Below are 72,089 nucleotides of genomic sequence, written 5' to 3' on the forward strand. Positions count from 1 at the left end.
ATATCATCATCTTAAAGTATTCCTGTGCTACACAATGGTGGATTTTTCCCATAGATTTTGGGCATTATGATTTTTAAATTTTTTTTTATACATAAGTCTTGATGCACTCTATGTTTTCATTCTCCTAGGTATGCAATTGCTAAGTCCTATGGTAAATTCATGTGCAACTTTATAGTTGAGTAAATTACCAAACTATTTGCCAATAGGTTTATACCATTTTACATTTTGACCAGTAGTATATAGTAATTCTAGTTGCAGCACATCTTCACTAAAACTTGATATGGTCAGACTACTTTTTTTTTCGTTAATTTTAGTCATTCCAAAAAGTACTGATGTTTTATTGTGACTCTGTTTTGCATCTCTGTGCATAACTGTAATCATTATCATTATTGTTAGTCACCGTGCAGTTATTCACCATTTGTATAACTGTTCTTTTAAATATTTGTTCAAATACTTATTTTTTAATTTTTTTCCTATTAATTAGTTATGTATTCTATAGATAGAAGTAATTTGTCATATGTATGTTTTTCAAATATTTTCTTTTAGCCTGTAACTTGTTTTTTACGTTCTTAAAAAAGTCTTTCAATGGGACAAATTTTATTATATGTTTGATGAATTTCGATTTATTTTATTTTTTAAATGTTTAATGCAGTTTATGTCAAAGGTAAATATTTGTCTGTCCTAATATCAGCTTTTCATCTGTACTATCTCCTAAAAGTTTTATAGATTGAGTTGTAGGTCTATGACTTATTTTAAATTAATTATATTATTTTTGATTTGAGTAAATATAAGGTTAATTTTTATCCATATGATATCAAATTGTTTCAATATGATATTCATTTGTTTCATTTTGCTCTATGTTGTTTTGTTTTATTTCAGATTAATTCTGATTTTCTAATCACAGAAATGTGGACCTTACGGCTGGGATTGTGGCTCAGTGGTAGAGTGTTTGCCTCACATGTGTGAAGCACTGGGTTTAATTCTCAGCACTGCATATAAATAAATGAACAAAATAAAGGTCTGTCAACACTAAAATTTTTTTTTAAAATGCTGACGTTATAAATAGAGAATTTCACTTTTATGAGTTTGGGTTTGCTATCCCAATTTCCTTAACAGTTTGATAGATATAACCATTGAAGAAATTTATACCTAATTTAAAAAAAAAAATTGTAGGATTGTGTAAAATACAAAGTCAATTTAATTAATATATATAAGACTACACAGATTTTTTTATTTTTTTTATGTTATGATGATGATGATGATGATAATGCTGGGGATAAACCCTGGGGCTTTGTGAATGCTAGACAAACACTCTACCATTGAACTACACTCCAATCCTACATTTATTCTTAATACAATGTTGTTAGTATGTGACTTTCAAGGAATTTGTCTATTTTTATCTATGTTGTCAAATTTATTGGCACAAATGTGTTTATAATATCCTTTCATTATTATTTTAGTACTTGTGCAATCAATATTGTTTATAATTTTTTCATTCCTGATATTTTAATTTGTGTATCCTTTTTTTTTCTTGGTCAATATAGCAAGACGTTTCTGTTTCAATGAACATTTTAAAGTACTTGTTTTCACTATTATTTGTTTTCTATGTCATTGTACTCCTCTCTTATTTATGCCTCCTTTTTTTAAGTCTGTTATTCTTTTTCTTTATTCTTCAGGTTAAAATTAATCTTAGATTTGTTTATTTTCTGAATTACATATTTTAATTTATATATTTTTTGCAAGTAGTATGTTAGATACATCCTCCAAATGTTGAAGTGCTGTGTTTTTAATGTTATTCAAATAGAAAAGCTTTTGAATTTTATTTTGTCTCACAAATCATGGAGAAGTGTGCTTGCTGATTTGCGAGGCATAGTAGAATACGCCTATAATCTCAATGGCTCTGGAGGTTGAGGTAGGAGGATTGCAAGTTCAAAGCCAGTTTCAATAATTTAGTGAGGCCCTAAGCAACTTAGTGAGACCCTAAGCAACTTAGTGAAACCTTGCCTCTAAAGAAAATACAAACAAAAAGGTCTGGGGATGTGGCTCAATGGTTAAGAGTCCTGGGTTCAATCCCTGGTACAAAAAAAAAAAAAAGTGTGTTGACTCATTTATTCATTTTCATATACTTCAGGATAGCTCAGATTTTTTATATTAATTTCATTCAACAATTGTTCTTGACTGTCTTCTAGTCTGCTACTATCAGACAACATGGTAGAGATGTAGAATACAGCATCAAAAGGGAAACAAAACATAATACCGAAAGCTCATATGGCTTACATTCTGGTGGTCAAGTATAGAAAACAATGATGTTAATGAGTAATGTATATAGTGATTATAGATACTGGTAAACTCTAAAAGAAAATAAAGTAGAAAATAGCCCAGAAAATTTCTGAAGAAAACTACAATTAAGACAATATAGCTAGAGGATATGCTGCGAAATGGTGTCTTTTGAAAACCAACTGAAGGAGAGGAGAGATTCTGAGGGAGCTGGAGAAACAGTATAAAGGGATGAGATCAACAAGAGTTATGGTGATTGATTGATTTATCCAAAACTGTATAATACATTCTTTTTTAAATAAACAAGACTTTGTTCCAAACAGAATGCTTTTTAAAATGTTTTTCTCCTGATTATCTTATTTATGCATCAAAATCTTCTACTAAAACTTCCCAATATTTTATGGGCAGTTTCCTTCTCTCTAATAGAAGATGAGGTGATGTATCTTGCTATTAGCAGGGTTGGAATAGAAATATTTGACAAGTGTGATCTGTTCTCTTAGTGATTTGTTCCCTTGTGAAAATGATATATACTTCTGTGATTAGATAACATAATATACATGAGGTTCTTATTAGAAAATGACCTTTTTACAGTCTACAGTACAATAGTTTGGTAAATCAGTGTATTATATTGGAAATTTCTTGTATTATATATGACAAATGTGTACTAGTAAAATTCATATTTCTTTTTCACAAGATTACATCTACTATTGTAATTGTAACTAAATTGTTGCTTGCATGATAGTGTGACTCATTATATTAATTATCCCCTCATATTTCCCAGTGAGTCTGTGTAAATAATTAAAGAGGATCCTTCTGTCAAATCACATTAGTGAAGTCATATATCAAACATTTCTCATAGCAAATCTATAAAACTCATAAATTAACTGTTTATTTCTCCAGTATAAGAACTTTGATAGCATGTCTGTTGGATAAAACATTTATTAGCTTACTATGTGGCAAACATCTTAAAAAGCAACTTATATGTATTTCATATTGCCATATACTTAATTCACTTAATTCCCCCAATAATTCCATAATATATTTACATTTCAAAATAATACATTATACTTTATTTTCATATTTAATATTGCATTATATATGGTTATATTAAATCATTAATATTTATTAAATTATTTTCTATTTCTGAAAATAAAATTCTGAGTAGGTTTTTACCTATCACCCAGTTGGTAATTAATGCTGTTAAGAATGGAGCATAGTTTTTGCTAGAAGTTGTAGGCATAGTCTTTCCTAAGCCAATATTCTATATGAATATAGATTTGCAAAATGGATTAACATCTTTTATTACTTTTAATACAAATTTATTTAAAATGTTAATTTCTTGTAGCTGTTCTCATATTTAAATGCCGAAATTCTTGGAAATCATTTTGTTCTAATTTACAAATCTTTCTAATATTTATGCAATTGAATGAATGAGAATTTAAATTTGTATATTATTGTATGATCTTTCTTAGAATTTTTAGTGATAAAATATCTTTCAAATATTAATTTCTTCATAGTCCAAAAGGATCATTTTTTTCCATTATCTAATAAAATATTTTCTCATGGTTCCTTATACTAAACACTACTATATACTTAAATTAAAAATTATAAAAAAATGTTTTTGCCAAAACGTGTAATAACAATTTTAACCCAAAGATAATGACTATTAGTACTCTCAATATCTGTATCTATATAACAACTACAAGCATAAATAGCATGTGGCAATTATTTCTCCCTCAAATATAGCACTGCCATCTTGGTTTCTAATATCATTCCCCAATTTATATTGTTCCCTAGAAATGTTCCTTAGAAAAATGACTGATTATAGGATGGAGGCAAGAAATATATAATATAAGGGGGAGAATCTTGTAGTGCCAGAGAGTAAGGAAGTACACAACAAAAACAACAGGTTCTTGTGGTATATCAATGGCATAGGAATCAAAAGTCTCTCGATGGACAAAGATGAAATTATTTGAGTAACAAAATAAATGAAGTTGCACTGAATTATAACCCAAAGTATAAAATAAATACACTTGGATCCATCTATATACATATGTGTGTGTGTGTGTGTGTTTGTGTGTGTGGTGGGGAAGAGACAAATCTTCAAGGCAGAAGAACTGTACTCAGCTATGCAGATACACTTTTCAAGGAATCAGATCATAGATCTACTTACAAGTGATTACAAGAACTTGCTTAGAAGAACAAATTATGCAAAGGAGAGGAAGAGAGTAATTTTACAGTAAAAAAGCCTCACAAACAATATTTCAGTCAAGTGCTCAAGTTCATCACCAGGGCTAATAAGTCATGTTGATAGTAAATACTTTTGACTTCATATGAATGAGGACCTGTTTTAAATTGGGGCAGGGTGTTCTATTGCCTCCATACTTTACTCCAACTGCTATATGCAAAAGAGAGTGAAGGAGTGGGTAGACGAAATACCTTTAAAGATTATGTTGCATTGGTGTTGGAGAGAAATATTGGTGGTTTTCAGCTTAGATGGGGCATTAGTAGATTACCAAATACTGAAGCTGTGGTATCTGAATGAATTACAAGCTGAAATTATCTTTTTAAGGTTTGGATGTGAGCATGAAAGAAAAGTAAATCAAGAATTATTCTGTAATTTTTGCATAAAGATTTTAGTGGCATGCACAATTTTATATACTTTAATACATTTGATTAATTTGTTCATAATTTCAGATATAAAAACTCCTACCAATGATATTATCTTACCTGTCTCCCTAGAATTAGTTAATGTGTTTGAATTACTTGAATTACGTAGCTGCATAAAAAGAAAAGCCTAAAGCAAAAGTGTAATTAACATGATAAATGTTTATTTTTTATATAAAAAAGCACATATGTAGGGTGTCCAAGACTTCTATGGCTTTTCCATAATTTCAGAAACACAAATGCTCACTATTTAACTGTTTTTAAATGCCAGGATTTACTAACTATAATTCTCAAGAAAAATAAAATTAACTTGTACCATTATCCGTGTTTCATTTTGCAGGAAGGAATACAGAAAGGAAAGGCAAAGAGAGAATAATTTCTTGAGAAATCTTCTACTGTCTTTAATAATTTCACATAAAATCTCATGTAACAATGGCCTTCATACATCATTGGCTGAATAATATCATGTGACCAAATCTAGGAAGGGCAGAACATTCAAAATAGGGTGCATTACCATCTATACAAATTTATAAAAAATATATCTTTTTTTTTTACCTAAGAAAAGTGTATCTTAAGTAGACATCAGTAGTTTCAGTCTCATTAATAATGAAAATATTATATTGGTTTACATTTATTTATGTCATATTTTTTACCATTTTATGTCATATCATTAGTATAAAAAGTTAATGTTTTGTCATGTGTTTAATAGCCATTCTTACTTTTTCATTTTTGTCATTATATATTTATGAAAAGACCTTAATTTATGAGACAGTCTAGAGAGACAAACCAAAGGCAATGAAAAACAAAACTGCCACAACGAATGATGGTTAAAGGTACTTTACTTTGCAGTTAGAAATGAACCGATTATTGGATCAGAGCAACTGCTTGGTGTGGGACATATTTTTTGAAAAACAGAAATATTACATGATCAACATAATGGGTAGGAATGTAAATTAATTATTAATTGTCATTCTTGTAAAGTAAGCCACTATATCTCGAGAAGGACCTTCCTTGCTCAAAGTAATTATATTATCAGGGAAAGAAAATTATTTAGCACACTTTTATGAATATCTGCTGTGAAAAATGATGGGGCTCTTAGGGCTTATACTAAGATAATTTATGACAAAAGAAAGGAGACTAAAATATGGAAAACTGCTTTATGATAATTCATGTTGTGGTTCTACCTTGTTATATCAAGCCATATCTCATTAGAAATTTTTGTAGTTTTAAGTAGTGTCCCCATGATACAGAGAATCTAAAGATTAATATTCAAACTTTATTAAGATTATCCTCTAATTGCATGCATCATAAAATCCTACTCCTTTAATTTTGATATGTTGACTTAAAAACACTTAAAACATATTAATGTGTTGTCAAAGTAAAGCACTCCAAAAATATTGAAAATGAATATTTTTTTCTGAAATCAAGATGCACTCAGTTTTTTATAGGGATGAAGGAATATATAGAAATGGCCCTGAATATGTCCTCTTACTCTCTACCATCAAAACATAATTTTGCTTAAGTGCACAGATTATCTGTAAATGTCAAGACATTAAAAAGTATTTTGGCAGGTTTAGCTTTATTAATAAAACTAATGTCCTTGAAATCTACTTTTTCTCTTTTTTCATAGTGATGAGCCCAATCATTTTCTGTGACTATAAAGCTTACTCCCTTCTGTCAGTAATATTAGGTAAAATAGAAAAATTGAAGAATATAGGTCAGACATCTGTGAAAAATTTTCCCTAACTAATGTATTATTAAAGGAAAAAACAATTGAGCATTATTTTATCTATCTTCATAAAGGTAGAATAATCTGCCAGGATGAATCCAAATAGGTGTAGACCAAGACACTAAAACCATAATGGCAATGAAATGGTATTACAATCTCATATCTAGTTGAGGAAATAGTGTATTTTGCCTGCCAAACTAAGGCAAACAAAAATTCATTTAAAATGAACTTACCCAGAAAAAAAAGGATTTATTTTTTTGGAAACAAAGATTGGTAATGAGTACGGGGGAACAAAAGTGTAATCCAAATATAAATAGATCTACAATCTAAGGGCTTTACTAGGGAAGAAGAGTTTTTAAAATGTTAAAGTTACAAAATGACCATCGCTTTCAATTATATCCAGTTTTGTAATTAAATAATGGAAATAGATGTTCATAGAAATGAAATGTATTGGGATATCTACTTTGAGGTTAACTTTATGTTCTAATAAGTCAAATTATCTACAGCCTGTCTCTCAAAATTTGGTGGGGCTCAGAAATATTCTCAAACTCTACGTACACAAGATTTTACAGACTTACTTTTAATCAAAGGATAAAAATAAAGGTATAATAGCACCAGCAGCAACAAAAAGAAACCTGAAATAATAACTTATGCCTTCTCTAAACATCTTGTTTAGTAATTTGTGCATCAAAGTTCCTCATTATCGCTGAATTTATTTTCATTGTTTTATATGGGCTGTGAGAAAATTCATATATGGAGGGAATATTAAGAGTGATGTTTCTTTTCAACAGAGGGGAGTCAAAAATAATGAATTTTCTAAATATGTCTATATAATGCCTTGATTTCTCATCATGTTCATAATTTTTGGAGTCAGCCAATAAATTATTTCTTTTGGGAGGCAACCACATTTACTGACCAAATGGCCTTGCTTGTATGGTCCTTAAAGAAAGGGGATGGTAAAACAAAATGTTCCTGAATTCCCCCTTTTGTCCCAAAACCATCCATAGTAAGGGAACAATGAGAGCAAGCCTGGGATGGAAAGGAGACATATATTATCTTGAAGGACAATTGTTTTCTCTTATGCACATTGGGAAACTGGGCTGGTTAGTGTTATTTGTGAAGTTACTTTCTAGACTGTACACCAGGTCAGTTGCTCCTTGGGATGTTGGTACTACAAGCAAATTAAGCATCTGAGGCTGATGGTGTCTTTGCTTCTGCAGCCTAACATATAAAACCCCTCTCTGAGTGAGGATGGGTATGAAACTGAGGACACTTTAGAAAGGACATGTATCATTTGTCCAGCTAGGTTTCATTTCTCTAGCTGCCACTGGACAGAATGTGAATGTGAGGAGGCACTCTTTGGTGAAGGGAGCTATCTGTTCATCCTATCACCACTGAACTCCTCTCAGAGCAGTCACTGATCTCTTATAAGCTTGGTCCCATATACCATATGTTTACCATTCTGCCTTTAGACACTTTATTTGACTTTCTCAAGCATACACCATTGCCCTGGCACAACTGGACTCTGGACATGACAGAGGCAAAAGTGCTAGAATAAGAAATCTTTTCAAGCCACTTTTGGAGAAAGCTATTCCAGTATACCAAACTAAAAAATGCTTGTGAAAGGTCAATTCAATACCATGCCAATCAATCTATTGTTGAAATAAATTGTGAGTGAAGAACAACATTGTCAATCAATTGGTCAAACTAGTATAGAAATACATAACCTGTGTGTAAAGTGGTGAGACATGATCAATGGCCCCACTCCTATATCAAAAGCATAATGCAGTCTATCTACAGATGTGGAGCAGATGTGGACAACAACATGCCACAGGACTTCCTTCGCAGGAAGTCACCACATCCTGTAAGCTTCTAGTGGGAGTCACTAGTCTGAAATAGGATGGTCACTCAATTAATGATTGCAGATGTGTTGTTAAGACTTGTATGATGGTCAATCTAAGCCTTCATGGTATCAATTGGAAGATCACAGGCTTGCTCAGCAGCTTGACTCTAGATAGTCTCAGAAAATTGTTGTTTACTGTCAACGTTCACATGAGTAGTGAAGAAATTTTAATAAGTAATAATGATTTTCCCAATATCACATGGCTTCATAGATGGGTATCTTTAATTTGCCAGTGTCCCCTGCAAAGTCAACAGCCTAATAATAAGAACAAAGAATAAGGTGGATCGATGGCATAGTCATTGTCTATGTCTATGACAATGACCTTTGGTTCTGCCCATTGAGGGAAACCAACACATCTGTCTTTGGTTCTGCAAAGCTACTCTGAATCAGAATAGCCTCAGCACCTGGAGGACATCATTGGTCCTCAGTTTAACCAAACCAACAGTATAAGGGTCAGGCATTTGGGGAAAATTTTGTGTATCTAGGGGCCAAATGACCTCATAAGCTTTTTTCATTCTTCTTTTTTTTAAAAAAAATATAGTTTTGTAATTGTAGATAGACACAATACCTTTATTTTATTTATTTATTTTTATGTGGTGCTGAGGATCAAACCCAGTGCATCACACATGGTAGGTGAGGGCCCCACCACTGAGCCACAACCCCATCATAAGTTTTCTTTAGGAGAACAACTGCATGATGAAATTTATTCTAAGAGAATCACTGTCAATTATTTGTTTAAAGCCAAAATGTTATTGGTGCCTGGTAACCTGCATTTTTGGAGACATTATTTGTATTTTACAAGAGAGTTTTCTTGAGCTTTTCCATGTCAATGAGTGTGATTTTATGCACCTAACAAAGAAACCTTTTCAAACTGGTGTTAATCAGTTGTGTCAGGGAAATGATGAGGCTTTGCATTTATTTTTCCATTTAGAGTGTCTGATAGCTCAACTCAACCAAACACAACAAGAAACACCATTTAGAGGTTCCCTCTCTTTGACAGTTACCCCAATCACAATAATCATTAACTATAGATATTTATAGATCAAAGAGCTCATTAGAAATGTAGGACTACAACAGAAGTAGCACCTCTATGTTTATTTGTTCTTATTTTGAGTATATTTTGTCAGTTAAAAGCTTTCTGGTACAAGCATGATAAACTCCAATACCAAATACACATGCTGTTGTGAAATTCACAGAAACAGTATATTTAATTGGTCCAGTGAACTCTACTTTTAGATTCCTTTAGCTTTAGTTTCCTTTAGATTCTCGCCCACCCACTATAATTATTTTCCAAACCCTATCAGTTATATCTAAAGTCTTTGTAGCCACAGGATTGCATAGATAATCACTTAGGTGCTTATAACAAAATGTCATAGGTTGTTTTTTTTTTTTTTTGTTCCTCTCTTCTGGAAGTTTCAAAAAAATAAAATTCTCACCTAGCTGCATATGCCTTCAAGTCCCCTTAGAAACATGAAGAAATTGACTCTACCTCTAATGATTTTTCTTCTTAAAGTATCTGAGTTTAGGACTTGGAAGTGTAGAAGGATACAGGGACATGGAGGAATAGAGCAGCTCTGGGCTATTAAACAGGATTTTTTTTCTTTCTAATTGTTTTTGTTGTTTCAATGAAATTTCTCATCTTAAGCAATGATTTCTGTTTTGTTTGTGACTTAGAGTAGCTACTTGTACATCTTAAAGTACTTATATTTAGGGTAATCACAAAACTCTATATTTTCATTCCTGACACCATTTATTTAAGTTTTTGGATTCATTGACAGAGCATCTACCATCATATTGATTTCAGTGAGTTATGGTGATTGGTGCTCCACTGTCTTAATATTATTATCTCTTCTTTCTGTCCAGAGAGCACTGAGAAGAGCCAAAGAATAAGTCACATGGCTTTTTCTGTCATACTTACTACTGCTCCACCACAAAAATGTTATTAGCTAGTCTCAAAGTTGAGCATCGTCTGCACTAGCTTTACCACTTAGGCAGGAACATTTGCTGCAAAACACCCCAAATTTTCTTCCTGTCTCCAAAAGTAGTCCACAAGACACTTATACTTTCTTTTTTTTTTAAGAGAGAGAGAGAGAGAGAGAGAGAGAGAATTTTTTTAGTATTTATTTTTTAGTATTCGGTGGACACAACATCTTTGTTTGTATGTGGCGCTGAGGATCCAACCCGGGCCGCACGCATGTCAGGCGAACGCGCCACGGCTTGAGCCACATCTCCAGCCCAGACACTTATACTTTCTATTCAAAATGCTGTACTTTTTTCCCTGTCACACCTCATCAACAAAGCACTCAAGAACTGTAATAGATCTGAGATTTTAAACTCCTTGCAAAGTAGTAAGGTAACTTGTCACAGTTTCATGCATGTTGACAAAACACATAAGATTCTGAGGCAAAATAAAGTTGGTTTGCCATTCACAGAAATAGCATTATAAAGAAGATCATCATCATTTTGATTCCTGTTCCCTTAGCCTAATTCCAATAGGATGAAGCAGAGGAGAGGGTTGGGTTATGCCTGTACACATGATGTGTTTCATTGCAGAAGAGGAATTTTTTGCTTAGGAAACTTCAGTCTTTATAATGAACAATTTATCTAATCTTTACTCTGGAGATGAGATGAGGGACATGATATTTTTGTTATACTACACCAGTAACAAATGTGTCCAGCGGAAAGTATAAAAAAAAAAAAAAAAAAAACATGTCTTGGGGGTGGATTAATGCTACATAAACATCTTTGGAAAAAGTCTGGAACAAAAGCATCCATAGCTCCTGCTTGCAAGTCATGTAGAAATGTGAAGCATCTAGAGAGTTTTCTCTCCCAACACAAATATAGATTTAGTCAATTAAATGCTCACAGAATTGGGGCTGGGGATGTGGCTCAAGCAGTAACGCACTCACCTGGCATGTACGGGGTGCTGGGTTTGATCCTCAGCACCACACAAAAATAAAAAAAATAAAGATGGCGTGTCCACTGAAAACTGAAAAATAAATATTAAAAAATTCTCTCTCTCTTCTCTCTCTCTTAAAAAAAAGTTCACAGAATTTATTGCTGCATGAATATAACCATTCCTGTCACACCTGTCCAAGTACCATAGCACTCTACGAAATGCTGTGATGTTCCACTGCATCTGAATCTCCATTCTCTTGCTTTACAGCAGTTATCCATAGAATTACATATTTTTTATTTTTATATTTTAATAGTATGCAAGAAAAAATAAAAGAAGTTGTTAATTTTTCAAAGAAAATTTTCAAACCACATGTCAAATGTAAGATATTAGGAATACTAGTTTCTGAAACTATCTTGAAGAATTTGTATTTTGGGTTTTATTTTTACTTTTGATCTTTTATTCATGTTTACATTTAAATAATATGTGTTGGTTACTTTCTATAGTTGATCACATTTAAATGCATATTAGATCTTCTTTTCTAGTGTAAGTTTTCATGTCAATTCACCAAGATTATTAAATCAAATTTTTCTTTTCCTTTTGTGTTGAAATTCTGTGTCTACTTTAGGTAATTAGATGTTTGCAGAAAAAATTGTAACCCATGGTAATTATAAGAAATATACTATTAGATAATTATCAAGCAATATTTGATTTCAAAATTAACTGAAAATATTAAAGGTTACTATTTGCTCTGCAGTGATTTGTGTAGTTGCATAATAGATCCTTATTCAAATAGCATAATTTGATACAGAAACAATTATTTAATATTTTAACTTGTTAATTTAAATAAATAAAAGGGGTGAAAATGAAAAGTTTTATATTTTCAAGAAAGATTAAAATGAAAATAAATGTGGATTATCATTTCCAGAACTTGGAAGCAGATAACATATTCTTCAACATGTGAGTAAATAAACAAATTGTGGAACATCCATACAATGCCTAATTATTCAGCAAAAAAATAAAAAATAAATGAGCTGTTAAGTAAAAAAAAAAGATGGAAATTTAAATGCCTATGGATAAGTGATAGAAGTCAATCTGAAAAAGCTACATGTTGTATGATCCTAACTATAAGCCATTCTGAAAAATATGAAACTATAGAGATGGTAAAAAGATAATGATTGCTAGAGATTTTGGAAAAGATAATGCAAACCATCACCAGCCAGCACCTTGGTTTTGGACTTCTCAGCTTCCAGACCGCTGAGAAATAAGAGTTTGTTGTTTAACACACCAAGCTATAGTAATATAGAATTAATTTGAAATCATGTGATCTTTACTTATTCATCGCTTTTCCTATTGCATTCAATGAAAATAAAAAGTGTAGAGATAAGTATCTAAATGAATTAAATAATCTTCTGAAATTAACATTTATGAATGGCTTTTGGTTTCATTAATGTGGGATGTATTTCTAAATCTAAATTTAAAATATAACAACTAAAATAGAATGAGAAAATTATTTAGAAGATAAATTCATTAATTATATTTACTTCAAAATGGAACTATTCTCTAATAGTCTTCTAACAATTTTTTATATAAGTTAAAATACACAGATAAGAAATATTAAACATTGCTTGTGTATTTACTTAATTTCACGTTTCACTTTACAGTCTTCTCTGATTTGCATACCCCAATGCAATAAAGATGAACAAAACTCTGTATGGTCAATTACTCTTCTCTATTAGGAAATTATAATACAAAATTAAGTGTACAAACAAATGTCATCTGAGACATCCAAGGTGGTAGACCTGTACCTCCTTTGTCCATCTCATTTATTTCACAGTGTCAGTGCTCTCAGATCTAGGGTATTTTGCTCTTCAGATAAATCTTTTATTGATTAAGAAATCCCCAGAATAAATATAAGATTGTAACATATGCTCTAATTTGGTTGCACAAAATTTGCAAACTCTTCTCTGTGGACCTGCTGAGAGAGTGGTTTTAGGCATTGTAAGGACAGATCTAGGGAAAAAAAAATCTTTTCTCTATAGAGCATGCCACTTAACTACTGAGGTATAGCTTTTCTGATGTCATCTGAAATCAATGTAAGATTTCTGCACTTACACCACAGACCTCCAAAGCTTTCCATTGGTGATACAAATCTAGGCTGTCTGTTCCCCTTTTAAACCCAGAAGCAGACAATGCCAGGAAAGCCTCATTTTGTGTTGGAACAAACACTTGTAGGGAATTGTCAGGCTTACTTTTGGGTTCCCTTCTGCACCGCAGCGGGGCACCCCACAAGACCCTGCATGGCAGCTCCTGGTACTCTTCAGTAATCCTGAAGTCCTCCAGTATCAGACTCCCTCCAGCAGAGTCACTGTGTTCCGCTCACTCTCCCCTCTGTGGCCCAGAAATTAGAGACTTTGAGAGAGTCTGAGCGATCACAGGACTCACTCTGAAGACATTCTTCTCAGCATAATTTTCAGTTTTAGGTAGTCATCTCATAGATTTTTTTTCTCTGATTTTATATTATTCTATGGTAAGGAAAGTTTGTTCTTTGCCAGTTGGTTTTTGTCCACTGGCCTAAGTATATTTTAATTTTTTAAACTGTGACAAAATATTTTCTCTAGATTACGATGACAAGTAAGATAAAAATGCAGTATTACACTGGAAATAAGTGTTATGTCTCTGCCAGCCATATTTTGGAATTCTAAGTGGAGTGGAAGGACTTTTTCAACACCATTATTTTTCTACAAATTAATGTACATGAACCTTAATGTTCCTCAGTTTTCTCATATAAAAAGGCACTATTCAAATTTTTAAAATAAATTTGAAAATGAATATTTTTCAGAAGGTCTTAATGTTTTAAATTTATTTTTGATAAATAATCTGATATATATGGTAAGATAGAATCAGAATTAGATTCATATTTTAAAAACTAAAAATTTATTTAGATTCATATTTAAAAACTAAATTTAAAGTATTTAGTTTAAGGGTTAGGGCTATGGCTCCATCAGAGAGCACATGCCTTGCACAGGAGAGGCAATGGGTTCGATCCTCAGCACCACATAAATTAATAAATAAAGATATTGTGTCCATCTACAACTAAAAAAAAATGTATATTTTAAAAAGTATTTAGTTTAAAAGTCAACATAAAAAACATTTTACATTGGAAGTTTTCTCTTGAATTACAGACTTTCTACTATTATCAAAGCATTTAAATATGTTAAAGAATAAGAAATGGCATTTACCTCCCTGGAGAAAGTGCTTTGTACTTGATAATATTTTCTGATATTCTATCTAAGAAGTTACCTTTGTGATTCTAAAAGTAGTATGACTGTATAATTCCAAGTTAAATAATTTGATTTTATTTCATATGTAAGTTCAATCTTTTATGTTTAGAAGTTAAAACAAAATATTAAGTCACTGTAACAACGTCCTACCTTTAAATTCCAATTATTTTCTAATTTAAAGGGAAATGTGTCAAGGGAAGTCAAGGAGTAGCCAAGCATAGTGATAATTTTAGATTCATGCATAATTAATAGAAAATAATACTCATAAAATTTATGATCTAAGTACTTTCATTTTTTACTCTTTGGTTACTAATAAATACATGTTTCTGAGAGAGACATTAAGACTTTCATTCACTGGAAAGTAGCATCACTTTCTTTAATTCAGAACAGAACTATTGCATGTGTTGTTTCATTGGTCCAGAGCCTGAGTCTGTTACTTTTGACTTAAGAAAAATTTCCTGCCTGTTCCAGAATGTGTATGTGTGTGTGTGTGTGTGTGTGTGTGTGTGTGTGTAGAAGAAATGATAGATTAAATAGTCCATTCATTAAGCACAGATTCAACTATACAATTAAATACATAAAATGAATCTAGAATCCATAGAATATTGCCTTGCTATAATTGTGTGGATCAAACCTTAATCTGAAGTCTGTTTCACCCCTGATATTACATATTATTTGGTCTGTGAATGATCCCAAAACTGCAAATTCTTTGATACTGCCCTTTTGAGTGCTATGTTTATTACAGAAGACCATTTCAACTGATAACAGTGATATCAGTATTGTTCAAATGAAATATATAAATTCTTTTATAGCCAGATTCAAAACTCAGATTCTAAACTCATATTCACTAGGAGTGACTTGATCTATGACTTGATTCTAAACAATAAAAGATCACAAAATAATGAATGTTACTTTTTTGATTATAGTAAATGTATTGGTCATGTCTGCCTTTCTGGGAGACCATTTTCTTTTTTGGCGTTGACAAAGCAAATGATCAAGTTGGGAAGGTCACATAAGAAATAGAGAGTAGTCTCCAGTCAACTAGGAACAACAGATGTGTTCTGGCCAGGTGTTATTAGAACACAGAATCCCCCAATCTGATGACCAGCAAGAAATTGAATGCTGCCAACAACCACATCATCTAGTGAGTGGTCCCCTCACAGATCAAGCTTTTCCATGAGATTCCAGCCTTGCCTGACATAGTATTAGCTTTGCAGAGAAGCCAGCTATTCAGATTCCACATCTACCAACTGTAAGGCAATAAATGCATGTTGTTTAAAGTTGCTAAGTTTGCAGTAATGTTGTTATGAAATGATAGATGATACACCAAACATTCAAAAAATTCCCCATGATTTGGCACCAGTTTATCATGCTAAGTACATTTTCTACTATCGTCCTTTATATAAACAAAATGAATAGTCTATCCTGCTACAACATTTCAGTGTGATTGATTTATTAGTGAACAATGAAATGTGTGATGTAGAAATACTCTAAAATGCATACTCGTTCATCTCATGATGACAAGAAGCCATGTAAGTCAATATCTGATATAAAATTGCCTATCTGATCCCAGATAATCCTCTTGTTTCACATCACCATAATTAACTGGTTATATATACTCTTCAACAACCACCTGTCCATACAGCCTTGTCCTTTTTCTCAGATTATTTGATATTTTCCTCATTTTTCTCTGTCATGTTTAATTTGAATTGTCAGCTTGATTAGATCAAGAGATGACAAAGATTAAGAGGCTTCTGGGTGTGTCAAGGAGGGTGCATCTAGGAATTATTGTCATGTGAGAGAGCTAACTGAAGTAGAGACCCTCCCTAAGCTTGGGCAGCACTATCCAATAGGATGGTGGGAAGGTTGCAAATCTAATTTCAGAGAAAAGAGAGAACTTGAAAGTAAATGTTTAACAATTTAGTTAAAAAGTAATATAGAAGAGTATCAAATTAAATTTAAGAAATGTGAAAATACCATTTGATATGAACAATTATTTTTTAACAAAAATAACCGCAGAGACAACAGCAAGTGTTGGTGAAATTATTGGGTCAAAAATATCTTCTTTGTTGAGGGAAATTAAGTAGGTAAGTGAGTTTCATGTAAAAAAGGAAGATTGATCCTCACATTATGCCAAACATTCTTACTAGTTGTACAAGGAGATGCAACCTCCATTCTTCTTGAATGGGTTTCCTGATTGCTGCTGTGACCACCTGAGGATATCGGACTTTTACTTCTTCATCCTTCCAAAGCAGACTCTGACAGTGATTCTCCAGGGAGTTTCCAGAAGCCACTGGTCTTGGACTAAGGTAGCACCATTGATCCGTCTTGTTCTAAGGCTTCAGTCTCATGGAATGTGCAGCTACTGGTTCTTCTGACTCTCAAACCTGTAGACAGCCATGAGGGACTATCCAGCTTCTGGTCACATAAGTCAAACTAATAAATCCCCTTTTTATAAACATATTTCCTGTTGATTCTGTTCCTCTAGAGAACCCTAACTAATATAGTCTCTGATCCTTTTTTTTTTTTTTTTACTTCTCCTTTCTTTCACTGCTTTTCTTTGTGCTTATTTAGTTTTGTTTTCTCTTTTTCTTACATAAAGTGCCCAGTGGTCAGACCAGCAGAAGCAGGAATACTCACTTCCTCAAGAAAACTTCATTTGTTTTTCAGGGTGAAGTACCATATGTGCTATTGATAATTCCCACCATTCAACATGTCTAAAACTAAGCTAATATTTGTATGTGTTAATGTTGGAAGTTTTATAATTGAAGTCCCCAAAGTAATATCCTATAGTGCTCTGGTTTTTATGTGTGATTCAGAATAGCAGACACCACGTTACTGCAGAACTGGCTCTACAGACTCCAGCAGAATTCAAATCAGTTCACGCATTTTCTATATTTTCATGCTTCTGTGTCTCTGTTTTCATGCTATTTACTCAACCCTGAGAGACATGGAATTCTTACAAACTGAATCTAATCCCTAGATTTACCACTTCTTACAACAAGACTGTTCTTATTGTCTCAAATGCAAATGCCTTCTCTCTCCACCTTCAAATCCACTGAACATTTTTTCTTCCTTATTTTTTTTTCTATCACTACTTATTCTGCCTTGTGTCTTCATTGAAATATCAAAAAGCTTGTGAGCAGGATCTGCTTCTTTCATTAACGATATTACTGTGTTTACTGTCTTTTAAGTTTGAAAGAAATTTTTGAGTAAAAGTTAACAAAAGGAATCAAATTCAGTGCACAGAAACACATGCTCCCTCCTTAGAATGATTTCAACAGAATAGGAAGAACACTTTGATTTCATTTTATCAAAATTAATCATTGCCAGAGGAAAAATTAAACATTTTGTTTACTCTTAAATGATAATTTTAATATTGGTCATATTTCATGAAAACACTCTCCTATAAAATCTTCTAGAATAATGAAAATATTCCTTTCTGTGCTATTCAATTCTGTTATCCACTAGATATGTGAGTGAAATGTGACAATTATGACTGAAAAACTCAACTTTATTGAATTTTAATTTGTCCATACATTTAAAAAGCTACTTTCTTATTGCTGTTACCTGCCTACTTCCCTGTAAATTTCCATCATTTATTTATCTAAACCATTTATAGTTATCTCACTTTCTCTATGTTCTAGGTCTGACTAGTCATCCATCACCCACTGTCTAGCATTTCAGTTTTTTGATTCAGATATCCCTATGCTTCTCTGCCTCCACTCCATTTTTGTATGAATCCTATGATTCAGAGTTTACATATAAAAATATTCAATTTTCCCCTGTTCAGCTCATGGAATCAATGTGATTCTTGGTAGATTCACTGAAAAATATTAAAGACTTCAAATGGAGAAAATATATACATCCCAAAACATTTAGGAAAATTCCATGACCACGAGGGGAATGTCACCAGAAGCCATATCTCATAAATAAATCTGAGTGTACCATTCAGAACAAAGTTTCTCATGGAGAATCAGTTGAGCCTATCTTTCTAAATAATGTTGCATCTCCTTGTACAACTAGTAAGAATGTTTGGCATAATGTGAGGATCAATCTTACATTTTTCACATGAAACTCACTTACCTACTTAATTCCCCTCAACAAAGAAGATATTTTTGACCCAATAATTTCACCAACACTTGCCGTTGTCTCTGCAGTTATTTTTGTTAAAAAATAATTGTTCATATCAAATGGTATTTTCACATCTCTTAAATTTAATCTGATACTCTTCTATTATTACTTTCTATCTAAATTGCTAAACATTTACTTTCAAGTTTTCTCTTTTCTCTGAAATTAGATTTGCAAATTATTCTTCCATATGTGGAAATTTTGAAATAATGATTTCATAAATAGAGTCATTGATGATGAAAAGGTCAAGTCTGTTGACTAACTGGAAAAGCCATCAAAGACTGATTTGGGAGTTAATAGAAGGTCAGAAGAGGAGGCCAGAGGAAGTGATTAAGGGCAGTGATGCCTAGAGGCATACTTTAATATGGTCTTGGTTTTGATTTTTAAATATTTTTGGAAGAAGAAATAGAATTAAGTATTTTATTTTAAGATTAAGTATTTAGTCACCACATTGGCCCCAGGGTGGAGTTTCTTTTGATAACAAAATTCTTCCAATTTGCATCTTGTTTCATTGTGCAAAAATTTCCCTAAGGCACCTCTTGGGGAAGAGAGTTTAATCAAATAAAAGACATACGCATTCTTGGAAAAGTTCCATTTCAATATTTCATAACGAGCTGACTCCATTTTTTATTTTTTAACTGCTCAGCACTTTCAAACCCTGCACCTCCTCACCCTCTGCCCCACATCAGGGCAAGCAAGTAAAGGAGTCAGTACTTCCTCCTTTGGTGCTGGGCTACATATGCATGAGCCATGGCTCCTTTACCTGCTATCTTAAGCCATTTTGAGACCTACTTGGGAGCCAGTCCCTTCTCCTCATGGTGTCATTATGTTAATAATAGACCTTTATTTGCCACCATGGTGTATATGTGGTATAATCAGCCTCTAGATATACTCTAAAATTTGTGTAGTATGACACTCACTTCTCTGAAATGACCACAGCTTAGACGTAATATTATCTTAATCACTCCTTGTAAAAATTTGTGATTTGTGAAGGTGTTATGGGTCTGCTGTGAATTCTAACTAATATCTTTTTTTAATAATAGCAATCCAGGAAATATTGCTTTATCAATTTGATGGTCTTCTCCCTTACAATTTGTCTTTCCTTGTGAGCAATTAATCATATAAAATAATTGAAATTATTTCTTTCTACAAAAGGAAGAAATAATTTTAATCAAAATATCGATAGTGTGCTGAATAAAACCCCCTAAAATTGTTCATATCTTAATCTCCAGAACTTGTGAATTTATTATCTCACAAGGTTAAATGTATTTAGCAAACTGAAGTTAAGGATCTTGAGATGGGACAAATATACTGAAAAGTCTAAGTGAGCCCAATGCCATTCCAAAGACTCTTATAAGATGGAAGTAGCAGGATCAGAGGAAGGAAGCTGAGATGATTCACTGCTGCACTGAAGGTGAAGGAAAGAGGCCCTGAGCCAGGGGATGCAGGCAGTCACTAGAAGCAGGCAAAGGCAAGGAGACAGATCACCCACTGGAGTTGTGCAAAGAAGCATCTGTCAGTCCATTTCTCCCTTCTCCAGCCCCAGAACTGTAAGAGAATAAATACATGCTGCTTAAGGCCACTAAATGTGTGATAATCTGTCAAAGCAGCAGTAAAAAGTCAATATAATGATGAAAGCAAGAAAATGACTTGAGATGTTTTTTTTTTCTAATATTGCCTTCTGAAGAACAAGGTGATTCATTACTACAACCCAGTCCTAACACCTATTCTGCTTTGTGCTCTTTCCAAATCATGATAGTTTTAAGTTACTTCAGACCCTTAGATTGAATCTGATTTTTAATTTTTTTAATTTTAAGTGGACACAATGTCTTTATTCTACATTTATGTGGTGCTGAGGATTGAATCCAGTGCCTCATGCATGCTAGGTGAGCACTCTAGCCACAACTCCAGCCCCTGAATCTGATTTTTAATTAAATGAACTATGTTTTTTGTGTAGCCTGAATTGAAAAAATAATAATAATAAATGGCATAATCACCTTTCCTGGACTATTTATAATATCAAATAATAAAGTAAGCATTGTTCTCAATAAATTGTTTTTTCTTTAAATTATTGTTATTATTTCTACTGGTCATTTTTCTTCTTTTAATTTTTATAATTGCAAAGTATATTATGAACAAATAGCATATTTCAAGTCCTTCTAAATGTTCTAAATCTTCCTTGCTACAGTTAAGATTTATGTCTCCCCTCATAAAGGCAGTTAATAACCAAATTTCAAAATTGCATTTTGGATATAGGGAGTGAGATGGCTGTAGAGTAAGAGACCCCAGCAATTGATCACCACCTGACAGAGAACCAAATTTGAAAAGTGATTCATGCACTAAACTATCTTCCTAAGAACTCAGAAAGCCAGGTAAAAGACCACAGTTCCTACTATTAGTACAATAGGAAAAGATGCATTGAAGAAAGCAGGAGGGAAAGATGTTTATATCACTGTCTCCCAACTCTAAGCCAATTAGAGAGAGATACTACTTACCTGGAAGAGGAAAAAGAAATTGAGTGTCAACCGTGGACTTTTAACTCTCTACTGGGATGGCCATAGTGTAATCTAGTATCTAGCAGAGACCCATGGCCTTTACTCCCAGACAAGTATCTCCAGACTGAGCTTCATGTTCTTCATAGCCATTGTGCCAAGGGGCTGCTGCCACCCATTCTTTCCCAACCTCCAGCAGCAGAGATAGGGACACAGGGCAAGGAAATAAGCATAAGACTTTGCCTCAGAGGTCAGTGTTGAGACAGATATAGTGAGATCTGGCATGAGGCAGAGCTCAAAGATTCTTGTTTCTAGGCCAGTATCCACAAAACGGAGCTTCTAGAAGGGCCCAGATTCAAGCAAAGACCCATATCCTAATGGAATGACTTCTGTGTCAGCTTGCATCATTGCCAGTTGTATACCTGGCATATGTCTTGGGAATTTCCCAGGATCCTGAGGCTATGAGATGTGGTGCACCTAGCTTAGCATCAGTCTGGGAAGATGAGGGACAGCCTCCAAAACCCCTCCTCCAAGAGGGGAAGTGGAGCTAAGAGTAAGACTCATCCTGGTGAAGAATAGGGCAGAATAATGAGCAGAAGATTCAGTGATGGGCTGGTGAAAGCTAACACTGAGTAATTTCAGGATTCCAGCTCAGTACCTGTGGACAGAACCTGTGGATCCACTTGAGTACTAGGGAGAGACCAATGTCTTTGGTTGATGATATTTTTTATCCTAACCTGCATAATCTGTGGCAGGTTAAAACAGTATTGAGTAATGAGTCATCCTCACCAATTGGTAGCCCACAGCATCACCGGTTTGGTCCCCGATGGTGTCAGTGGGCTATGAGCTATAGATGCAACTCAGCTTTGCAGTGTAGGTGACCATGAATTGGGCACCATTTTCCATCCAGCACCCTAGGCAGCAAAACATGGAAAGAATAATTGTCTTTCAGAAGGAAGAAAAGGGAGTTCAACACCGAATTGTAGTATAGGGGCTTAGGGCAGATCCCACCATGGTGCAGCTCAGAACTGAGCAGAATCTCATAGTTCCTGAACACGGGTCAGTGACTATAGCTAAGGCACTGAGCCAACTTTGCCCTGGTGGGGCTCTAAGGAGAGAATGACCCATTTTTAGGCACATTGAAGATTCATTCTGAGTAGATTTGAGACAAGCCCAAGCCTATTTAGCCCTCTAGTGGTTAAATAGTGAAACAGAAAAATAATGAACTCCTGCAGGGTCTGTATAGTGCTGAAAGAGCAGAAGTGTCCATACAGTGAGTGAAAATAGCAGGCTGATTAAAATTTCTGGAAGGACAGGGACAGATAAAACAAAGTTATTAAGACTAAATAGAAATCTTGATCCTTCAATCCCCAAGTGGTGACACACAACAAGAAGCATCAAGAGCTTTAAGGGGATAGTGACATCATCTCATGGTCAAAATAAGATATCAGAAAAAGATCAGAGAGACTATAAGATAGACAAGGTAAACATTCTTTTTAGAACAACTTAAGTTTCACAAAAAGGAGCAACCCAAAACAATTCAATATTCTATCAGAGAAATTTAACAGAGTAATTGGATTAATTAAAAAATTAAACAGAAATCCTTGATCTGAAAATTACAGGAACAAAATTAAAAGTGTCACAGAAAGCATCAATAGCAGAGTATATTTAAGAATAAATAATTATCTCAATTAGGTTTCAGCTAAACCCAAAGTACACATTTGGAGGAAGAAGGAAGAGGAGCAACAAGGAGAAGGAGGAGGAAGAAGAGGAAGGAGGAAGAGGAGGAGAAGGAAAAGTAGAAAGTACAGAAAGCTTATATAAATTTTGGCATAGAATTAAAAGAGAAAATATTTGGATTGTCAGTTTTCAAGAAGGACTTAAAAATGTCAACTGAGTGGAAAATGTGTTCAAAGAAACAATAACACAAAACTTCCCAAACCTAGAGAATGATAGTTTTGCAAGTACAGAAAGGTCAAAAGTCATGAGCCAGATAGATCCCAATCAGGTATATCCCAAGACATGTTACAATAAAGTTCTCAAAGGTCAACGATAATGAGATAAATCTCAAAGCAACAAGAGAAAAGAAGTAATACCTGAGGATGTCTCAATTCACCTGACAGCAGACGTCTCAGCAAAAATCTTATGGACTAGGAGAAAGTGAGAAGAGATTTTCGCAGTACAGAAAAAAACAGCCAACCAAGAATACTGTACCCAGCAAGGTTCTCCTTTAGAAATGAAGAACAGATAAAAGCATTCACAGATAAACAAATGCTGAGAGAATTCATCATCACAGACCAGTTCTATAACAAATACTAAAAAGAGTTCTACAAACTGAAATAACAAATAAGACAAAAATATGGAAAGGTATAACGTGCACTGGAAGGAACGACACAGACAAATGCAGAATAATCTAATATTATCAATGTGTCACATAAATCATTTACATCTTGAGTGTGAAGACAAAAAAATAAAACTATTTAAATAATAGCTAGATTTATATGTGAAGAAGGCAATGCAGAATCTTGAAAAATGGGAAATCAAAAGTTTAAATTGTGAAAAAATATAATTCAAGTATGTGTGTGTGTGTGTGTGTGTGTGTGTGTGTGTGTTGTGGGGAATCAAATACAGGACCTCACAAATGTTAACTAAATGCTCTACCACTGAGCTATACCTTCAGCCCCAGTAAACCAAAACAAAAATCAAAAGATGGGATTGCATCAACTTAAAAGCTTGTGCACAGCAAAAAAAGAAAAAAGAAAAAAAAAGCAACAGAGTGAAAAGTCAACCTACAGTTGAAATCTATAGAGATGACAAGAGATTAATGTCTAGAATACATAAACAACTCAATAAGTAATAAAAATAATGTCAACAATAACAACATTCTAATTAAAAATGGACAATCTAAGTAGATGTTTCTCAAAGGAAGAAATGCAAAAGACAACAGGTATAAGGAAAAATACTCAATATCACTAATCATTAGGGCAGTGAAAATCAAAACTATAATGACTACTCATTTCATTCCATTTTGGGTATTATCAGAAAGACAAATGGTAAGTGCTGGTGAGAATGGAGAAAAGGGAATCCTTATATGCTGTTGGTGGGAATGTAAATTATAATATCCACTGTGGAAAACAGCATGAAGATCCTTCCGAAAAATAAGAAATAGAACTATCCTGTGTTCTAGCCATTCCAGTATTGGGTATATATCCAAAGGAAATGAAATCAAATATCAAAGAGACATCCACACTTTTTATTGCAACAATATTTATAGTAGCCAAGAAATGTAAAACACCTAAGTATAGCTAATTAATTGATAAAGAAAATGTGGTACATGTATAACATAGAATACTATTCTAACATAATAAAAATGAAGTCCTGTGAATTGCAAGAACATATATGAAACTGTAGTCCATGATAAATGAAATAAACGAGGCACAGAGACACAAGGCCCACATGATCTCACTCATATGTGGAATCTGAAAAAGTTTACCTTGTGGAAGCTGAGAATAGAATGATGTTGCTAGAGGCTGGAGAAAAGTAGGGATCAGGAAAGGTTGAATGACAGGGGCTAATTATACTTACATAGAAATGAAAAGTTCTGGTCTTCTATTGCACAATAGGGTGACTATAGATAATGATAATGTACTGTGCATTTACAAAAAAAAAAAAAACTTTAAGAAAGGATTTTTAATATTTTCACCAAAAGAAATAAGTATTTGAGAGAAGTGTTTAGTCTGATTTAAACATCACAAAACAGCATGTAGTACCCCATAGTTTTTGTCCATCTGTTAAAATTTTTAAAAAGAAAATTTAAAAACTCTATTTATAATCTTGTCTTTCTAATTGTTATTGACAATATTTGCATGTATTTATGAGATTAATTGTGATATTTTGATCCATGCTTGTTTTCAAGCTTATCCTAATTTAATCATATGACACATGTTCATGACTAATCTTCTCCATCAATGTTATGTTTTTTAAATCCCTCCATGTTATTGCCTAAAGGAGGATTGATATACTTTATGATGATAAAGTTATATTGGACAGATAGGTTATAAATTATTTAATTTTTTCTACTGATAAACATTTCAATCTCTTTTCTAGCTCTTTTTTTGGGCTAAATGAATATTTCTGCTAAAAATTTTTGTGTGCAAGTATTGGTGTACATATGCATATATTTTGGGTAGTTATATTCTCAGGAATAGACTTTTAGCCTAGGAGACATGAATATATTAGTACTAGTAGAAAATGGCAAACAACCTTAACAGTTGTTGCAACAAAGCTCATTTCTACCAACACTGCCTGAGAATTATAATTACTCCATTTCTTCTACAGCATTTCTTAATTTTAATCATTTTGATTTTAGTAATTCTGCTGTTTCAACAGTGGTATTTCATTGTGATTTAGGTTTCTATTTCCCTGATGACTGCTGAAGTTAAATAAACTTCCTTATGTTTATTGCCTATTTGCCTCTTCTTTTATGAAGAACTTTCAAATTTTGAACATTTTCTCTGCTTGTTTTGTAAATTTTTTAAGATATGAATACTTGATACAAAGATTTTAGTTTCTCCTTGAAAATCTCCCCTAATCTGTGTCTTGCCATTTAATACTATCTTGTGATAAATATAAAAATTTAATTCTACTTTATCAGTTTTTACTTATGATTATATATTTTGTATCTATTTAACAATTATACGCTATCCTAAGGTAAAGGAGATATTATCTACTATCATTATATGTTTTGTTACTTTGCTTTTCTACTCAATCTTTAACTGAAGTTTCTCTTTGGAGAGAGTTATAGATTATAATTGGAAAATATTAACATACTATGTCTGCTCAGTTTTTGCAAGACTCCAGAACTTCCTAGGACCAAAATGAACCCTAAACCAATCCCTGGGAATGTGGTCCACAATGAGCATCTCTGTTAATGACTAACATTTTTTATACCTGTAGTGATAGACTGTGCAATATTGGTTTGTCAGAATTGATTAGACAAACACCAAGACTGATGATTGATGACTCATTTTATTTTGGAAGTTCTGAGCTTCGGCTACCATGTAAAATCATAAAAGTATATAGCTATCACAAAAGTATAAGGAATGCTTTTCTTGTATCCCCGGAAGTTCACAACCAGAGAGAGAAGTGCATTCTATAAAATCCCAGCAGAGAAAGAGTAGGGAAGCCTGCATCTTATCCAGTGCATCTTTTCATTGTTTCTGTTGTTCTATACCTGCTGTCTTAAGTCACCACCATTAGTATAACTTGTTATTGGGTCTTTTGGTCCATTGTAGCAAACCAACAAATATCAGTGTGTTCTTGAGATTCCCCCCAAATATGTCTCCTGGGCTCTCTCTCGTCCAGCCAAGAGGTCCTCAGAACAGGGTAGAGGACAGTGTGGCTGCAGAGTCATGAATCAAGACCTCTGGAGACCAACCTGGAAACAGTTCTCATTCTATTGCATAGTTACCATGTATATATTCTCAGGCAGTAGCTAAGCAGATTATAGGCAGCCACCAATCCAATTTCTGGCCAGCTGTCTTTGTGACAACCAATTGAGATATGGAGCAAGTGCAGGTACTGCAACACATGGCCTTGTGCTCAGGGCACTATGCCTACAGGTTGAGCATCCTGCCACTCACACGCCTAGCACAGGAGAGTGGCCTGACACTCAGGAGCCCTTAACATGCCACATATGCAGTACTCCATGTATTTGTCCCCACACATGTCAATATTTATCTTCTTCTACATAGATATCAAAATAACTTAGAACCACTTAATACTGTTTCCCCCCCAGTGTTCTGTCCTAAATCAAGAGTTTGTATAAGTATTGCGCTAGTAGTATACTCATTGATCCATTTTAACTTACTTTGGTTTATTATTGACATATGCTGTGTTTTCAGTGAGTGCTAAACTTGTTAGTCAATAGAGTAAGTCAACATCTTCAGAAAGAGATTTCTTTCTAAACTAATTTATTTGTAGTTTTTCATACTACTTTGAAGATGAACTTGTCAAATTCTTCAGAATTTGGAAAGGTTACATGGAAACTATGATGAATTGGGGAAAGATTTGCATATTTACACTATTGTATCACATGTGCCTGTTTGGGTGTGTCTGTGTATGTAGCACTGAGTCAGTGATAAACAAATATCATATTTTGCTAGAAGCTACTATCAATAGTAAATGTAAAAATAATTCAAGCATGAAATTCTGGCTGGGATATTAAAAAAAAAGAGAATAAATGTTGCATACTTTGCTTTAAAATGATAGAAAACACTACGAAGGTGAAGCCAGTGTTAAAAAGAAAGAGAGTGATATTGAAAGTAAAACATTGATAAAGTACTTGGGATGATAGAATAGAATTCTGCATATTAAATTTTAATATAAAAACAGGCATTGTATCAATAAATTAAACATGATAAAATTAATTATAGTTTGTTTATGTAGTACTTTCACATGAATCCTAAGTGATGTTTAAAATACAATTGTCTTTCCAGAAAACATCTTTTAGAGGCCAAGGACTAATATGACAGTTTCATAAACAAAAGTTTAACAAAAATATGTTAGATTTCTTTTCTGCATGAGGAAAACACAGAATGCAGCTTAATTTTTTAAGTATTTTTACCCATGGCATTGTTCTCATTTAATATGTTTTTTTTCTTCTTTATCACCTTATTCACTTATTTCAATTATTTATACATTGCCCCATATATATTAAATTATCACACCATTTTAATTTTTGTAGTAGTAGTAGAGTACTATAAAATCAACATAATAGAATGCTTCAAATTATTGCATCTGCTTGCTGTTAAAAGTAAAACTTCATGTTTATAGAAAAATGATTCAATGAAAGAAAACTTAATTGTGTCATATCACATTAAATAGCTTACAGAAAATTTTCTATTAGTAATTTTTGTTGCATTGAAAAAATGCTAATGCCTTTGATATATTGTGCATTAAAATACAAGTACTTAGTTATATTTCAAATTTCAGTAGAATAATAACCAAACATTTGCCAAAATTTGAAATATGCTTATGTTGACCTGAATAAAACATGCAAAAATGATTAACAATGCTTTTCTTTAAATGGATTATGATTAATTTTATAGTTTGTATTTTTTGTGTATTTTCACAGTTTTAACAATGAATGGGAAATAAATAAGGATTTAAAGTTCATAATTTGCCAAGAATTATTTATGACAATCATGTTTGCTGAGTGCCTAACACTGCAAAGCATTTTCATGAACGCTCTCGCATCTATTAGGTCCTACATTTGGCAAGTATTCACCAGCACCATCATACCTATGCTGAATGTCCCTAGCTGAATCTTAATCATTAGGTTGTTCTGGTTCCTAATAGTTTTAAAAACTCCCTTGTGTTTCGCTCTCAGTAAATTGCAGCAGAACACATGCTCAAATGTAAGTTTCTTGACTTCTAGAACAGCCTTCCTCCAGTTAAATTTCACTAAGTCGCCTATATGATCATTTTTCTAGAACTTATGAAAAAAAAAGAACAGGTTTAGAGGAAAGTGGAGCACCTTAAATGTTGAATTATTTCATTTGCAAGTTAATATAGTCCCATATAGTTTTTTTTGTAATGTAAAGGAAAAAATGTTGATATCAGAACTTTTCCAAGACCAACACATATTTAGCAGTAACAGTTATATATTATTTTCTTTCGAAAACTAAGATTTCTGTAAAGAAGAATTTGACTTTAGAAATATGTTTTTGAGTGCGATTTTTTTTGTTATTTTGCTTTGTTTTCCAATGTGAGTAGCTGTAAATTACTTTAGAGAAGGAATGTAGATGTGTTATTTTCACATTAATTAAATACTGAAATAGTGTTGGAAACTGTTTCAGATACACATAATTTCAAGGTCATGAAAATTTCGTTGGAGTATTATATTTCATGGTAATGTTTAGTCAACACTATTCAAATTATTTCTTTCTAAATTAAATGAACAGGGGCTGGGGATGTGGCTCAAGCGGTAGTGCGCTCCTCAGCACCACATACCAACAAAGATGTTGTGTCCACTGAGAACTAAAAAATAAATATTAAAAAGTTCTCTCTCTCTCTCTCTCCTATCTCACTCTCTCTTTAAAAATAAATAAATAAATAAATTAATTAATTAAATGAACACATGGCCAGAATGAGTAAAGAGCTATGTGGTTTACATTGATAGAACATGGCTTGCTTTTTCAATGTTAAACATAATGTCATAAGTGAATAGCAACTATTTATTTATTTATTTATTTTTTTTTTAATATTTATTTTTGAGTTCTTGGCGGACACAACATCTTTGTTGGTATGTGGTGCTGAGGATCGAACCCGGGCCGCACGCACACCAGGCGAGCGCGCTACCGCTTGAGCCACATCCCCAGCCCAATAGCAACTATTTAAAAATAAACTTTAAACCATAATAAGCCCAAAGTATGAATCTTGGGTCTTTATCATCTACAATTCCAATAATTTGTCCACTAAAGTTAAAATAGAATAAAACTTTCCAAATAGATGGCTGTGAATTTGTAATATGTTTAAAATCAAAACCATCTTCTCAATAGTAAATTTTGTCTGATATATGGCAAATCAACAGTGACCCTTAAAAGTGATATTTCCTACATCTCCATTTATTTTATTTTAATCCTGAAAGTTAAAAAGGAGCTAATTTTATAAGGCATTATCATTCATGTCAGGCATTCTATCTAAACAAAATTAGCCTATGTAGTGTTTCTATTTTGTATGGGGTTTCTCTAAGGACTGAAAATAGGTTTGTTAACAACATAGACCCCCACCTGTGTCCTCTCTATATGCAAGGAGTACATGTTAAGACAAAGAATACTTTCCAAATAATGATCATCCATAATATTCCTACTGTGCACAATGCATATCAGTATTTTATATCTAGATAGTACAGTCTAAAATGTAAATTGTATCAAATATAACATGATGTGCTTTTTTAATGATGATCTTACAAGCTTCCCTTTGACCTATTTTAAGTACACTTGACTATACATCTTAAGTCACTGCTCAATTAATTTAGCTATAATTCTGTTTCAATAACATTATAGTAAATCCTCTAATCATTTCACCAGGAAACAATGAAACCCTAAACAAATATCTTGTATCAGCAATGATTCGGAAGCCTACAAAATCATCAGTTTGTAAATCAGACTTATCCTTAGTATTGCCATTCACACAGAATTGAAGTGACAATCTTTAAAAATACTGCCAATGCCTTTTTCTTTTTCATCTGACATATGGAATATGGGAAAGTATTCCAGCTTATGACATGGTTGTGATAAAATCTGAATGAGTTCTAGAAATAGGTTTGGGAAACATCTAGAATATATAGCACATAAGAGAAAAAAATTGAAAGGAATAAAATTAATATCAAAAATTGGAACTGGGCTCATGCTAAGGAATATTTCTCCTTCCTAGTTTAAAATAAAATAAATTAAGAAAATATCATGAGGCTTACTCTATTGGCATTTATATTATTGTAAATTACTTACATTAAACTGTACCTATTCCATTAAGGGATAATATATCAGTACATCGAGAGTCTAAGGTGGTATGGAAGGGTTGGAAGCAACAGCAATACAAAAAAGTAGAAGTTCTTTTAAAAGGATGTAGAAATATGAAACTTGGTAAATTACACATTAGATTTCACAAAGAATCTTAGATTAATTTTAGGATTTTTTGAAGAGTTATAATTACTTCAGGAGACTTTACAAACTGACTCAAAATCAATCCTAAATATGTATTTGATGATAACTATGTTATGGTATAGTTATCAAATTTGCATTGAAAAATATGCATAGATTAGTGTTTAATTCTGGTTTCAAATTCTGACAGGTACTTTGACTATGTAATTAATATTTTTCTTCAATCTTTTCTTCTCAACTTTATAATTGTTTTGAAATAATATATATGTTAGTTATAGTATAAGGAAAAATTTAATGGAGAATTTAGAAGGATAAAAGTAACACCCTAAAACACTACACAAACATAATGCAAATATCTTTGCCTTTTATCCAATAATATATTACTTAATTATTCATTTTAGTTGTGTTAATAAGTCAATTGCAATATATGAAAATAGATTTATGTTATTCTATGTGGAGCTATTTGTAAGTTAACTAACAATGTATATTTTATAAGTTTATAAAATTTAAATACTTAGTACTATTTTTCATTGATTGAAAGCTGTTATAAAGAAAGGGGAAATCGAGTTAATGATTGTAGTTTTGAAGGACATCTTGTATAGAAGAGACTAATAGAAACAGAATGAGTCTCTAGACTAAGGAGGTAGGGGGAAATGTTATACTCTGCTTATGAAGGGATAATTGAAGCCGAGTGATCTAAATATTGAAAAGTTATGACTTAGTAAAAAAAAAATGTTTCTCCAAATTCTTGGAGAGGCTTATATTCAACATTCATGGAACTTCTACCCTGGTATTCCTTTGAGAAAGTAGAATAAACTAGAACTGAAATCTTTCATTAAATTGAAAGATTTCCAAGAACTCTTTGACCTAGTTGTTGAGGGTAAATTATTAAAGCAAATGTTAAATTTAGCAAGAATAATTTTCCAACAAATTAAAGGCAAGGCATTATGGTCTAGTCACTAAAATTGTTGAAAAGAGATGTGCATCTTGGAGCATGGGAGATGAAAGTAAAAGTAAAAATAAGAAAGTTTATACCATGCATTTAAAGCATAGAACTTTATTTTAAGGGGTGAATAAAATTGCTGAAGAACACTGTTCCTTTGTTGTAAGCAAGAGCCAGGCTTTTGCATAATTTTCCTTTGAATTTGTGAAAGTGCTGTATGAGCACTCTGAAAGAGCTATCAAGTTATGTCTTATGTGAAAAAAAAAATCTGCTTCTCCTTACAGTGAGGACATGGAACATTAGTAGAAGTAAGTTAAGAATAGAGAGTTTTCTTCCCAAAGGTATGACATGATCCACAAACACAGTTCAAGAGGTTAAGAAGAGATAGATGGGAGAGTTGTAAGGGAAAAATGAACCACAACCAAAGGAACTCAGTATGGTACTATGAAAGAAGGAAATGACAGGGATGCAAATAATGTTTAGCAAATATCACAAAATATTGTGTGAATACAGGTAAGGGAATGAGTTAAATTAATTGAAATAACTGACTGAAATACTTTAATCACACTTTATAGTACAGTTAATTTATGAGGTACAGGAATCATTTCCTGGTGGCATTGAAGATAATACCTGTGATATTTCAAAATGTGCCTGCAAAAAGCAACCATATAATAAAATCTTTAAGTTTCTTTCTAGGACAAATAGTATGTATCAGCATGTAAATGTCCATACTTCACTTATCTCAATGATAAATACTTGATCAAGAAGATCTCCTGGTTCAACTTACAGGGGAATATGAAATTAATATATCCATTTATAAGAGTAGCTTTAGTTCAGTTTCTTGGAACTACCTCTTCTAAAACTTGCAAAGTGATTATTTTGCTTTCATCCTTAGCTCTATGATTTTCCATATAGCTCATTTTACATAACATAAAAATCCCTCTTGAAATAGAGAGAGTAACTGCAATGGATAGTTTTCCAACAAGCTGTTTAATGAATTAGCAGTTTAATGTCCTCCCTCTATCCTGCACTTTTCCTACAGCAGATACATATTTTAAAAAACAATTCATGTAATTTAGGCAATGTCTTGCTGTTCTGTTAAATCAAATGTTTATATTGCATATCTGTCATGATCCCTGCCTACCTATTGATTTTGAGGACAGCTTAGACAGCAGAACAGGAGCAGATCGTATAGAATTTAGGACCCACAAAGACTCAGGAAGAGGGAAGAGTTACACAGGCACTTTTGAGGGGTTTTGTTCTGTTCTGTTACATCTTCAAAAACTAGAGAAACTTCAGGAAAAAAAATCAAGAAATGAATTGTGAAGATGGGTCAGTAGAATTTGTTTAGTCTCCGAAATTTAGGAGCCTAGCTTTCTGAAACTGATGCTGCAACAAACATCTTCACCTCCCCAAGAGGTACAAAAAGGAATATCATCAAATTCAGCCACCTTTAACTATATTGTGTATTTTTCTCTCTTTCTTTTTTATTTTTCCTAGGGCTGGTGATTGAACCCAGGCCTCACACATGTATGTGTCTACATGTGCTCTACCACTGAGCTCTATCCCAGGCTTCAACTATATTTCAATGTAGAACTATTGATGAAAGAAAACTATTTTTAGAAAAATTTATTCATTATATATCCATAATAATAATCATATTAGAAATATTATTCAACATAGAAAGAAAACTGAAAATGTTAGAATTCTGAAATTTATCCATGAGTACAATAAGTTGCATGTACATCCTTATCATCTAAATAGCATGTGAATACAGAATAGTTCTAATGGGCCTATTGTAGGCAAAAATCCTAAATAGTTGTTAAATATATTAATTGGAGGATATTAAAAATAAAAGAAAGGTATTAAAAATAAAAGAAATTCATGAAGTAATTATGATAGTGACTTGCAGGTTTACCTTATGTAATTTCAACAAATGTTGTACAGTTTCCATTTGTAGTTCACATATTTTTTCATATTCTTGAAAGTTCTTCAACATACAATTTTCATGTTTAAGGAGAAAAGTTATTTATATGGAAATCTTCAGTAGTTTCTGCTGATCCTCAAAGAAATTATTCTGTAACCAGACTTGCATTTTTCTTTACAAATTTCTCATAAAATTTTCAAAAAATGAATATAAAAATAAATCTACATTGAATATGAAGCTATGTGTATTCTTGTATTTTAATATATCTGCATTGTTCAAATATATCCATAGAGAGCTCTCTAATACAAACTTTTGAGAATGTACACATACTTCTTTAAAAGGAAAAATACATTTTTGTTATAATTCACTTTAAAGAGGACATGACTCTAGTAATATCTTTTAAAAAAAGATTTAGCTTATTTATTATTTTTATAGGTATTGTGGAGTTAATATGAAAGAGAATATAGAAGTTTACACTATTCAATGATACATAGTAATTTCTTATCATTGAAGGATTTTTGCAGAATTTTATAAACTCAATCCATTGACTAATGGTAAGTTTCTTTCCTCCTATCTTAAGCAATATCTAATATTTTCTTATCTATGGCTTATAAAAAAGATTAGTTTTCAGCCTACCACACAAGAAAAAGGTATTCCTACTTTGTTCATCCATCAGTTAATGCAATCTTCACAAAAATTTTCAGAAATCAGTTTATATAAACCCATGAAATCATATGTATTTTCTAAAGTTTTTCAAAAGGCACTTTTGAAATTAATATTAATACTTACTCAACATGAAATATAAATTAATAAAACATGGAACAGCATTTTTCTATTGCAGTAGATGGTACTAGGGGACGTTTGGGTTTAGAACGTGAAGGTGACAAGTGGGTTTCAAAGGGCAAGAAGTAATAATTTGGTACTCCTTTTCCATACTTATCTCCTTATTTCAGATTTGAAGTCTAAAGCAAAATAATTTTCTTCTATATCTGAAACCATGTTGGTCATTAACAGATTCGACAAGATGGAATCACTATTACAAGTCACAAGTTAAATTGTAGATCAAATGAAATTTAATATTATATATGGCCAATGAAATTTAATATATATATATGACATATGAAAAACATTATAATGTATCTCTCTATGTAACCCCTCTATACAACCACACATATGCATACACATATGTATGCATATATGTGCACATACATGCAAAGATTATAGAATTTTAAACACTGCAAAAGCATACAGTAATGGCTAATCTTTCTTGAATACGTTTTTATTTGATCCAAATTTTTGTGTTTTGAGCTTAAATTTGATAAAATTCATTTAGTCTTTAAACAAATAGCTTTTTAAAATTTTGAATAGAATTGGTCATAATGCTACCAAAAAAAATCCTGTCATTATTGGCTTGACCTTTAAGATGTAACTACCTGAGGAGATGTACTTACAGCAGGAGTTGAAAAAGAAATACATAATTTAAAAGTTCTTATTGGGACATTCTGATGGAGGTTAATATAATTTAAGGGGAAAACATATTCTTCTAAGTTCATGCTGATTGAAGTTTGCTCACATTTAAGACTCTCTTTGGCATAAAAAAATGTTTCTAAATCAAAATTACCTATGAATTATTTTAAGAGCTATCTAGTGTCTATTTGCTGTATTTTTTTTTTTGTATAAAGAAACGTAAGTCTTATAGGTTTTAACATTAGACAACCAGTAACGGGGATCAAGCTTCCTGATGAAAATCCTTTTCCACATGCTATGCCTAGCCATCTTCTTCTTAAACTTCATCTGAGAAATTTAGTATAGAAATAAAATTTCTACAGCTTAACTTTATAAATCCTAGGTATTACTTTATAATATGAATATAAGGATATTTATTTTTAAGTTATAAATTTTATGCTACATTAACTATATAGAATAGGATAAGTTTTCAGTGAATTCTCAATATCGTCAGATACTTGATCTATACAATAGGAGAATAGTCTTTATTATATGAGTAAATCTGAATTCTACTTAAGAAAATCTTCAGAAATTTTAAAAGGGTGGTTTTATATTCCTGTGTTCATGGCCTAAAATGAAAATATGCAAACAAAAATCATAGTAGTAGCGATTTGATATTTACTCAGACCACTTTATGCTTGATTACTAATGATTAATATTCATACTGTTTTAAGTAATATGATGATATGTGAACGTCTTATGAATTTTTGAGAATGCAATGTTGTGTTAACAACTTATAATTGTAACTCCAATCATGGGCTAGATTTTATCTCAGTATTTGTCTGCTAATAATACACAAGCATCATAAACTACTTAAATAAAAAGAAAATGTGATAGTTTATAACATCTTGAATTTATAATATTATCAAAGTTCCAGATACTGTGAAATTTTCTGACTTGCCACTACCAATGTCAGTTTCTCAGTAATTCTGAAAAACTCAAACAGTTTAAGTTAATGCTGGAAAGAAGACTAAAATTTCTAAACTATAGATGTGTTTTAATATAATTAAACTGAATTTTAGAGGAAATCATGAAATAGAGTTAACAAGTCTTGGAATGTTGTATTATTTATTCTTTTATATGTTATTGTTTTTTTTTAATTTTTAAAAACTGTTTCTCCTTGAAATTTCACTCCTTTTCTATTTCCTGCTTAGACCAAAATTTATTCTTCTTTGTCTTTTTCTCTGTCTCTAAAGGCTGAGTTCTATGGAGCTTGCAGGTCAAGCTGGAAAGGGACAAAAACTTGTCCCTCATCGTTTGAGGACACGCATTACTGGAGTTCTTCCTGTGACTACTTTTCACATTAAAGTTCCATTTCTGCTGCTTTCCTTCCTCTATTCAAAGTTTCTTATAGCTTCTGTTTTATTGATTCTTTTTTACTATATGTAGCATTAGGTTACATTTCAACATAACCATTAAACATGGAATATAATTTGTTCTAATTTAGTCCCTAGCACTTTTCCCCTCCTTCTTCCTTCTCATTACCCCTGCTCCTCTCCCTCTACTGATATTTTTGCAATTTAGTTATGATTTTTTTTTAAATTTGTGTCTTGCAGATATACTTGACATTGGAACACAGCCCCGCTGCTCATTTCTTCAAAACTACAGGTGATACTGGCTACACAAAATTTAGCTAATTACTCTATTGATCCTTTATTTACTTATTAAAATATAAAATATTACTTTATAAATTTGGTATTTTTCAATTGCAAAGACCTCACCAGTTCCAATCAATGATACCAGAAAGGACCCTGGAAACAGATATTCAAAGTAGAATTCTGAGAAATAAATTACTTAAATAAATATTTAATAAATAGTTTTAGACTTTTTCCATCTGAGGGAAATGCATGACTGGTAAGGAATGGTATGTAGTGACAGAATGAATGAGGTGAGCATCAAGGGGAATATTAGAAATTGAGGTGACTAGAACATTTGTTAGCAAACTTTTCCTTGAATGGATTTATAGGAAACACTTTAATTGAATATTTATCACTGTTATTTACAAATGACTCCACCATGTTCTAATCATAGCCCAAAATAAGACTATATTAGGTGCATTCCCTTTATCAAGACATTAAGCTCTGTTTTGTGGTTGGAGCTGATTGGGACATCATTATATTGAGAAAGCAGAGTACTGCTGTCTGTTTAATAAATGTATATAGGATGTTGCTGTGGTTATTTTCCCAGGATTCAATAAGATCTGTGATAGCCTGGAAGACAATGTGGAGTGGTATAACTAACTATGACAAAGCAAGCAAAAATTTTCATAAAAATCAGCAGTTAGTGTTTTGCCCTCTGTGTTCTGTGATGATGGCTAACTGGTGATTGGCACCTGTGAATTATGCACATATCAACTACTAAAACAATGTTTGATTTTCATATACAGAGTATTTATATACATCTATTATACAAGTACCTTAATATAATCACTGTACTGGATATCTTAAAATCTTACTCTATTTTCAGACATGACCTAGTTTACAGATATATTGACAAGGAGTCCAGTGATTTTTGAGAGATGCTCCATCAATGTAGAAAAACTTTGTTCTGAGAAGCATGAAATCTTTAAACAATGCAGAATGAAACACTTAAATATGTTCAAGCAGGTGGTGACATAATTTAATGTATTAGAAAATGAATTTGAGAGAAATATGGAGTTAATATATTAAGTATTTCACACATTGAACACCTGAAAATTTTTTTATTAAATAAAGCAAAATAATCAAATTGCTATTTCATTGTTATATTGGAAATGGAAGGGTCTGAGTAACATGCATGAGACAGGTTCATGAAAAATAATTTTTAAGAAAGCTTTTGTTTTTATCTCAATGCTTAAACAAAGGGTAAAATTTAAAAAATGAATACAGAAAGAGAGAGAGATACTTTTTTTGTAGTATATTAAAGTTTGAGACTGAAAAAAACACTCAGGTATTTGGAAGCATGACTAACTAAAGGAAGAACTCAGTATTGTCTATTAAAAAAACTTGGATAACCACCCACAAATACATGTATTAGTTGAGGGTCTGAGATTAATAACAGAGGACAGATTTAGAGGAAGTGAGAAAATGTGAGGGTGAAGGTCAGCAGATTTTGTAGAAACATAAAGGAGAGTGAATAGAGTGAGTAGTCATTACAGAAAAATTGTCTGTGACATAAGAAAATCAGTAAAACAGTGGGAGATGTGAGTTTTAAAAATGAGAAGGTAATTTGCAATGTTAATGACAACAAAAAAATGAAAAGGAATTTTAATACTATAATTGCAAAAATAGGAATAAGTGACAGTAAATAATCATATAAATGTGATTAATTTTAATAATATACAAGGCACAATACAAACAGATCTATCTAGTGCTCTACCTACTATTATCATGAATCCTCACTAATCTTTCATAAAGAAATAACAGTATTTTCTAAAATATGTATACTAGGAAATATCAAAGAAACAATCCAATCCCAGGCTTCTCTGATCCAAGTCTAGTACAATATTCCAAAGTATAAATTTAATTTTTGAGTGAAGAGAGTGGCACTTATGCATGTATAATCAGGGATGTATATATACAGTATTTTCCATTCTCTACTATACATATACAACTTGAGATATTCATTTCTACCAAGAACAAAAAGCAAATCTTTATTGAACATTGTATGTATTCATTCATTCTGCTATTTTCAGCAGGAACAATTTTCAAACCAGCATTAAAATTTTCTGGATTCCTAATTGTCTCTTGATGTAAGAACATTGTGCTTAGAAGCAAGAGAACAATTTCTGCTAATAATTATTCATGTGAGTTATGATAAGACAATAATTTTTCATTTTTTTCTTCTTTTCATTAAATATTCTTGCTTTCATTTGTTAGATGTCTTAATTTATGAACCAGAATATATACTCTGTTAACTAAATCTATATTATAAGAATTATTCTTAATTTATATATCAAAATTTAATGAATAATAGCAGCAGGTTTATGTAATATGTAAATATGAAGAATTCTTGCATATGACCTTAATGGGCCTGAGTTATAACATTGGTTTTCTAACTCAACTCTTCATAATTTCTGCAGAAGGAATTAGCACCTATTCTCACAAGGCCATGCCATATGTACCCAAATGTACCCTTGTAACATCTCTTTTAAAAATAAAATCTAGGGGATACCTCTACTAATTTTTTATATATTATTTGCAGGTGTACACATACAAAGAAAAAGCAATGCAAATATAAATTCTGCATTCAATTAGATTTTAAAAATCCAATGGCTTTATTTATAAGACTGATAAAAATGAAATCACTGAAAAAATTGTTTCACATGAAGTAAATGAACTTAAATGAAATAACTTAATGCAGATTTTTAGAGTTCATTTACTTTACATTATTATGCAACTTTTGTGACACTGAAATGATAATTCTAATTAAGTTTAATTGTAAAATCCATTTGAGTCATTTTAAAGTTTTTTGGATATCATATTAAATGGTTAAGCAAATTAAAGTTCAGTAATTTAATTTGCCTATGAAAATAAGCTTGCTAAATTAATCCATAGCTAACATAATTCAATTACATAAGAAACAGGTTATAAGTTTTGATATAATAAACTTAATTAAAGTTCATGTAATAAAGGCTCCATCAGCATAATATTGAAGTTATAACTAAAAAGCAGTTATGTATCTTCTAATTCTCTATTAATCAGTGATGTACTTAAGCTTTTTTATATGTAATAATCATTCAAACAAAAACCTTGAATTTGAACCTAAAACCGAGTCTTAGGACTCCTTTAGTTATTTTTAGTTGCTAAATTTAAAGTCAGTCTGCTCTCAGAGATATTATAATGTAGTCAGTAGATTCTGGAGCCTGGCACATTTGACAAAAGTTTAGCTACATATGTTCTTTGTTGTCTTCAGAATGAAACATCATATATATTACATAGAGGGAGAAAAGAAAATCATATTTGAGTGGAAGGAATTATAGAAGGACTCCTTAGATTATCTGTCTCTCCCTCTTCATAAGAAAACAGAAGATCCTTAAAATATCAAGACAATAAATTGAGGCTTAAAGAAAGATTTACATGCAAATTAGTGAGAAAGTTTAAGCAGAATACTTTCAGAAGTATATCACCCTTAAAAAAAAAGAATTAACAGTTCCTACTTCCGTTTTTACCTTGATCATGAAATCTAAAATAATGTATGTCTCTAATCTTTCAATAGAGACAAAAACAGCATCATCAAAAATGTTACCCACTTACTACAATTTTTTAACTTCTTTAGTTTATCCATCTCTTTACATTGCAAAATGCTTTTAAAAAATAAAAACCATCCCTAAATAAAAAAAGTTGATCACTACACCTTGTTTTGTGACTCACTGGGATAAACATAAAAGAAAAAATAAGGAAAGTCATATAAATTCAAGGAATATATTTGAAATATTACCTTATAGTTACATTTAATTGAACATACAATAAAATTATTGTTAATTCCTTATGATAAGTACTTGAAATCTGTTTACCCAGACTTAAGATTAAAAAGTGCCTCAACTCCATACATAAAATAACATCTGAGAATTCTTTTACTTTGGTAAGTACATATAAAGAATAGAGTTCTCAGTTTGAGTAGAATTTGAATTTCTACTTTCTAGAGGAAACACTGAAGGATGTTGACCTTAAAATTTCGTGCATTCATTGAGAGGAAATGATAAAAACTTGTCATTGGAATATTTGCCTGGCTTACATCAACATTGTCTCTGTTAAAACAAAGGAGGCTGCTTGCTATGATTCCACAAATTTGAAGTGGAAAAATTTGTTTCATAATTTCTGTGAACTATACTTTGTTCTCATTTTTATGGGAATCCAGAGGATTTGTCCTTATACTGAAGTTACTCGGGAGTACATTAGAATTATAAAAATATTCATCTCAGGTCATCCTATTCATCCAAAAAAATCTTGTTTTCACATTCAAGTTTTTCTGGTATGCAATAATAAGCATAAAATTAACAAGAAGTATTTTTTTAAATAATAAGTAAACTTTAGACAAATAATGTCAGAAAATTGTAAATCCCTAAACCTGAATTTCTATAAATTCTGTTTTTCAACTGTTAATTAAAATCTCTTTCTTCCCATATTTCATTAAAGAGTGAGTACTTCAAACGCTTTAGAATAAAAATCTTTGACATCAAACTGAAAAATGTGACTGGGTATCATTACACTAGTGAATATTCTCATTAGAATTTAGACACAATGATTCGTATCAAATTGTCTCTGCCATCTTGATTTTATCTAGACAGAAATTAGGAGGTATTTATCAATAATTCACAACTTTAATTTAACAATACAGTATTGTCTGAAATATTGTTTTTGTATGCAATAATTGTAAGAAAACTGTGAAGTCAGGATTGTACAAAATGTAGAGGGATGGTGGTTTTTATGTGACCTCTAAAAGCAATAAGACTATTAGATCCATTTGTCACCAAAATCAAACACTATCATTTAATGAGATGTTTATTTGACAGCTGATATGTAGTATTATTCAAAAATTATTTACCACACTGTGCATTTACTTGATGAAAAAAATATTCATTCAATATTTTTATTTAATCAAAGTATTTGTTTCCGTAGTTTAGAAATTGCTGTCTTTGATTACATATAAAGATACAAAGAAGAAATACAATGTGCTTCCAAATTGTAATAAACTTGAATGATAAAAAAAACAGAGAACTTTGGAGAAAAATAGAAATTTGGGGGGAATGTGTAGTGAAGCAGAAGCAACTAATCACATAGAAATTACTAATGTGAATAATAAGCAGGAATTCAAATACACAAGATATAAGTGTTAGCACAGTAATGCAATTTTTAGGAAAAAGATAAGCTATTATATGATTAAATTTAACTACTTTGTTAACAAAAAATTAGCACAACTTGTTGTTCTAGATACAGACTAAGATGAGACCTGTTGTTACACTTTTGAAGTAACATTATGGAAGCTAATGGAATTGTAAAAATCAGCAAAGTTTGCATCAGTGAAAACCAAGATGGAACAATCTCTTGGTAAGTATTCTGATCATTTTTGAATATATAGCCACATTTCTTATATGTACTGACAACATTATTATTAATTGCTAAGAAATGTCAGAAGAAATCTTGTTATGTAAAGCATAGATAGTTAGATGGTTAAGTATATGTAATAGTGTTTAAATAGCATAAAGTTTGGCTGGAAGTAATGGTACGTGACTGTAATCCCATTGACTTGAGAGACTACCAAGAGGATTGCATTCTTGAGACCAGCCTTAGCAATTTAATGAGACCTTTAGCAGCTTAGTGAGACCATGTCTCAAAAACTAAATAAATAGAACAAAAGGGTTGGCCCTGTAGCTTGGTGGTAAACTACCCCTGTGTTCAATCCCCTGTACAAAACACAAAACAAAATAAAATGTAAGCTTTTGAATAAGAAGGCCAGTCTTTAATACTTTTGTCATTTCTGATTCTATTATTCTGGATAACTAGTTCTTGAACATGCTTTTTTAATCTGTAAAAATAAATTAATGTTACATATCCCATATGGATAAAAAGATAATTCAATTAATGTATCTAAAATTGTTAATATATGCCCATTGCATAAAATTATAGCTATTATTATAAAGTAGAACAGGTAATTTAGCATAAAATATTCAAATAACAAAGTAAGACATGAGTTTGGGGCTGGCCTTATATCTTAATAACTGTTCTAATTATCTATCTCTATTATGTAGACGTAACCTTTATGTATAAAAGGCAAATATGCAAACAGTGGACATTGGCTTTACAGGGTCTTTTATTAATATGGCTAAGCATTAATTTGAAGAAGAAAATGCCATGCACCACAGAGCTAACAGTGTTGAAAATAATGAGAAACTCCTACTGACTGAATCTCTAACAAGAAATTATCTTCAGTAGGACAGATATATAAAAGATAGATAGTTGGACAGATAGATTTGTTAGAGGTCAAGAGTATCACAATAGGTCATCTGAAAGCTGGAAACCTAGGGAGGCTTATAATTGGACTCAGTCCAAATCTGAGGGCTTCAGAACCAGGGAAGCTGATGGTATCCTTCTTAGTCTGAGGTCAAAGGCCCAGTGGACTAGGAATATGGGTCCATCAGTGGAAAAGTCAGGAAACCTGGAGTTCTGACATCAAAAGTCAGCAAATGAAGGGTGTCCAGGCTACAGAATCAAGATCAGGCAACCTCCCTTCCTAGACCTTTTACTTCTCTCTGGACCTCCAGCTGACTGGAGGTGGTGGTACACAATCACATAAACAGCAGATCTTCCTTAATCAATTCAATGAGTCATATGCCAAATACCCTCTCAAAACATTCTCACAGACACACCTCTTGCCTACCATACTGTTCAAGCAGTGGAATTTAGGTTTCCTCTGTGTTGTAATGGGCTGGCTGTGAAATAAAGCTAAGAAAGAGAAAATGGCAAGAAATGACAGGACAAAAGAAATAATTTCAGAAAGCAGGGATGGGACAGCTCTTGGACCTTAGAGGTCCAGCTTCCACACTTAAAAGAGAGAAAGTGAGCCCGGGTTTGCTTTATTTATATGGGGGAAGCATCAAAGGTTTTTCCATGGGATGCTCTTTTCCCAAATAAGGTAGGATGTGGGCTGTCGAGTTTCCTATGGGTTACCTCTGGAGCTAGGAGATTGGTCTCCCTAGCCAAGTGAAGACTGAGATCTGTATAATGCACAATCTATTGAGTGGGAGGAGCCACAAAACAGATTACAATGTCAAACTTTAGTCTACTTGCTCAAGGCTGAGTAGAGATGCTCAAATAGCTCAGGGGTGGCTTCCCACAACACCCAGAAATAATGTGTTGCCTGCTGTCTAGGTATCACCTAATCCAGGCAAGTTGATTCCTAAAATTAACCATCATATATATGGAATCCAAAATGTTGAACTCATAGAAACAGAGAGTAGATGGGTAGTTACCAGGGGTCATGAGAGAGAAGGAAGAGGTGATACTGTTCAAAGGGTAGAAAGTTTCATCTGAGTAAGCTCTAGAGACGAAATATACAGTGTGGACAAAACCACAGTCTAGGCCACATCCCCAGTGACCTAATTCCTCCAACTAGGTCCCACCTTTATTCAGATATCAACAGATTAATTCAGCAATCAGAATAATCCACTAATGAGATCAGAGTCATAATCATTGCCTAAAAACTCTATTTCTGCATTTTGCCATGTTGGAGACCATGCTTTCAACACATAAGCTTTTTAGAGACAGTCCAGATTACAATTGTAACAATTATGTTGTTACTTTATTAGAAAACCAATGACTCCAATTTGTATAAATTCCTAATTTTTTAATCTAACTCTCAAGATTCTTCATAGTTTTCTCACCATATGTCCTTAAAACTATATATCTATCTACACATGCATCTATACAAAGGTCCATTTGCTAAAAAGTAAACTCTCATATTCATAGACTCATTTTTCTCACATATGCATTGATCTTTCTTTTTTTACCTTGATTTTCACTTGTTTATAAATTATGAAAGTTAATACTATAAATTCCCTAATAAGTATTTCTAATCTTTACCTTTCTTAAAATAAGATACTTTGGCCTTTAAACACATTGAGTCAAAGTTTGGTTGCTAATAGAAACATAATAACAATTAATTGAATAAAATAAAATAGTGCACACTTGTCTAAAAAATTATATAGGTGTGTATCATTTTAATGTGAATTCTCACCAACTTCCACTTCCAATCATGATGAAGTAACTGAAACAATAGTAGCTCTCCTGCCACAAACAATAAAATTGGATAAAGTATGTGAAACAACTGGTTTCAGATATTGGATGAAAAGCACATAGCGCATGTACTCTAACAGCTGGCAAGTAGAGCCTGTGAGCACAGTACTGCCTGCATGTCAGCCTCCAAGCTCATTCTGGACTGAAGTACCAGGTGAAGTGACAAGGAGAGCACCAGGATCTCCTTGAGCTGTAGAAACAGAGGTTGAGGCCCGAGTCTCCAAAAGTCTTTATTGAAGTCCACTAAGTTCTTGGCACATGACAGATTGAGATCCTTGACCTACTGGGAGACAACAGAGAGTAGAAATTGAGAATTGGAAGATGAGTGGACATTCTGAGGATCACACATTCCTGAAAGGCACAGGAGTTCCAACCATAAGAATAGAGAAACTACAGGATAACATTTATATTCAATTAAGATACCATAAAGCTTGCACTTTGGGAGTGTGTCCATACTAGCTACCAGATAAAGTCTACTCTAGATTTGCCTTACAAAAGCAAAATGCAAGCATCAAAAGGATTAAATTAATATTTGATTTGTGTATGTAACTTTATTCAATGCTAATACTAATCCCATGAGTTAGATTCCTTTAATAGCTTTAGTTTCACATGTGAAGAAACTCTCAAAAACAGTAAAACGAGTCTCAAAATCAGAGTCATCAGGCTAATACCACCAGGAAGGTTACAAAGTTAGGTGTGCTTTATTGCAAATCATCTTTATAGCTTACATTGAAGTTTTTGGTTCAACTAGATCATTTCATGGTAAACTTAAAATATTATTTATCTGCTGCTTCAGATGATCATACTTAAAAACTAAGAAGCCCTAATAAGATTGATGAGAAGCCCAAGATCTTTCCTAACCTTTCCTGCAAAGAAAAAAAAAAGAAACTAAATTGTTTCAGTTTAAAATTCACTGATTTCAAGCAATAAACTTACTATTGCTAATACACACACATATATATTTATTAAAAATATTTTATGATGGATAAGTTTTGTTAATATATACATATGATCAGAATAGGAAAAATATTTTATGTTTTTGATAGTATTTGTTTTTATTTACTAATTTATTAAGCCAATGTTTGTTGCTTAAATGTGGCTTTTAGCTGCTAAATGTGGGCATACTTACATCTTATAAGGCATTTAAGTGTTCCTGATGGAATTGGCTACCACTCATGATTCTAAAATGTGAATGTCAATGGCACCAGGTTTTTTTTTTAATAGACTATTAAATGAGGAAAAAATGATTGAAACAGCACATGATCCCCATGATACTTTTAAAAACAAACTCATTCTTTTAAATTACCTAAGAATTTATATCCTCATTCTCATTTCTTATTTGCTGTAGTGTAAATGTAATGATATTATACATTTATGAATGTATCTAGCTGTATTTATATGATGTTGAAGCATGTTACTCCATTTTATTTGAGTGTCCCTGTGAATCTTGCTCCTGAGAAACATTTGCATAAATTATTTCCCTCAGTTTTATTTTTACCAAAGTAAAAAAAAAAAAAGAAAGTATTTGGAAATAAAATGTATGAGTATTACTTTAGTATTATGTATTAAAATGTGTAGTTCATGTGAAATATGCAATTAAGTACAGATTTTAATTAGCATTTAAATCAATAATCTGATTGAAAATCTAAGTTAATTGTTGTTTTATAACAGTAGATAGTAAACAAGAAAATGTTTAAAATTATATTGCATTTTATTGAAGAAAACCAAAAATAAAATGTGCATGTCCTCTGCTTCAAGTTATGTAAAAATTACCATACATAAAGACAATGTCTAAAACATACCTTAAGAATACAGTTGCCTTGTATAATATCTAAAATATATTATATACTTACTGTTCTTATACCATAGTTCTAAACCATTTAATGCTCCCAACAATGCTGTGAGGAAGGTGCTATTATGAGTCCCTATTTGTAAATGTAAAAACTGAGCCTAAATTAATAACTTTTGGAGCATGTATTCTAAAGTAGCGATATGGCTTAAGAATCTATATAAAAGCAATATAACTTGATAATTAAACTATTGGCCACTTTTACCCATTTTATTAATATAATTTATAATGCTAGATTTGAAGTAGGTTAAATTTACAATTGAAGTAAGTTAAATTTACAAAGGGAAAATTACTCTATTAAGCCAGATGTAAATAATATGAGAACAACCATTAATCTACATAACATAAAACACACAAAGAAAAATGAAATAAATAAATATATGAGCAATAGTTTTAAACCCAGTTGGATTCAAAGTTATAAAAAAATTATAAAATTTTGATATGTATATTGAATACTAAATATGATTAATTAAAATTGAATTATTATATACAGTTTAATAGTTAGAACTATTACTCAAACTAAAAATTAGAAATGGTAAGAAAAACATTAGGTTGAAAATATTTACTTGAGCTTACCAAATAGAATAACTTCAAAAAATCCTGAGTATTTAACTATTAACAAAACATGTAATTGAATTATTGTAGCATTACACTGCAGCAGAGAAGCTTGTTTTATACTGTAAAATATAGCACTTTATTCTTAGAATTGCTCCAAACATTGTCCTATTATTTTAAAAAACAATGCTACTTAAACAAATAAGCTCAATATGTTGTATTTTAAAATAGGATGTATATGATAACAAATCTGTTCTTGTTTACCTTTCTGGAAAAAAAGTCCTAGGATTTTAATGTTATATATTGTTTTGGGAACATAAAAATAAAGAGCAAAAGAAATGTGCATTATATATTTTCCCTGTTTTTCACTTCCAATTAAACTTTTAAACGAAAGCATCAGTTTTAAGAGTAAATGTACATATCAGCATTATCACTTACCTTCCTAATCACTATAGGGCTTTTAGCAATGATAGCTGGATCCCATCCATAGTGTACATGTGACCATGAGACAGACACCTGACCTAAGAAACTTGCTTCTAAAATTAGTAAATCTACTGTTTCATTGGTACAGAGCCATTCTCCATTCAAAAAGGTGAGTGTGCACAGAGTATATTTTCAAATAGAATCACACATATTACTTGTTCCTTCAAAATCAAAAGCTGTTTTAATAATAAGGAAGAAAAAGGTCTCTTTCACACAGGGACTGGGCTACAAGGCACTTCAGCAATATGGATGCTTGGAAATATTTCCAGTGTTACTAAATGATGTGCATTGCTTGTGAAAGTCTCATATGTGCACATCTTAAATTCCAGGAAATGAAAATTCCTGAGCCTTTCTTTAAAAGTCTTCCAAACACAGGGGTTCAACATGAGGACAGCCTCTAGTGAAGTTGCACCAAAGTTGATGGATGGAGATTGGCCAACCAAAGTGAAGACAGCTTTGCGGAACTGTTGGACAGGGTGGGAAAATCTGGCTTCATTAGGAGGTATTACAATATATTTGTGCCCCATGCAACTGCCTCCCTGTGTGTGGGTCATTTCATCTTAACTTCAAGCATTGAAACCAATCTACATCCACCCAGATGTGCTGCATCCCAAAGGGATCAAAGGTTTTCAAAACCCAGATATTTTTATCTCATCCCCATCACTGAAGTACTTACTTGCATTAAAATTCCAAGTGCATTTGAAAAACTTTCTTTGGATTGAAGTGCTTTATTTCACTTTGGAAAAAAGAAGGTGAGTGTGCTATTCATTGAAGTTCTTTTGTTAGTTAATATTTCATCTGAACATTTGTTTCCTTGACACAGGGGGCTTTTTCTTTTACTATTGTTTTTCCTAGTTTCCAAAATTTATACTAAGAATACATAGCTTTCTGAAATTTTTTTAAAAAAAGATTTCATTTCATACTAGATAGACATTGTATAACAAAAAATGTGTTCTCCTTAATAATGTGATGCTTCAGTGAAAAAAATAGGGAAGAATACTTTCCCTAAAACTCATCATCTTGCTTTATAAAGGAGCTTAGCTTCAGTTTCAGAGCCATACCAACAATTATATCATGGAAATGTTTTTATTAGAAGCACAAAAAAAAAACATTTAACAAACAGAATATATATATATATATATATGAACTAAATCAAGCAACATCAATGACAAAGGCAATTAAACAATATTTACAGAATTTTCAAGAAAAAATTTGTGAACTAAAACTATGTGTGTAAAAAGATGATGACAATAGAAAAGCTTCTCAAATATTCGGAATGTCAACGAATGTACCACTAATGTAGCATTTATTGAGAAATCTATTTTTTTATTGGTTGTTCAAAACATTACAAAGCTCTTGACATATCATATTTCATACATTAGATTCAAGTGGGTTATGAACTCCCATTTTAACCCCAAATACAGATTGCAGAATCACATCGGTTACACATCCACATTTTTACATAATGCCATATTAGTAACTGTTGTATTCTGCTACCTTTCCTATCCTCTACTATCCCCCCTCCCCTCACCTCCCATCTTCTCTCTCTACCCCATCTACTGTCATTCATTTCCCTCCTTGTTTATTATCCCATTCCCCTCACAACCTCTTATATGTAATTTTGTATAACAATTAGGGTCTCCCTCCATTTCCATGCAATTTCCCTTTTCTCTCCCTTTCCCTCCCACCTCATGTCTCTGTTTAATGTTAATCTTTTCTTCCTGCTCTTCCTCCCTGCTCTGTTCTTAGTTGCTTTCATTATATCAAAGAAGACATTTGGTATTTGTTTTTTAGGGATTGGCTATCTTCACTAAGCATAATCTGCTCTAGTGCCATTGAGAAATCTAAACATATTATATTTGTTAAAATTGTTTTCATCTTTAAGAAAATAATGGATGAGAGGCAGGTTTAATAAATAGGGTGGAAATTGTTCTCTTCAACAGCAATAATTTTGGAGTTGAACATATACAGATTTGAACATGTTGAGTTTTGCTTTTATTTTGCTGTGCATATTTTCTATTTCCTTTCCAATATCTTTTCTTAAAGATGCAGAGATGTTGGGATAGGTAAAACCTACTGAGACTCTTGAGCTTAATTTTCAACCAAAAATACAATTTTACCTGCTAATAAAGCAGAGTACATATTAAACAGTTCAAAATTCCTTAATTTATATATGTCAGACTTTTTATATTTGATGTTGACAAATGAAAAAGCATAGGGTAATGTACATTTTATCTAAGAAATATTGTTTTAATATTAAAAATATAAGAAAATATGCATAGTCCAGAAAAATAGGCATTACATAACACAAATGTAAAGTGAAGCAAGTTGAAAAGATGTAAGTATATAATATGAAAACATTTAACTATATTAAATTCTTACTCATAGGATGGCAAATTTCAGTTTATATTGAGTATAATACCTAACATTAGGGTATCTGCAACAGATATACAAAGAATAAAATCATAACAATTAAAAACTAAGAAAAATAATATGTTCAAAATTCCAACTGATTTTAGAGTTTTGTTCAGTAATTGACAAAATATTTAGATTTGAACCGAGTTGTAAAATCTAACAAAGATAAGTATAGATGTAAAAAATAAAATTTGTATGAAAAAAAATTAAAACAATTCAGATTCTGATAATGGGAAATAAAATAAATGAATGGTAAACTATTTGTACTGATCAGTTTTAATAAACCTACAACACATTTTTAATTTATAGAAAAAGATTCTTAGAAACAACTAAATTTAAGTAATCATATATTAGTTTCAATAATCATAATAAATTCTTCAATCAATCTTATATGTTTTCAGCATCAGAAATCTTTAAAACTGTTTATACAATTTTAAACAGAAAAATCTAAAATAAAATATTTGTCAATGAACTCAAGCCATATTAAATAACTACTACCAATTTGTCAAATATATTTTAATTACATAGAAAATAATGAAGCATAACACTCTATGCACATGCCCAAGTAAACTCCTAAAAATCCAACATAATAAAACTTACTGAACTCAGAGAAAATTATAAGGAAGAAAAATTTTGTTAAAAATAAATAAATAAATAAAACAACTAAACTCAGGTTGTTCAGCAAAATAATAGTAAGGTAATGTCCAATTTAATGAAGAAAAAGGTATAAAAATTTTTAAAAATCAGAGTAAACTGGATATGAATTGATGATAGAGAAAAAATACTAAAAAAATAACATAACCCAAGGCAAGTCATCATCTTTTTAGTCAGACTACCTGCTCTCAAATCTTTACTTTGCAATTTAATTAGACACATAGCCATAGGAGTTCATCGCATTGATTGATGGCTCAATTTCCTCATTTTTTTCATCTAAAAATGGTGAGATAATTGAATTAAATAATAAATGTGAACCTGTTTTATTCTATTCTATATGACAAGAACACTTAACAAGAATTTATCATCTTAAATTTTTAAATGTACTATTATTTTTGGCTATAGGTATGTTATTGCAAAGCTAATCCCTGGAGTTAATTCATCTTGTTTGACTGAAATTTTATATTCATTGATTTGTAACATCATATTCTCCCTCCCACTGGCCTTTAGCAAACACCATTCCTTTCTTTGATTTTGTGAGTTAGATTATTTTAGATATCTCATGTAAGTGAAGTTATGTGATAGTTGTCTTTCTGTGATTGCCTTCTTTCTCTTAAATTTAGTGGGAATGAAAAATGTTGCATCTGCTGTGGAAACACTGTAGAAGTTCATTTTAAAATGTAAAAAATGAATTCCTTTATGAGTCAGAAATATCACTTCTTAATATTGATCTGAGTTAACTTAAATCAGTATCTTGAAAAGCTATTTGAACACCTATGTCCATTATGTCAATCAAAATAATTAAGGCATATACAATCTAAATGCTCATCAATAAATAAATAGATAAAGAAAATGTCACTCAATGGTAGGGAACTTTTCTAGCATGTGTAAGGTGCTGTTTTTCTTTCTCAGCACCACATATAAAGAAAGAAAAAGAAAGAAGAAAGAAAGAAAGAAAGAAAGAAAGAAAGAAAGAAAGAAAGAAAGAAAGAAAGGAAGGAAGATCCATGAACAACTAATAAAAATATTTAAAGAAAAAGGAGAATGTGGTTGATAAAAATAATGAAACACTATTCAGTCTTAAAAATAAGAAAATTCTAATCAACAATATCAATAAACTGCACAAAACTCTTGATATAATTTATATCTTAGTAGTGATTTATATTGAAAAACATTTTAAACTATTTTAATAATGCTAAGTATTGTATAATCACTCTGAAAAGCTCATTCAAATAATATGTCCATTTAATATACAGATTATTGCCCACGTCCCATGTGGACAAGGGAATGGCAAGATAATACCTTTGGAGGGGTGGGTTGGATGAGAAATAAAAGTTAAGAAAAGTAGTACTACGAAATAACCACAGGACACACAAAAATTGTTTCAGAGCTGGGGCAGCAACAGGTCAAGCAGACTAGACAGGTCCAGCTTCTAACAAAGAAGAGAGCCTACATTTGCTTTATTTACATGGGAATACATCAAAGACATCTAATACAAAATACTTAATCAAAACAGGATAGAGATGGGGTAGGCTGCTCAGTTCCTAATGGGTCACGCCCATCTTTGGTTGTGTGCTGGATCTTTTGGCAAAGCAAAGGAGGAGTTCACTCCTATTGGAGGTCTTAATAGTAGAAGTACCACTATAAGTTCCCAAATACCATATCTACCCCCTCATTGGCTTCCATGCTGAAAAGTTCCTCACTCATAGAGGGCTTCCCATAAGCAACAGATATAGACAACAATTTTTCAAAAACTTTATTGATAAAAAATGTGATTGTAAATAAGATTGTTAATGGGTCCCAATTAGGGACTTTTTTTTTTACAATTTTCTTTTTTTTTAATTTGTTTTAATTAGTTGCACATGACAGTACAATGATCTTGACATACATTTAAATCAGATGGGATATAATTTCTCATTTTTCTGAGTGTACAGGTTGCAAACATTTCTTTTTAAATGTAATTGGTTCCAATTAAGGCTTTTTAAAATGTAAAGGCCACTCAATGGGGTTAGCTGTAGAAACATTCCAAACATTCCAGCCAACTTCAAAATGAAAGAGGGGGCCAACCAGAATGGAAGTTGCAAGGAAGTTCACACTCAAGAGTTAAAGCAGTCAATTAGAGGTTTTGGGATCAAACCAATAGCCTTACTACTTTTTCAAATACTGTTATGCTCGAATTCGGGACCCCCAAAAGACCACCAGAGACTAAGATGGATGTAAGCAGCAAAGAAGTGTTTATTGAGAGCTAGCTCAGTCCCCCATGTGCACACAGCAACTGGTGACTCTGAGAGGCCCCGAGCCCAGGGTTTGCAGCAGTTTTATACACTCTTTGGGGAAGGCAGGGACTTCACATACATCATAGCATCTCTTAGCAAATCATCACACACCATGGGAAAATCATAAAACAATTCTAAAACATGATTAGCATATTCACTGATGGAAACAAGTTGGGTAAGAGTGATTGGTTAGTACAAGAGGGGGATTCCTTTGAACTGATTGGTTTAAGCCACCAGGGGAGTACATACTGAACTACAGGGTTTCCCAACATGTTATCAACCACCATAAACTACTGGGAGGGTCATCTGGCATCACAGGTATTTTCCCTGTCTCAGGCTGATTTGTGGTTGCTAGGGGGTTGCTATGGGTCCTCACCTTGCCTGACTGAGTCAGGGACACCTGGCTTGGAAGATCTCTCCTGTTATTTGTAGATAAACAACTCAGCAGGGTGGGTATGTGCCAAGGAGTGTTCTGTGGGTCTTTCCAAGGACAGAGGTCATGCCCCTTCCTTGAACAGGCTTTGCTCTGAGGTAGAGGCTGGTTTCTCAATACCTGTTTAACATAGATTTTTAACCAGTACCCAAAATGAGGCATGCAGACCATCCATAGGCACCCAGGAAAAGGATCTCAGAGAAGAAAAGGAGAAAGCGGGGACTAAGAAATCAAGCTTGAGATCCCAGCTGGTCCTACCCACAAGGACAGTTCCTTAATAGCACCCAGCAATGACTAACCACAAAATCTTCTCTAAATCACTTCCTCTTGCACCAACTAGTCCTCACTCCTACCCTTATTAATAAAGACTCATAAATCACTTTTCTCCAGATTTGCTAAAGAATAGAAAATAGAGAGTTGATTGGTCCCTTCTGAATCCTATGTTTACATTTCATTCCACCAATAAACTAGAGGTACAGATCAAAATCATATAAAACCCTAGACATCAGAAACCTGCAGGCAACCCTTTCTTTGACCCCTCCCTCTTAGGAAGCTCTGTTTTCTTTCTATTATTCTAACAAATTCTATTACTTTGCTCTCACCCTCACATTAGGGAAAACTTGATGTAGGCAGAGCCAATTTTGAAACATATCACCCCACAGGAACTCTGACCCAGAACAATGGTCAGCCTGACCTAAATCCCAGACAATATCCTGTGTGAGAATTGTCATCTGAGACTTCAACCCTGAGAAACACCTTGTTCAACATGGAACAGTGACCATCACAAAGAATGATTGTGATAATTACAAGAACCCTTTGCTGACTAACTACAACTGCATAATTGCAAACATTTGTCTAATCCCTCACTGTGCTATAGTGTCCCTAGCCTGTAAGCAAAAGATGGGTTACAGGATCTGGTAAGAATCCCACCTCTGCATATTTGTCTCAAATAAGCCTGTTTTACTGGATAAGTCACCTCTTCTATCTCTCTATTTCCTTCATTTGGTGTTTTCCTTATACCCGTGTCAGTAGTTTTCATTCTTTGAATTCACAAGACAAATAATTCACATGACATCGTGCTCCATGTTAAGATTGTGTGGAGATTTTATTTTATTTTATTTTTTCTGGAAGGAGTCAAACTCTGCTATACTTCTAAGTAAATTACACATTTTCAAGGACTATTGGAATATAAGCACTTAGACATTAGAATAGGTCTTGTGCTGGCATGCAGGAGCCAAGACGTCCATATCATTGCATTATTTTGCCCTAATATGCCTTGAGCACCTCTACTGTTCTGGGATTAGTGGAGATTCATTTCAATTCCTACTTACAATGTTCTTTGGTTTCCTGGTGGGTACACAGTCATGCCTTAAAACTGTTTTTTTCCACAGAGGGCTTGCCAGACAGACTTTGAGGATGAGGACAGAAGTGACATAAAGACACTGTGTGGTTATGGGAAGCCAGAAGTGTGAAACAACCCCCATCTACTCCAAACCTACCTCCATCGATATACTTCATCAATTCAAGGGGGAAAACTAAAACTTAAAGAATCTACCTCTTTTTCTTTATTTTTTCACATGTTGATGATTCATTCTTTTTTTCCATATTTTTATTGGTGCATTATAATTATACATAATTGTAAAGGAACACCTGTGGAGGAGTAGCTGTGAGGAGGTGCACAAAAGAACAGACACAGACACAGGGTACAAAGGGGCAGACAAAGGTGGAGCAGAGAGGAGTGAAGTGAAGAAGTGAAGAAGGAAAAGAAGTGTCTGCTCTTCCCTCCTGCTGAGTTTATTAACTCAAAAAAGGTTGCATATTACCCATCACACCTGACTACACCCAAACCAGTATTCCTTTAACCCTGAGTGCTAGCTAACTGAGATAATGCCCAGGTTAATACAAACACAGAGATTCTCATAACCAAGGATGTTACTATGAAACCAGGTAGTGTACTCGAAGAGTTATTTTAATAGCCTCAAGGGGAAACTGCTGTCAATCATGGGAATCAGGGCACCAGTTATCCCCCTTCCCCGGAATTTGCTCACCAGTGGCATACTTCCCTATTTCCATGGTCAGAATACCTACACATAATTGTGGGACTTGTTGTTACATATTCATATATATATACACAATATAGTAATATAATTTGACCAATATCATTCCCTAGTAGTTCCCCATTCTCTTTCTTTATCCCCCCACCCGTTTACTTTCCTCTACTCTACTGATCTCCCTTTGATTTTCAGGAGATTCCTCAAAACTTTCTTTTCCATTTTCTCTTCTGGCTTCCACATATAAGAAAACCATATGACCCTTGATGTTCTGAGTTTGGCTTATTTTGATTAATATAATGTTCTCAAGTTCCATCCTTTTTTCTGAAAATGAAATAATTTCATTCTTCTATATGGCTGAATATAATTCCATGCTGTATTTATTTATTTATTTTTTGCATTTTCAAGATGTACTTTAATATTAACCTTTAAAATTTTATAAAACTCTCACATTTGTCTTGAACTATATACTAGTTATCTATCTTTTTTTAAATTTTTTTATTGGTTGTTCACAACATTACAAAGCTCTTGACATATCATATTTCATATATTAGATTGAAGTGGGTTATGAACTCCCAATTTTACCCCAAATACAGATTGCAGAATCACGTTGGTTACACATCCACAATTTTACATAATGCCCTATTAGTAATTGTTGTATTCTGCTACCTTTCTTATCCCCTACTATCCCCCCTCCCCTTCCCTCACATCTTCTCTCTCTACCCCATCTATTGTAATTCATTTCTCTCCTTGTTAATTTTCCCATTCCCCTCACAACCTCTTATATGTAATTTTGTATAGCAATGAGGGTCTCCCTTCAGTTCCATGCAATTTCCCTTTTCTCTCCCTTTCCATCCCATCTCATGTCTCTGTTTAAAGTTAATCTTTTCTTCCTGCTCTTCCTCCCTACTCTGTTCATAGTTGCTCTCATTATATCAAAGAAGACATTTGGTATTTGTTTTTTAGGGATTGGCTAGCTTCACTAAGCATAATCTGCTCTAGTGCCATCCATTTCCCTGCAAATTCCATGATTTTGTCATTTTTTAGTGCTATGTAATATTCCATGGTGTATAAATGCCACATTTTTTTTATCCATTCATCTATTGAAGGGCATCTGGGTTGGTTCCACAGTCTAGCTATTGTGAATTGTGCTGCTATGAACATCGATGTGGCAGTATCCCTGTAGCATGCTCTTTTAAGGTCTTCAGGGAATAGTCCGAGAAGGGCAATAGCTGGGTCAAATGGTGGTTCCATTCCCAGCTTTCCCAGGAATCTCCATACTGCTTTCCAAATTGGCCGCACCAATTTGCAGTCCCACCAGCAATGTACAAGTGTACCCCTTTCTCCACATCCTCGCCCGCACATGTTGTTTGACTTCATAGTGGCTGCCAATCTTACTGGAGTGAGATGGTATCTTCCCTGGGATGCAAGGATGGTTCAATATACGGAAATCAATAAATGTTATTCACCACATCAATAGACTTAAAGATAAGAACCATATGATCATCTCGATAGACGCAAAGAAAGCATTCGACAAAGTACAGCATCCCTGTATGTTCAAAACATTAGAAAAACTAGGGATAACAGGAACTTACCTTGACATTGTAAAAGCTATCTATGCTAAGCCTCAGGCTAGCATCATTCTGAATGGAGAAAAGTTGAAGGCATTCCCTCTAAAATATGGAACAAGACAAGGATGCCCTCTCTCACCACTTCTATTTAATTTAGTCCTTGAAATACTAGCCAGAGCAATTAGACAGACAAAAGAAATTAAAGGCATAAAAATAGGAAAAGAAGAACTTAAATTATCACTATTTACAGACGAAATGATTCTATACCTAGAAGACCCAAAAGGGTCTACAAAGAAACTACTAGGACTAAAAAATGAATTCAGCAAAGTGGCAGGATATAAAATCAACACGCATAAATCAAAGGCATTTCTGTATATCAGTGACAAAACTTCTGAAACAGAAATGAGGAAAAACACTCCATTCACAATATCCTCAAAAAAAAAATAAAATACTTGGGAATCAACCATGCTGTATTTATACTACATTTTCTTATTCCATTCATCCATGAATGGAAACCTAGGTTGGGTCCACAATTTGGATATTGTGAACTGTGCTACCATAAACGTGGGTATGTATTTATTGCTACAGTGTACTACTTTAATTCTTCAGAATAAGTACTGAGTAATGGTATAGCTAGGTCATATCATGGTTCCATTTATACTCTTTTGAGGAATCTCCATCCTGATTTCTATAGTGATCATACCAATTTACAATCTCACCAACAGTCTAAAAGTGTTCCTTTCCTCCACATCCTCTCCAGTTGTTATAGTTTGAATGTGAACTGTCCCCCAGAAACTCATGTGTGAGATAATGCAATAATATATAGAGGAGAAATGATTAGGTTATGAGAGTCTTAGCCCAATAAGTAAATTAATCCCATGATGTAATCAACTGAGTGGTAACTGAAGGCAGATAGAGTGTGGCTAGAGGAGGGGGGTTCTTAGGGGCATGACTTTGGCGTACATGTTTTGTATCTGGAGAGTGAAATCTCTCTCTTTGCATCCTAAGCATCATGTAAACAATTTCCCTCCACTACACTCTTTCGCCATTGATGTTTTGCCTCATCTCAAACCCTGAGGAATGGACCCTGCTGTCTACGGGCTGATACTTTTGAAACCATAAGCCCCCAAATAAACCTTTTCTTCTCTACAATTGTTCTGGTTGGGTCTTTTAATCAAAGGAGTAAAAAGCTGACTAAAAACCAGTATTCCCATTATTTTTGTATTCTTAATAATCTCTATGTTTACTGGAGTGAGATGAAATCTCAGTTTAGTTTTTATTTGCATTTCCCTCATTGCTAATAATGTTGAACTTTGTCAGGTATGTATTGTCCATTTGTATTTCTTCTCTTCAAACATATCTGTTAAGTTCATTTGCCCACCTATTTCATTGAGTTATTTGGATTCTTTCTTTTTTACTGTTAAGTTTTTTAAGTTATTTTTATATTCCAGATATAAATTCTCTAACAAAAGAGTAGCTAGCAAAGATTTGCTCCCATTCTGTAGGTTCTCTGTTAGCATTCTTAATTATTTCCTTTGCTGGACAGAAGCTTGCTAATTTGATGCCATCCCACTTATTAACTCCTGGCATTATTTCCTGAGCTTTTGGTGTCCTACTGAGAAAAATTTTGCCACGTTCCCATATGTTACTATTTTGACCCTACATTTTCTTCTAGTTTCATAGTTTCTGGTCTAAATTTATGAGTTTGTGTGGTTCTCTTTAGTTATACATAACTCTAGGATTTATTTTGACATAATTATAAAACCATGAAATATAATTTATTCTAATCTAGTTGCCAAGATTTACCCTTCTCCCCTCCTCCCTTCCCTTGCTCTTCTTTTCACTATACTGATATTTCCATTTATATACATATTTAAATTAGAGTCTTATGAATATACATGATGGTGAGGGTCACTATGGTATATTCATATGTACATAGGAAAGTTAGGTCTGATTCATTCCACTCTCTTCCCTATCCTATCCTCTCTCCCCTTCCTCATTTCCTTTTTTTTTTTTTAATCACCCTGCCCTACTTATTTTATATTAGCTTCCACATATCAGAGGAAACATTTGACCCTTGATTTTTTGGAGGAGAATAGTTTATTTCACTTAACATGAGAGTCTCCAGTTCCATACAGTTGCCAGCAAATGCCATAAAATCATTCTTCCTTATGGCTGAGTAATACATCATTGTATATATACTATTGTGTATATATACAATATATACAAAATATATGCAATATTTTCTTTAATCATTTGTTGAAAGGCACCTAGTTGGCTACATAGCTTGGCTATTGTGACTTGTGCTGCTATAAATATTGATGTGCCTTTGTCACTGCAGTATGCTGATTTTAAATCTTTTGAATATATACTCAGGAGTGTGATAGCTAGAACTCAGATGGTTCCACTCTTAGTTTTTTTTTTTTGTTTTTTTTTGTTGTTGTTGTTGTTGTCATTGTTTGTTTGTTTTTGAGGAATCTTTATACTGCTTTCCAGAGTGGTTGCACTAATTTGCAATCCCACCAACGATGTATGAATGTACCAGTTTTCCCCACCATTTATTACCTTTAGTCTTTCTAATTGCCATTGTGACTGGATGAAATCTCAAAGTAGTTTTAATTTGCATTTCTCTAATTGCTAGAGATGTTAAAGATTTTTTCATACATTTCTTGACCATTTGTATTTCTTTTGTGAAGTGTTTTTTTTTTTTAGTTCTTTTATATATTTATTGATTGGGATATTTGGGGGGGGTTGTTTGTTTGTCTGTTTGGTGTTAAGATTTTTTAGTTCTTTGTTTATCCTGGATATTGATACCCTAGCATACAGGTGACAAAAGTTTTGTTTTGTTTTGTTTTTCCCCCATTCTTTAGGCTTTTTCTTCAACACTGACAGAAGAAGTTGATAAGAATCCACATGCTTCTTATGATATAAATCCTTTGCTCTAAATATGCTACTGCTTTTGTAACTGTACATATTTATGCAAACTGGATATTCTTGTGGCACAAATTCCTTTATTGGTTTGACATGTTGTTTCTTTAATATTTCTGATCCATCATAGCTATTTTTCTTTTTAATGTTTTGTCTGGTTACAGGATGTCAAGATATGAAATCTCCATAAACTTCATTCTGCATAACTTTTCATGTGTGCCATAAATGGTGATAAGTTCTTTTAAAAATGATCCTTGAATTATTGGAATCAGAAAAAATATACTTACTGTTAAGACCTCTCAGAAGAAAAGTAGGCCAACCTGTTGTAATGTATTTTCATATTTTTTTTGAGCTCTGATCTGTTGGGGTAGAAAAAAATGAGGACTCAAGTAGATCGGTGATAATGCACACCTTCCAAATTCACTTTTACAACTTAACAATAAATTACTAACACAAAATAAAGCTATGTTTAGTGTTGCTGAAGTAGAATTATTCAATGGTATATAATTCACTTATTCCTTAAGAGGCTAAGAACTATTCTACAAATTCTAGTTTCACATTTTCCACAATTCCAATTTTTTATTAAAATATATTTTTATATGATTTAGTATAGCCTCAAAGTTCAACATGTTTAAATGACACTCTCCTGGAATCTCCATGGCCAGAATCTCTGACTTTTCAATTTTATCAATTATCTTATTTCTCTAGTCAATGAAGTAAAAAAAAAAATATATGAATTATTATATTCTCTGTTTTCTTCACCCTAATAGTTAACATTGTGCCAACTAATGCCAAATATTTAAAATACATCTACCAGTTATGATCCGTTTTCTATTTCTGTGGCAATTTTTTAAACCAAACTCTTATTTTCTTATTTCTAGACTAATACAAAAGCCTCCAATTGTTTTCTTGCCTCTAGCTGTATTTCAATCCTCCCTAGACGTTATTAAAATATTAATGATTCTAAATCATATTTCCATTCTCTACTTCCTCAATGAAAAGTATATAATGAGTAAATGAGTAATATTCAGTTTTTTTTTTTCAGCCTGAAATTAAACTGCCTTGTCTTTCTTTTTTTCTTTTTTTGGTAACTGAGGATTGAACCCAGAGCTTTGCACATGGTAGGCAAGTGCTCCATTACTAATCACTGATTATACCTTCAACCATTTTTATTTTATTTTGAGGTTCTCACTAATTTGACTAGTGATCCTCCTTGCTCAGCCTGTCCTATAACTGGGATTACAGATGTATACCACCATTCCTGTCTACCTTCACATTTTTAATTTATTTTGTCACCAACTGCCCTTAATTAACAAGTCTACCCAGACCCACATGCTCTCATAAATATCTCATAAATATCTTAATGCTTATTGAAAAACCACTATACTCAGTTTAGTTCTTTTAGTCATTATTATAACTCTATATCAAACCTCATCAAATATATAAATACTACAAACTCAGATTTAACTTCCTTGGCATTTGGAAATTTATATGTTTCTTGCTATTTCACAATCATCTTAATCATTTGAGTCCCTTGAATATACCTGGAAATCACATATATTTGGCCATATCTTAAGAATTTACTTTTGAGGAGATTTAATGTTTAACTAAATAATAGACTTCTCCTAAGTAAAATTATATATATATTTGATTGGTAGAATTTATTAGATGAGAAAATTACATATGGTAAAATAGTAAACCCATATAAAACATTTTTTTTTCATTGTGTCTACATTATAGTGTAGTCAGGAAGTTAACCATTTAAAATTATAAATATCAATAGATAAGGAAATTGCTGGCATGATGGTACACACCAGTAATTCCAGTCACTCAGGAGGCTGAAGCAGGAGGATCACAAGTTCAAAGTTTCCTCAGCAACATAGTGAGACACTAAGAAACTTAGTGAGACTCTGTCTCTAAATAAAAAATATAAAAAAGGTTAAGGATGTGACTCAGTGGTTGAACACCCCTGGGTTGAATCCCCAGTACAAAAGAGAGAGAGAGAGAGAGAGAGAGAGAGAGAGAGAGAGAGAGACAGACAGACGGACAATGAAAATGAGTTATTACAATTTATGTAAGTGACACATCCTAATGAACCATAGCGAATTAGTATTCGTAAACATTATGTTTTGTTCATGTAGTTTGGAGAAAAATGTAGCTAAAATAATATTCCAGATTAATGAAAAATAAGATAATTATATGTTATTCATTTATTTCAGTTTGTTCAATTTTCTTTAATATACAGTATAACTTTTTTAAAAAAGTACTAAAGTCCATGTTAATGTGGAATTTTTCACAAGAATTTAAGAACACACTTGAAGGTGTTCTAAATGTTTATCTAAAACGAGCAAAGTTACTTTTGTTTCTCTATGTCAAATTATTAAATATAATTTTATGGACATGTTCCAAAAATGGAAACAAAATATTTCATTACAAATATAACTTAACAAATATGTCATCTGGATAATATTATGTCTGAGTTTCTAACAGACATTTTTTAAAGAAAAACACAGATAGAGTCATTTAGTGATTATTAGTGGCAGTGCAGAAAAGTTCATATATTTTGATTGATAATCATTCTTCAACTCCTTGAATACTAAGTAAGGGATCAAATTACCTTTTCTCAGCATTTATGATAATATCCATTAGGTAACATAAGCATATATCTCTTTCAGAAATATGGAAAACTGCCAGTGCTTTGAGAAACAACATTCTAGTTTTATACTGACAAGGACTGTGTCTCTTGAGGCTATTTTGTTGAATAACTCCAAGTACAATGCATAAAACCTAATATATTTCAAATATACATTTGTTTGTCATTTAAAATGAAAAACTTTACCAGAAAATCACTAATAACATTTACATAATAAATGGAATAAATTATTGTTATTGGTGTGCTTAAGTGTTGTGATTGCCAATGAAAGACTCCATTCTTCTGTTTTCAAGCTCCAAGTCCTTTATCTTACCAAGTCTAATTTTTCTCTATTACTCTCCCTTCTCATTATGCCATAAGCTTTATCCTGTTTCCTCTGACCACAGAAGTGGTTCTTTTTTCTCTCCCATATTCTGTGGTGGCCATTGCCTCTTACCAAATATGTTTTGCTCTTCCTTGCTTCAAGACACATGGTAAAATTAGAATTGTTCTTGGATATGGCTCTAGACTGTGCTCCAGCTCTTTTGTTCTAGAACAAAAGCTATCCAGGTTTGAAATGGTTGATGCTCTGTTAGCCAGAGTCCCTAAAGGAGTTTCTGTGCTGAGGATAAAAAGTAAATGTGAGGAAAAATTAATCTTGCTGTTCTAATCTATTGTGATTTTAGGCTGTCTTTTTCTTGGAGGGGATACTGGGAATTGAATTCCGGGCACTTGACCACTGAGTCACATCTCCAGCTCTTTTTAAAATTTTATTTAGAGCCAGTGTCTCACTGAGTTGCTTACAGCTTCACTTTTGCTGAGGCTGGCTTTGAACTTGTGATACTAGGCTGTCTTTTATCGTAACATGAAATAGCTAGTCCAGACTATGGACCCACAAACAAAAAATTGGTAAGAACATTCTGAAAAGTAATTATAATTCAATTTTCCCACAAATTTAATAATAAATGTGTATCAAATATATATAATTTTGCAGGTATTAATCTAAACATACAATGAGGGCTGGAAATACTATCTTTTTACTTTTATTATTCTATCTCCACTGTATACAAAACAAATTTTCCCTTCTGTATTTTCTGAGTATATACTCATAAGGGCATTCTAGCATACAAGACAACTAAACTAGGGGCAGAAGCCCCCACAACTTAAATATGCTCATTTGGATGGTGTTCAACTTAGTTTCTTAGAATTTGTTCAACTTGGTTTCTGCTGAAAATCTGATTCGAAATATAAAGGGAATTTTAAAGCCCTGAAGATAAAAAATAATATGGAAATTAAACCCAGCTGGTGGCTCCCAGCCACATGGGAGGCTAAGGCAGGAGGATTGCAAGTTCAAGGTCAGTCTCAGCAATTTAGGAAGACCCTAAGCAACTTAGCAAGACCTATCTTTAAACACAAGAATAAAAAATATTTGTGGAGGTAGCTCAGTGGTAAAACGATCCTCTGGTTCAGTCCCCAGTGCTAAAATAAAAAAAATAAAAATAAAATTAAGACTCCTTGGCTATGTTGTCTAGAGAAAAGTAGATCCAAAATTATTTGAAGACAAAGATTCATGGATGGGAGAAAGGGAGTTATAACAATATCTATAAATATGATTGGCTAAATAGAAAGTAGGCAGTTTTAGCTTCAGAATGGATGAATAAAAACATCCAGAAATCTGTTCCTCTATGAAAGTTACAAGTAAAATACCAAAAATTGTCAAGATTAACTTTTTCCGAAATCTCAAAATTAAAGAAAGGCTTATAAAAATCTGAGGCACATTCATTCAAAAAATATTTGAATCTTTCTATGAAATGAAAATTTTATAGCTTTTAAATTTCCTTTTTTATATAGTCCTTTCAGCACAACTCTGTAGTAGAACTGAAAACTAAGAACTGTATAATCACAGAAGCTATGAAAACCATCAGTTTAGAAACTCCTAGAAGAAATAGAATGCATTTGATTCAGTGCTTACTAAAAGTCTAACATTCAGAATTATCATTATAAGTCCTGTTTACCAGTACCCTAGAAATCTCACCGAAAGAGGTTTTCTTTTTCTTTTTCTTTTTCTTTTTTTAATTTTTTTTTATGCGACCTGACTCGGAGTTTGCATAAGTGTAAATCTTTTTCCTGGGACATTTGTCAAAACTAATCAGCAGGAATTGTCTAAATTGCAGATACCTTAGGCAGTGATAACAGTTTGAACAAACAAGAGGAACAAAAGCCATAAAAGAAAAATTCCTGAAAGAGTTTGGAACAGCTGTAGGCTATTTTATGGTATTCTAGAAAATCATACACATTGCACAAGAAGGATATAAGAAAGTTCTACCTTTTTAAAAAATCTTGCTGACATTGATTCTCTACACAAGCAGAAAGTCAGGGGATGCCAAGGACTGAGTCAAGATTTTTGACAGATTCCCATGTGTCTGTCAGATGGGGCTCTCTGGTACTGCCTGTCCACATATGGAACAGGGAGAGAAAGGATTGGTATCCCTCGAAACCAAACAAGCTTTTGGATCAAAGTGTCATGTTCAAACATATCATCTAGAATAAACCAAAATGTCTGTGTTTTCCTTTAAGCACTAAGCTCTGCTGGGACACAAGACTCACCTGTCATCACTAAAATTGATCCAGGAGGCGCCTTGTGACTGCAGAGGATCTGGATTACATCAATGTCCAAGACTTGCAGAGAAAGTGCAGAGGGAATGCACACACCTACACAAGGCTTAATAAGAGTGGTCATAAAAGACCATGTCCAAGATAAAGCATTCAAACAATTTATACCCCTCCATTTTTGATTGATAGAAACAATATAAACCGCCTTTCAACCTGCCATTTATTTTCCTAATGTGAAATGATTAGGTCTAGAGAGGTAAAAACCTCATCAGAACATCATTCCCTTCTCTGATTTCTGCATATCACCAAGAGCAGAATGGTAGAAGTAGGAAACTGTGACATTTTACACATGCGAAGCTGACTGGTCATACTTGGCTAAAAAGATGTCACGGTGGCAATGGCTTATGCCGTTCTTCCTTGGGTGAAACACTGCAACACTCAACTATTCTCACTGGCAAGACCAGCAGAGTCTACTAAAGGGCTCCACTGAATGAGAGATCAGTCATAAGAGGAAAGAGTGTCTGAGGAAATAAAGGCCCACAATGTGGTTTTACTTCTTCCTGAGTGACTTCTAAATCTTGCTACAGACATCCATACTCAGCCTGCCTATAGATGTATGAAAGAAAAAACTTAATGTACTAGGTAGGAAAATATTCTGACTCTATATACAAATAGTCAGACTTGGGAGCTTCATTTTGGAAGTCATCAGTACAAAGCAAAACCATCTATAGAGTATTTCTTTCACTTTTCCCCAAGACGAATTCCCTGAAAGTCACCTGAATAGCAGAGCCCTGCATTTTATCTTCCTGTGAGCCCCAAAATTCTCCGTTTAACTTTGTGAGCAACATACCCTTAAGCAAGAGTAATTCTTTGTTGGAATCATATTATTATCTATATAATGGAGTGTTTGTATTCAAAATAACAGTTCACATAAATATAGGCATAATTTTTTCACAAAATGTTTTTATCCATATGCATTCAAATTTAATGTCCTATCGCAAATCATTTACTTGTTTGTTAAAAAGTAAATATGGTGATTAATTGTTTAGATCCAGAAAAATAACATACTTCTCAACGTTTTCTAAGAATTCTAAGGCATAGCATCTGCACTCCAGCATAATTATGAGCTTAACATGGCTTTCACTTTCAGGGATTTGTCCAAAGAATCACTTTATTCCTGAGAACTGAAGTCTCAAAATAATTTCATTTGGAGAATTGTTCAGAGAACAGTGAAGTAAAGTGGGTCACTAAATAGATACCATGACTCTGAAATAACAGAAGTCTGTATATACTGACCCCAAACCTTTGTGTATTTATAAGTGTTGTAAGTGGTGGTAAGTGGGAACCTTAAAGAGGAAGATCAACTCCACTTCTTTTTTATGGTAATGATAATTGTCTCTCCTGTAAGAGTCAGCACCTGAAAGCTCTTTAACTTTAACAACTTTTAAAAATTTTTAGGTTATTTAAAACATATTTAGCTATAAATAGGAAATAAAGAGTGGACTGAAATTTATCAGAACAGTTCAAACGTGAACCGAGGCTGGGTTATGTGGTGATTAGGTAGGGACCAGGTCACAATAGAATAAGAGAGGACAAAATTCAATACAGAATTATGGTTTTCTAGCTAACATAACTTCCATTTACAGTCTCACTAGAACATCATGTTGATTATCTATAATCTCTCTCCTCACAAAATGGTAGGTCTCTCCTCGTAGGAACAATCATAGGAACAATCATAGGAAAGCTTTTTTTTGCTTCGCTTTGTTTTGTTCTTTCCAAGCCAAAAGCAGATATTCTTGTTAATTTTCTACTATTTAAAAATTGGGTACTCTATAAAGTTTCAATGGGGCATACACTGCATAATGTTTAAATCAGGTTAAGCAAATCTATCTCTTCAATTATATATCATTCCTTTATGGTAAAAACTTTCTAACTTGTTTCTTCTAGCTTTTAAAATGTATGATATGTTATTGTTATCTATATTTATCTACTGTACAATAGCCCACTACATCATCTTGCTGCTATATAACTATAACACTAGTACACATTGATCAACTTTCCCCATCTCTCCCTTGACTACTTGCTCACTTTCGATTTTGGTAAGCACTATTCTACAACAAACATTTTTCACATTTTCTTTTTAACATTACACATGTTTTATTTAGCTTTTTGTTGTTATGATCAAAATACCTGACAAGAAAATCTTAGAGAAGGAAATGTTTATTTGAGGCTCATGGTTTCAGAGATCTCAGTTCATGAACAGCCAATTCCATTGCCCTGGGTCCAAGATAAGGCAGCACATTATGGGAGAAAGATCCAGTGAAGGAAGGCTGCTTAGCCCACAGTAGGGTCAGGACATGGGGGTTGGTGGGTACAGGGAAAGATGTACCCTCCTGGGGTAAGCACCCAGGGATCGACCTCATCCAGCCACACCCACCTGCCTACAATTACCACCGCATCATTCAAACCAGGATGAACTGATTTGGTTCCGTTCATCCAGCTCTTACAGTCTTACATACAGCTCTTACAGTCAATCATTTTACCTGTGAATATTCTTGCAGAAACATAGGGAACCTCATTTCCAAGCAAGAACACAACACATGAGTGAAATCATGTGATCTTTGCCTTTCTGTGCTCTCTTATTTCATTTAGCATAATGCTATCCAGTTCCATCCATTTTATCACAAGTGATAGAATTTTATTTTTTATTATGACTAAATAGTGCTCCATCAGGTATATGTACAATATTTCTTTATCCATTTATCATGCTTGTTAATTTCCAATTATCAAAAAAGTTGGCAATATTTTTTGACCAAAAATTTCAGATGACAATGAAGATTTCAATGAAACAATACCTTCTATTTTATTAATGCAAATAATTATATTCTTTAAGAGTGTCAATTTAGTATAAGTGCTAAAATTGACAAACCCTATAATTTCCATTACAAGAGATTGAACCCAGGGGTATTCCACCATTGAGCTATATCCCCAACACTTTTTATATTTTATTTTAAGGAAGAGTCTTATTAAGTTGCTTAGTTTGGCCTCAAAATTGCTAATTTCCTGCCTCAGATTCCTGTTTCGTTGGAATTAAAGGCACAGGCCAACACATCTATCTTGAGCTCCACATTCTTAAATTAATAATTATTCTTTTATCTGATGAGAGAAACATAAGATGCCTTAAATTGATTTCATCCCTCATGAGGATCATATAATTTACTAAAATTTATGGTCCTGTAAAGATTTAAATTGGATTCGACAATGGGGAATAAAGGGAAGAGAAGACGAATAGGAATAAGGAAGGTAGTTAAATGAATTGGACATAACTTTCCTATGCTCATATACAAAAACACAACTGGTGTAACTCCACAACATGTACAACCACAAAAAATGGGAAGTTATACTCCATGTATGTGTAATATGTCAAAATACATTCTAATGTCATGTATGTCTAAAAAGAACAAAAAAATTAAACTGGTGTGTTATTACTTATTTCTTTTAATGGACATGTTGCAAACTCAACTATAACTTTGAGTACATTTTAAGATAAGGATTTTCACTCCCTTTCATTGAATATAACATTGCACATACTCTTCAAATATGCTAGAAACATGCTTCAAATATGTAGAATAATGGAACTTCACTATTTTTATTTATTTATAGCATCATTAATTTCTCTTTCCTTTTCCCAGGAGGAGAAATTTCCCACATATCACTAGGAAATAAAAATACATTAGTTCAACAAATAAGCTTATTTGTTTTCTAGATCCTTTTAAAGATGAATGAGTTTTAATCTCAATACTTTTCTTAGGAAAAATCACTTTTATTTAGCTCCTACATGAATCAGTGAACCAAGCAATAGGAAAGTACAAGTTGCTAACTAACCAAGTATATACGTTGGTGCATGTGTGCATGTGCATCTGTGTGAGAGAGAGTGAATTATTAACAATTTTTCACTTAAAATTTCCCAATGGTTTAAAAGATAGGAAAACCAAAGTTTATTAAGAGTAAGTAACCTTACTTATATTTTTAAATCATATTTATTCAATCTGCAAATATCTGATGAAAAAAATTATAGGCTATATTCCTAGAATAAAAAAAGGCTAGGAATTCCAGATATTTCTTTATACTGTGATCTGACATGAGCCCATTCATGAATCTTTTCTTCTTGCACTCCACAGTAAGCTAAATGTTGGTCTGCATGAGAACTTTGCACTTTCATAGGAGTTCTGTCAGTTTGAAACATACCCTTCTAGACATGGACAGTTTCTACTAGTTCTTTTACAATGAAGGAAGCTTTTGTCTCTGGTATAAAGCCTTTCTTGATAATGAGGTCAGACTTTGATATTCCTTTCTTTTATTCTACATTATTGATATGTGTTAAATTATCATTTAAGATAATCTGCTAAGACCTTTTATAAATTAAAATTGAAAAAATCTATGATAATGTAAAAAAAAAGGTCCAAAATATGAATTTCTTGAGCCAAAGCATTGGAGATCACAGGGTTAATTGGATTCATTAGTAATGTCTAATTTTCAATAAATTTTGTTACTGTATAGTTATTTTCATCAAACATGGTTTATATAATATAAATTAATTTTGATTGATAAACTTGTCATTTCCATCTTTATGTTCATTTTTTTAGTTAAATTCTCTGAAGTAAACACAAAAAATGCTAATGGCAGGAATATACTCACAGTTCTCATCAGTATGAAGTATTTGTTATGACACTAGAATTTGGGGGGATAAACATAGGTACTAAAAACAGGGTTATTTTTATACACCAAAAATAAAATACACGTATTTTTATTTTGACTGCAAAAATGTTTAAGACATGGTTCAACATTTTGTCTTTATTTTCTATAAAATAGAGTGAATGAAATTCCATCTCAGTTTTCAAAGGTGCAACTTGAATATCTCCAGTATCATTTTTGGAAATGATAGAAGATGCTTACCTTAAGCAAACATTATCCGAGCCTAAATATTTTTATTATTTTGTAAAAAAATATTTTCACTATTTTGTAACTAATGAAAATATATTTTAGATATTTCCTTTAGATATCCCTTTTTACTAAATTTTACATTCAGCTAACATACCCAGAATCTTGAAATAATGTCATTCTCAATCACATGTGATTGCCTAGTTACCTCTGCTATGCATCCTCTCTTGCCTAAGACAAAGGTGGTTTTGTTTGGGAGAAATTAGACATGGTTAAAGTTCTCAGTCTAACAACCTCTGTAAGGGAAGGGTGTATAACATTGAAGACAATGCTATATTCCAGTGGTTTCTGATTTCTGTGCAAGGTTTTCCAGTAATTTCCAAACGCAAAAATTACTCCATATATAGCAGCACAGATTTTTTTCTAAAAAGAAAGCAGTTTCATAAGATTAAGTTTAGTTAAGTATAAGCTAGACACAAGACAAAACAAAGTATATGCCAATATAAAACTCCAAGCAAGAATCAATGAAAAAAAAAGAATTAAGAATTGTGCCTTCAAAAAAGCCAAGTACTAGAATTATAAGTGAAACACAAATTACCAATATAAAGTATCTATAAAAATGAAATTAGAAGTTGACCAAAAAATAAGATGTTATTAAATATATCCAGGAAAGACTTTAAAATTAATTTGTTAGAAAACTGAGAGAATTATTTTTGAAAACTTGATGGACAGATTATATGGAAAAATGAACAAATTGAAGAAAAAACAGATTGAATAGAAAACGAAAATAGATTGAAACATGGTACTCACAAAGAAACAGAAGACATGGAGATTGAAAATTGGAATAAACAAAAACAAATCCAAAATTAAACATTGGAAGATAGGAAAACAATATTTTTATTAGTCAAAAAAAATTATTATCCTTAATATTGTTCACATATAAAGAACTGGTATACAATTTTGACCTTGGAAAACCTACAGGTAGAAGTGTGTATGTCTGGAACTGCTCTTGCCTGGTGTCAGAGCAAAGGGTCAAGGTTGCTTTGCAAAACATCCACATTTCCAAAATTTGGAGAAAGACAGTGGACTAGTTCCTCAGAGATGAGATGTAGATCATACAAAAGAGAGTAGAACTGGGTCCTTTATGAGAAAGAAATTAAAAGAAGACTGCCTTAAGGGACAAGGTAATCCCCAAAGAGGGACAAATCCCTGGAAACCAAGGGTAAAAGAGGAAGTTATAAGTAAAAAGCCTGACAATGTATCACTATGGGATGTGAATGACTAACTAAAAATTCCCAATGGAATAAGACAGTCTCTAAAGAATTCCAAGAGAAAAAGAACCAAATATAATGAAATCAGCATTCAGAATCGTACTAACAACAAAATGCAGTTAAAAATGTGCTGGCTTTCATCTTCCCTTCTTTATTGAAACTCTGTTATCGTCTCTATCTGGAATAGTCCCCAAAATGTCATATGGTGAAGACAATGTCTGGAG

Source organism: Spermophilus citellus (genome assembly GCF_964194105.1).
Source record: "Spermophilus citellus genome assembly, chromosome: 4".
In the NCBI taxonomy this organism is placed as follows: domain Eukaryota; kingdom Metazoa; phylum Chordata; class Mammalia; order Rodentia; family Sciuridae; genus Spermophilus; species Spermophilus citellus.